The sequence below is a fragment of the Crocodylus siamensis genome, chromosome 5 (genome assembly GCF_052110815.1).
Source record: "Crocodylus siamensis isolate JL-2025a chromosome 5, ASM5211081v1, whole genome shotgun sequence".
Taxonomy (NCBI): Eukaryota; Metazoa; Chordata; order Crocodylia; family Crocodylidae; genus Crocodylus; species Crocodylus siamensis.
In genome coordinates, this window is record NC_143399.1 from 4,276,887 (window position 1) to 4,347,736 (window position 70,850).

General features: G+C 48.2%; 2 protein-coding genes across 2 annotated transcripts; both read left to right on the forward strand.

Annotated features, from left to right (window-relative positions):
* Nucleotides 1–2,860: 2,860 nt before the first annotated feature.
* LOC149863405 (cytochrome P450 4B1-like) lies at nucleotides 2,861–32,008 on the forward strand. Its single transcript, XM_090048654.1, has 12 exons — nucleotides 2,861–3,141; nucleotides 11,430–11,574; nucleotides 13,113–13,157; nucleotides 15,036–15,163; nucleotides 17,662–17,786; nucleotides 20,304–20,455; nucleotides 21,245–21,351; nucleotides 21,837–22,027; nucleotides 22,352–22,485; nucleotides 22,979–23,043; nucleotides 25,474–25,556; nucleotides 30,845–32,008. The coding sequence occupies exons 1-12, from the start codon at nucleotides 2,932–2,934 to the stop codon at nucleotides 31,011–31,013; spliced, it is 1,554 nt and encodes a 517-aa protein (XP_089904780.1). The 5' UTR covers nucleotides 2,861–2,931; the 3' UTR covers nucleotides 31,014–32,008.
* A 9,556-nt stretch (nucleotides 32,009–41,564) lies between these two features.
* Nucleotides 41,565–70,661, forward strand: LOC149863406 (cytochrome P450 4B1-like). Its single transcript, XM_090049172.1, has 12 exons — nucleotides 41,565–41,785; nucleotides 43,881–44,022; nucleotides 48,978–49,022; nucleotides 50,076–50,203; nucleotides 59,771–59,895; nucleotides 61,459–61,610; nucleotides 62,857–62,963; nucleotides 64,423–64,613; nucleotides 65,766–65,899; nucleotides 67,349–67,413; nucleotides 68,047–68,129; nucleotides 68,981–70,661. Exons 1-12 carry the CDS (start codon nucleotides 41,606–41,608, stop codon nucleotides 69,147–69,149), a joined length of 1,521 nt encoding a protein of 506 aa, XP_089905298.1. The 5' UTR covers nucleotides 41,565–41,605; the 3' UTR covers nucleotides 69,150–70,661.
* Nucleotides 70,662–70,850: the final 189 nt, after the last annotated feature.

A 70,850-nucleotide genomic window follows, 5' to 3' on the forward strand; every position in this document is an offset into this window, starting at 1 on the left:
TGCGGACGAGACTAGGATGAAGGGCAGAGGTGGAGACTGAGCCTGAAACAAGGAGCTGGTGGAGGGCTGGGTGTGAGTCTGGGGGGTGAATGAGAGACAAGAACCCAAAGTTGGTACTGGGGCTATACGTGGGCTGGTTGGTGACTGGGAAAGGACCCAAATGTGCAAGACTGGGACTGGGATGTACAGCTAAACTATAAGTGAGGAACTGAAGGAAATTCAGATGAGGAGCGCTGTGGGTTGGAAGGAGGGAACAGGATAGCAGCAAAGGTAAGCCCAGTATAGCTACCGACCCACCAACCGTTCGAGCTGACCTAGTAACGGGACACCTGGAGGGGTTGAATGTGTTTAAGTCACCAGGTACTGATGATTTCATCCTAGGGTGCTTAGGGAACTAGCTGGAGTCATAGTGGAGCCACTGGCACAACAGTTTGAGCACTCGTGGCGCTCAGGACAGGTCCCAGAGGAAAAAGGGCCAATGTGGTCCTTATTTTCAAAAAGCGGAGGAAGGAGGAACCGGGTAGCTATAGGCTGGTTAGTCTTACCCGTATCCTTGGCAAAACCTTTGAGAAAATTGTTAATGGTCACATTTATGGAGGACCAGCGGGTAAAATAATGCTAAGGGGCAATCAGCATGGGTTCACAGCAGGCAGATTCTGCCTATTTTTTTTTTTTTTATTATTATTATTTTTTATTTCTAACCTGATTTCATTTTACAACTGGGTCACAAAATGCTTGGATGAAGGAAGAAAGGTAGATGTTATTTACTTAGATTTTAAAAAAGCCTTTGACACAGCATTGCACCCAATTCTTATAAATAAACTAAGCAGTTGCAATACAGATTATTAGTCCAGTGGGTAGAAAATTGGCTTATGGGACGTACCCAGAGAGCAGTGGTGGACAGGTCAGTCTCACCTGGAGAAATGTGGGCAGCAGAGTCCACCAAGGCGCTGTCCTTGGACTGGTACTATTCAATATCTTCATTAGTGACTTGGACGAAGGAGTAGAAAGCACCCTGTCCAAGTTTCCTGATGACATCCAACTATGGGGGGAGGTACATAGACTAGATGGCAGGGAGTGAATCCAGGTGGATTTGGACAGGGTGGGAAAACGGGCTGAACACAAGAGGATGCAGTTTAACAAGGAGAAGTGCCATGCGCTGCACCTGGGGGGGATGAATCATCCACACTCCTACAGCCTGGGAGGGACCAGTCTAAGGAGCACAGTTGCAGAAAGGGATTTTGGAGTCATAGTCGACTCCAAAATGAACATGAGTCACCAGTGCGAGGAGGTAATAACTAAAGGTAACCACATCCTTTCGTGCGTAACTAGGTGAATCACAAGCAGGTGCAGGGAGGTGATCCTCCCCCTCTATGCGGCACTGGTCAGGCCGCAGCGGGAGTACTGCATCCGGCTCTGGGCGCCGCACTTCAGGAGGGATGGGGACAGCATGGAGAGGGGCCAGAGGAGGCCACTCATCTGATTAAAGGCGTACAGAAAAAACCCTATGTGGACCAATTGGGAGACCTGAACCTCTTCAGTCCCCGCAAGAGGAGGCCGAGAGGTGATCTCATGGCCACCTACAAACTCATCAGGGGCAAGAAACAGGGCATACAATGTTTACCAGGGCACCTGTCAGGGTCACTAGAAATAATGGCCACAAACTGGTAGAGAGCAAATTCAGACTGGACACCAGGAGAAAATTCCTTTGCCAAAATATGGAATAGGCTTTCAAGGGAGGTGGTGTTGTCTCGTTGGAGGCATTTAAAAGGAAATTGGATAGAAACCTGGCTGGGGTCATCTGACCCCAGCGCTCTTTCCTGGCCAGGGCAGGGGTCGGACTCGATGATCTCATAGGTCCAGTCCAACCCGACATCTATGAACCTGGGAAAGGCAGCGGAGACTGGAACACGGGCCTGAGGGTGGACTAGGCTTGGGGCTTAGATGTGGAGCCCAGGTGGGGCCAGACCAGGACTCGGGACCTGATGGGGTGTGGAGAGGGGACTTGGAGCAGTACAAACTCGAGGGTCCAGAGGTGGAAAGCCTTGTAACCGCTGGACATCCTCCTCCTTGAAAGTGTTTGGAGCCCCCATCAACCTCCCGCTGCCAACTGTGACCAACAAAACAAAGCCCCAAAGCAAAGGATCCATTCAGCGGAGGGGGAAAAGAGCCTCCAGGCTCCTCGAGACGACCCTGATGCCCAAGAGTACCAGCTACTCCCAAAAGCATTAATACTGCAAAATCAAGCCTTCAAAAAATTAGAAAGTGCCTTAAGAAAATCCATGGCACCCAAATTTGGCTCCCTTTAACTTAACTACCTGCTCACCCTTTTTTTTTTTTCAGAGTACCCCTGCCTCCACCATTGCACGGGGAGGATGGCATTAACAGGGGCTCCTGGTTTTCTCTGATAAAAAACCCCCAATTTTTTTCTGATTTACAAAACACAACCAAAACCGAAAATCCACATTTTTATATATAGTGGTGTTTCGTTTTAATCATGGAAAAATATATAGTGGCCTTTCATTTTAATCACGGAAAAATGTAAATGGGGGGGAGGGATTTAAATCAGAACATTTTGGATTTTTTTTTTTAATTTGAGAAAGGCAGGACCCCTGCTCATAACCAACAACTGAATATATCTCTATCTCCTCATTTTTCTTACAGAACCCCCTAATGAGCCTCATCTTCCACAGTCGGGGACACTCGTTGCACCTCATTTGCTCCCAGGTCCTGCAGCAGCCTGGAGTTTTCTTTCTGGGAAGTGATGTTGCTTGTAGCCTGTGATGCTCCTTAAAGCCTGTGTTGCTTTAAGGCCCCTCCTGATTTAGCAGTCAGTCAGCTTCAGAGACTGCCTCTTTGTGCAGCCTTGCCTGAAGCTGCCGCACAAAGCAAGAGGCAGGAGGCTTGGCAGCGTGTGCAAGCTGGGCGAACATGATCTCTGTGCTGGAAAGCGTGTTGAAGACCGCCTTGTCCTGGCTGCATGTGGACATTTACCGGGTTTTTCACCTGGCCGCTGTGTTCTGCCTGACCTGCGTGTTGCTAAAAGCCAGCCAGCTGTATCACCGGAGGCAGGAGTTGCTCAGAGTCTTTGCCAGTTTCCCAGGCCATCCCACCCACTGGCTGTACGGCCATACCCACCTGGTAAGAAAACAGCATCCCTTGGGGAAGGCGATCTTTAAAAATGAATGAAATGGGGAGCAGGAGGGAGTTGCAATGCGTGTGTTTGTGTCACTGATGATGTTGCTTTGATCTTGGGGGAAGGAGGTCTCTGATGCCGTTATCCGTGAGAAAATTCTCTTTCCGGAGCATAGGACAATCTTAATTTTTTCGTGTGACCATGCATCTCATTTGTATTAAGCCATACACAATGCTTCCTTGACCTTCGTTAGCCAGGGATGCTGTGTAAAGAGCAAGACTCACAACAAAGAGGTAATTTTCAGTTGGGGGTCAAGGCGGGGTATGCTTGTTATACAGGGTTATGAGCCAGCTGGGGTAAGGCAGCATAGGTCTACTGAAATCAGTGCTGGATTATACCCACTGAGGCTCTGGTCCCACATTTCTTTGGCTTTGAATAAGCAAAAAGCAAAGAACAAAGCCCCTGCAGCATTTTCCAGCTGTGCAAAGACACCGTGTTTGAAAGTGTTCCTGGTTTCTGCTCATTAATGGTGCCAGAGTTCAAAGGTATGCTGTTATCTCTGCTGTGGGAGTGGAGTTTATACCCTTGCCAAATGAAATATTTGATATAGCCCTGTGACTATACATGCTCCCGTGCTTGCCAGCCAAGGCTGCAGTCCTCCAAGGGGATTGCAGCATATTTCTATCCATGTAACAAAAAAAAAGGCAAAAGAGGGGTGGGAAAAAAAATCAAAGATACAGAAACAAGAACCACACACAAGATGCTGCATGATTAAAACAAGAGATGCTCTGCCAGGAACTGTGAATTCAGTATTGCATGTGAATGCAGAACAATTATAACAATTAGTATTTGGCTGCTAGGGTGATGCATCGTCTCCAGGAAGAGTCAGTGAAGAATCTTCTGACATCCGCCCGCGGAGGCGAGGGATGTGGTTTTCTCTACAGCAGCTGTCCTCAACCTTGTTTGATTCAGGGCACTTCTGGATAGACTCAAAACAGCCCTTAGAAAGTGCCAGCTCTTAGTTTTCACTCCTGTTTTGACTACAGAAAAATAATAGAGTAGTCTTTCTGATTACAAACAACTCAGAGAGACCACAGCTAAGGATTTCTATAAATTTCTGGGTTTATCTTGTGTGCACACCTAACAGTGCTAACAGCATGTAGCACCCTGTGGCCTCCTTAAAAGGATATATTACAAGGAGCTGGTTGAGAAACACTGCTTTAGAGAGCTGACAAGTGAGGACGGGGACCAGTTTTATGAATTTTACTGAGTTGCCAGTTAGATTTAAGAGCTGAATTTTTTTTTTACAGTCAAGTCAGCCAAATCAATTCCAAATACAGGCGAATCATTTGAGAGCTGAAATCCAAGCTTGGTTTGCCAATTTGACAAATATTATGCTCAGTGCTGGCATGGAAATTCAGCTAAGGTACCCTCTCCCAGTCGAATCCGGAGAACATCTGCTCACTATTTTATGGCGAGGTTCTTTCCCACCCAGCTTTTTCCGTAGAAAAATATTTCTCGGATTAGGACGCTTGGTGTTCTGAATCAATCAACACTTGCTTAATTCTCCCCAAACTATTCATTTTGAGCGTGACGGTTATCAATCTTTAGTACATCTGTTACACTTCAAGTCATTCTCTCAGGAGTCAAGTTGTACTTAAGTCACTTATCTGCTTACGTTCCTGTGATGAAATGCACTAGTTTAAAAGAGCAATTGGTGCAATTTATTAAATCTCTCCAGGCCAATTGGGTTTATCAGGGAGGATGTTACAACCTGAGATAAAATCTGAAGTATGGTCACCTGAGATTTTTCTAGAAAGTGTATAGACTCAATTAAAGTTTGAGTTTAGGCTCTATACAGTACTTTAGGTTATAAAGGCTATATAGAATACTATAGAGCAACAAACTATATGGAAACTCAACAGGAATTGGGACATAAGAATCACACAGCTTATCCATGGTTTTTAGACAAGGTGTCTCACAGGATGTGAATGATTGTCTTCCAGTTACATCTAGTGAAGGTTTTAGGTGTCTAAGGGCACATCTACACGTGCATTTAAGCACAGCTAAATTTAATGTGCATTAAGCTAATGTGCATTAAGCGATTTTTGGCAGGTGTCTACACATGCAGAGAGTTGGCACTAAAGTTAGTGCCAAGTCCCTGCAGCCCTGCCATGTGCCTCTAGTGGCTGGGCAGACCCAGCACTAAAGTTAGTGCTGGGCCGCATCTACATGTGCATTGATATGCTTTAATTAATTGCATCTCAGCAGGTATCAAATTTAGGCACAATTAGCTTAATTTCACCATTTTTAATGTGCATTAAAGGCACAGGTAGGCATGCGCCCTTAATGTGCATTAAGTTAGGCTAATGCACATTAACATGTCTCATGTAGATGTGCCCCAAAAGTTACTGCTTGGCCCCTGGTGTGAAATCTAGATTCCTAAGTGAGGGGCTTAGGCTCCCTTTGCTTTCCACGGGGAGAGTTCATTGCCTCAATGTTGGATCCAAAACAGCCAGCCTGGCCCCCAAGCAGGGACCCACCTTCAGCTGGTCAAGATGAAACTGAGGAGAAGGGTCTGCATAAAATCCCGACCCTCTCAGTCTGTCTTAGTCAGGGCAGAGGGGAGGCACCTTATGCGTGAACAAGGCTCTCTCTCCCTTTAAAGCACACCCACACAGAAGGAGCTGGTGATATCGCACTCATTTTAATTAATGCTTAGCTGCTACAGGGTTTGCTCAGGAAGCAGGAGCCCTGGGTACCAAGTGCCTCCTCCAGCACATCTCCCAGAAATGCCCTTGCTGTCTGGGACTCTGCACAGGAGCACTCTCCGTGTGGGACCACTTTCCACACTTCCTAAGGAAGTTGTTCCTGTGGGCAGCAAAGAATTCAAAATACTCTATTAGGAGGGGGAGAGGGAGAGAATTGTATGAGGAGGCAGGATATTGCAGCCTAATGGGTGGGACACTCACTGGGAGACGTGAATCCTGGGGTCTGGTCTCTGTCCCCAAGAGGGTTTCCCCTCAAACAATCATGGAACAAAATACAGAGAGGAGAGACTGGCAGTAAACTGACTTCCGTGTTTAACTTACTTCTGTGAAACACAACTGGAACCCATAGCCCTGAATGAATCCTTTTGTTTGACACAACACTAGACCCCTTATTTCCAGCGATCCTTTGTGATAGACTATTCCATTGTCTGGCTCCCCTCCTGCCAACAGAGCAAGACCAAGTTGAGCTCGTTTAGTGAATGAGCTTTACTTGGGGGAAAGCAATCCTTTGTTTCCTGCCTCATTTATTACTACTGACCCAGAAGTATTCGCTCAGTGGCAAGCTAGTTATGTTGGGAGCACTTTTAAGACAGGTTGAGCAATCCAGCACCAATCTGCATGTATCAGGTGTGGTCGCGATGACACAGATTAGCGTGTCGACCAGTTTACCAACTGTTTAGCTTCCCTTTTGGCTGGAAAGCTGCAAAAAGCATGACCTACTTTGAACTGCAGGAGAGTGTACTATGCAGGAAGCTGAACATTTTCCAATCTGTAGCTTTTCTCAATATGCCTCTAATTCAGCTGTTTCAGTACTTTCAGGGCACTGACATTTTGCTATCAGGGACCTTTCCATTGCTTAGTCTGTCCAGTGTCTCCCTCAGCTGCCCTTTCAGTGGCAGACCGTTGAATTTTCTATGGATCAGGAGTAGGAAGTGAGTATACCAAATAGTTCCCCTATTTTTTGCTGGGCTGGCTTTGTTTATTATGGATATATGACAGATATTGCACTGAGATCTTTGGGTGTCAAATATGCTTTGACTAGATGATTAGTACTGAAAAGCTCCTTTTCTCTCACTTAATTAAGAAGCTTTTGCTCTATTCCCCTCTGAAGGACACAAGATAAAGTCATGAGATACACCTTGTACACTCCCCTGCTGTTTGTTAGAAAGAGATGAATAGTCACCTGCACTGGAAACACCTTGTCTGAAGAAACTTCTTTGTACGAGACGAAATAGGATATTTGATGCTTAGGAGGAATCTATTATTAGTTGCAGGATAAGCACCTCTCAGAATTATATAGGGGTGTAAGCTCTCTCTCTCCCTTTATCTAACCACAAAGACCCTGTCAAAGCAAACCTGCTCGTTTGCCTATGCACAGTGGTCCCTCATGCTCTGGGGGTTGAGAAGTGTTTCAGAATCATGTATGCACCCGGCAGGCTTCGAACATCCGGTCCCGTGCTGCCTGGCTTTGGGTGTGTAAGCTCGCCCGTCGCTCTGTCCCTGAGGTGGTATAGCCCGGATGCGTTGCCCTGGGGTAGCCTCACACCCAATCTTGCCTGCCACAACTTTGATCGTCCTTTCAGTGGTGGGGTTGACTACTAGGGCCTCTCTGGAGTCAGGAATCTTGGGACGATGCTCTTCTGTGAGGCTCCAACCTCCCCTACACCTCACCCTAATACCTAGCCTCGCCAAGTTGACGTTTCCGGGCCCAACCCTCACCTCTTGATGTGATGGGCCCTCTGCCACAGATATGAAGCTCTATCCTGACCCCGAATCAGGCTGATTAGGAGACCCTCTATGGCCTTCCTCCCTACCCCTCCAAAAGTGGGAAACAGAACAACGAAAAATTAAGAAAACACTACCAGTAAAAATCCCTGGCTTCAAACAAAATTGGGCTCCCTGGCCCGGAGAATTCCTCTCCCTATTAACCTTGTCTAAGGCACACCTCTGTCCGGTTGATGCCTCCTGAGTGCCGCACGGGACTACTACTGGTCCCTCCAACTCAACCCCACTCGGTCCCTCGCCGAGCAGCTCAGCCTGATAGGAGCTTGCTTCCTGCGGCCCCTCTTGCTGCTTAAGCTCTCTGCTCCCCGTCGGGGTAGACTCCGGGAGCCTTCCCAAACCCATGCTGATCCCACCTGGATTGCAGGGTCGCCTTCAGTCACCTTCTTTTCGGGGCCGCCCCCGCTGTCGGCTTCTTCATTCGGAGTCCTTGGATTTTCTCCCTTGGTTCCGTCGCTGCGAATCAGGGCATCTACTGCCTCACCACTGGCATCCTCCCTCCGGCAGCCTCGGGGTAACCTCTTGCCTCGTGGAGAGTCGTCTGGATCCCCCTCATCTCCGAACGGGGCTCCAAAGGCACCTCCTCTGGCAGCTCCACTCTGGCTCTCTCCCCCTTCTCCTTCTCTTGGCTTGCTTTTTATTGTCACGTGCCGGCTCCGCTCATGATTAACCGCAGCTGGCTGCAGTTTCAAAAAGATGTGGCTAATCAGCCACATGGGTCCCGCTGCCTCTTCCGGTCTCGCCGCGGCGTCAGCTGCAGGTAAGGGAATCTCCGTTTCTTTCTTGCTTCCCTCACCTTCCCTGTTGTTTTTTGGATCCTGGGACTCCCCCTTGGCCCCTCAGGGTCCATTTTCTGTAGTTTCCCTGTGACAATGTAAAAAAGTAAAACTATTGCTTACTGTGTGATCCCAGAAAGTTAAACTTCCAGAGGTCAAACTTAGGCTAGAAATAGATGTTGCCAAATGAAGTGGATTGATGGATCCACTTTGTTGGGTGACGTGCATGTTGCCCATCGTCCTACCCTTGATGGTGTGGAAGAAGAGGTGATGTGATCTCTCCCACTCCCCCTGATCACAGGCAGGTGCTCTGGGGGCTTAAGCGACCTTCAAGCCCCTAGACCACCTGTTTGAGGTATCTGGAGAGTAGAAGCAGCTCAGGCTGTTCCTACTGTCCTGCCACAGAGCTAATAGATATCTGCCACAATAAAGTGGACTAGTCTGTTACTACCTTTTGTCATACTACCGTTGATATGGCGTGATGAAGTATAGCGACTGCTGTTTGCTCACAGTTTGTGCCACCATAAAATTTTTTATGGTGACACAAATGAGACATCAGGCGAGGTGTGTTTCCACCTTTATTAATCCCAAATAGGTTCAAATAGAGACCTCACCCAGCAGGGGGATCACTGCCAGCTGCCCTCCCCCCCAGCTCTTTTCAAGCTCCCTGCCCCCGATTGGGAAGCTGGGGCTGGGAGCTTCCTGCTGCCGGGGCAGGGGACATTGTCCCTACTGGGGATCTGCCACCAGGGTCCATCCCAGCAGCAGGCAGCTCCCAGGGGCAGGGAACAATCTCTCAGCTCCCACCAGGAGACAGCTGTCATTTGGCCCCATGCTCCCTCCCAGCCCCTGGTTTAGCACCCACAGGGAGCGCACCCACAGGGAGCCAGAGCAGGATGGGAGCAGCCCTCTCCCAGCTGCTTTCATTGGGAGCAAATCTGCTCCTAAATCCATGCATGTGTAGATGCCTGCCCAGGTAAATTACTCTAGAGTAAACCCATCCAGCAGCAATTGCACCTGTAGATGTGCCCACTGAGTCTGTGATCCACCAAAACCCCCATCTTTTTCTCACCCAGCCTGTTATCTCCTATACGGTAATTGTACTTTTGATTATTCTTCTCTGGCACCTTATGTTTGTCCGCATAGAACTTCATTTGGTTGTCTCTAGTCCAGGTTTCCACATTATCAGGATTGTCACTGGTAGGTGTTATAGGGCTTTGGCCCTTTCTTGCTTGGTGCCTCGCTCCCCAGCTATGTCAGGGTGATATTCAAATTCGACACCACCAAGATGGTTCAGGTGCTGCTCCTCCTCTCCTGCCACGTCTTTGATATTCATTGTTTCTTTTTTCTTGGGAGGCAGTTCCCTGTAGGTGGCCCAAGGAGATCTCAACCTTGGGTTTCGTCATGGGGCTCCAACATCCTCTTTACCCTACCCTCACCACATCCACGGCCGGGGCGGACTCTGCTCTCTGCAGGTGTTATGCTGGGATGATCTTGTCTCATGCTCGCTGCCCGCCTCCATGGGTTGGATAGTCTTGGCGTCACTCCTCCCAAGGCTGTCCTTCATCTTTGGACTGTGACCTGGGCAACTAAGCATGCCCTGATCTGAGGTTAACTGTAACTTAAAAGAAAACTGAACGTAAGAGGTCAGCGCCTGCTGACGGGCTCCTGGGATCTTGTCTCCCAGGGACCTTTGGCCTTACCGAAGTCTCCACCATCCCTTTCTGCCTAGTAGAGGTTTGGAAGGGTCGGCTGTGCTGGCCCTCTCGGTCAGGCCCTTTAGGTCCATGTCCCTTCCTCTTCGAGCCTGCCTAACCTGTGGCTAGGCTGTTTGGGTCTCCCACACTGGGCTCCGTGGTCTCCCATGCCTCCCTCCTGGCCGTGCTGCCTGAGGGTGTCAGTGGCCCCTCGCTGGGTGCTCTGGTGGGGTTGTGGCCCTTCTCCTGGGCACCCTGGGGGACTGCTTCTCTCCAGTGGAGCTCCCCGGTGTCCACCTGCTTCTGGGGCTTGAGCTCCCTGCCTCACCTGCCAGTGTCCTCTGGCAGATGCTCAGCCTCCTTCCCCTGCGTCCAGGACTTGTGGTCCCCGGCTCTGCAGCCAGCGCCTCCCTGTCAGCCTTCCTTTCTGCTCTCCCCAGTGCCAGCTCAGTTGTGTTCCCAACTGCCTTTTGAGCAGCCCACGCTTTGCTAAGGCCGTGCCACCGGCGCCCACCGTTTCACAGGCTCAGGCAGCTCCAGAACTGCTGAGTCTCTCTCTAGCTGCTGTTTTTCTTTGCTCCTGCGGTGACTACCGGGGAGCATCGGGAGGGGTTCTGGGGTGGGTTAGGGGGGCTTTTGCCTCCCCTCTCACAGAGATCCTTCCAAATTCTACTCCTATCCTCCAGCGTGTTCATAGTCCTTCCCAGTTTTGTGTCATCTGCAAATCCTCTTGATAAATATTCAGGACTGAAACAGGGTTTTCTTAAAAGACAGGTGTCCAAACTAAGGGCTACAAATGGCTACATTTTGTGTAGATTAGGCACAAAAGAGGGATTTGTAATATACACCAGGCATTCGGTTATGCAATCATATGTAAAGTCATTTTCCTGTTAGACCCGCTTGGTGACAAATCATTATTTTACTCAGCGTTTAATAACAACCAACCCACCCAGACCCACCCAGCCCACACAGAAACATGTGCCTGACTTGCAGTAGAACCTGCTGAGCCTGGATCAGCCTTGTCAGCCATCTTTTGATCCATAGACAAAGCAATCATGGAAGATAATCATCTTCGACTGTGATGAACGACAACCAACATCTGCTGGGAGAACAAGTAAATTCTGAGGAACCATGCACTCTTTGTAACGGTCGTGTCCTAAAAATGTTGCCCTTCAGTTGACCATAGAAAGGTTACCTTGAGCTTGTTGGGGCAGTTGTTAACCAGCTATTATAATGTTCTTCTCTCCCTTCCCCTCCACTTTTGCAGTTTAAAAAAGAAGAGCAGACATTGGACACAGTGGAGGCCTGGAGCCTAAAGTACCCTGATGCTTTCCCTCTGTGGTTTGGAAGCTTCGTAGCATACTTGTGCGTCAGCCATCCTGAATATGCTAAGATTTTATTGACAAGACCAGGTAAGGGATGGCATAGCTGACTTCTGTATGACATGATTGCAAAGTAAAAACACTAAGCATAAGTTTCCAGGCAGTTATCTATTCACAGCAACAGTTGGTTAGCCACAAGGTTGCCCACAGCCATAGACTGCTACCAGCTTTGAAGTTCTGCTGGATGGTTTAAGACCATGAAACAGCTTGCTGGCTTCAAAAGCTGGATACCAGTTTTTCATTTTTTCCCCCCAGTACCTTGGTTGCAAAGCAAAACTTTGAGGTGCTTCAGGAAACTTACAGTGATAAAGCCCACTGAAATCATTTGCCCTCACTTACAATAGCCATAGAGTAATACTGTATTTTCTCACATACAACATGCCCCAAATAAATTATACACATCAAGACCTTTATAAAGGAAAGGATCGTGAACACCTGTAGAGTGAAGAACAATGAGCCATTATGTCAGTTAACTCCTTCCAGTGCCTGAACAACAGTAATACCACAGCCGCTGCACTGTAGAGCAGGAATGGAACCAAAGTGCTTGCACATCTGGACAGGGAAGTCCCCTTCCTTGCTAAATACATGCACCCCAATATTCATAGAAGTTAGGGGCTGGAAGGGGCCTCATGAGATCATCAGGTCCAACCCCCCTCCCCTCAGCAGTCTTTCCTGCCTAAGAGCACAGGGACAGGACCTGATCATCTCCTTTATAAAGGTCTTGATGGTTCATTAATCAAGTTAACTTTTCTTAGGCAGATAAGGTTCTTTGGGTAAATCCGGTATCTTTTATTAGACCAACTCAAATAGTTGGAAAAATTCTTCGTAGCAAGCTTCTTTTGCACTGGAGTGCCAGCACGTCGGAGCAGACAGTTAACTGAGTCTGCTAGAGTGTATCAAACAGGCTTTCGTTCGGGCACCCCACCACCATTTTTAAGTGCAGGGATGCTGATACAGGAAATGTGGTGGCACTTCAATTAATTAGAGTAGCTCCAAGAGCCACAGTCTAAAGTGCTGCTCCCCACCCCCAGAGCACATGTAACAGTGCTCATAGACCCACCCATGGAGACCAGTTTTCACCAGCAGTCAGGAATTCAGCTTTAGTTAAGCAGAAAAGGGAAAGCAAGTCAGCTGAAGGTTAAGTTCTGTCCCAGCTCTGTGCAGGCATAACTCTGGAAGAAGCTCATTTCTTCATTCTGCCATTCAAAAACAAGGTGAGGCTGATTTTGGGGGGAAAAGGTGTGTATTGTTTGTGAGAAAATAAAGTCTATCTAACACGCCTAGGGAGAATGTGGAGACAGCTGATGCATTTTAGGACTGAATAGCTTACACTGTTCCTATGTAGATATAGACTAACAGTTTCCTGTTATTCCGGCCTGGCATCTTTCATGTGGGAACTTCCCAATGGTGCTGAACTGCCATGTAGTCTTGATTCACAAAGTAGAAATGCTACTGATTCCACTTCGCGCCAAAGATTGCATCATATAATTATTCTTGGAAGTGCAAACCAGTAGAACAGCATTAATAAAGTACTGCTTCCTTCTCTCTTTCTCAACTGACTTTTACAGATCCCAAGGATAATATGAGTTATAAGCACTTAATTCCATGGATCGGTATGTATATTTGCCATCTTGTTCATATTCTCCATCAGAAATGTTTCTGAGGTTTGTCAAGAAAAATAGATAACACATAAATAGCCAATATGGCAATGCCTATTCCATGATGTACAGAGGGGGCCATAAGCTTTCTGAAATCACCATATTAGCTGAGTGTATCAAGAAAACATAGAGTAGATGAGGTTCATTACGCGTCTGCAGAAGGGGATATGCTGCTAGCTCATATGGGTAAGCAATTCTATTACATACTTTTAATCCAGGAAGGGCTGGCAATTGGAGAGGCTTTATGCTTCACTGCACAGCAAAAGCCAACAATTTAGCTGCTTGTTTGAATTAAGTCTAGAAATCTGGCTATGAATTTTACAAGAACAAGCGTCTTACCAAGTTGGAAGCTAGGTCTAATCAGGAGCTCCATTATTTCTGCACATCCACTTCAAGGAACGGATACATTCAGAGAAGCCTGAACCTGAGCAGCTGCTAAAAGCTAGTTTAACTCTTGGAGTGAAATTACAGGTTACAATTAGCTCTCATTAAGGGTGCTTAAAACAATCTTGAAAGTGCTTAAAACTTGAAAGACTGCTTGTTCAGGCTCATTAACTGATGCCCTTTGGGTATCTTAAAGTTACACCGCTTCAATGGAGGATTATCAGTCATCGATTGGCATTAGCTAGCTAGTTGCAAGCAAACTTCTGAGCAGTCTGCTGACATAAAACAACCAATTTGGAGTCCTCCAGCATCCCAGGATGCTCTGTTCCCTACCTTTCCCTGCTCCAAAGACACACTTTCTACCTTCCTGAACTCTGCGGCAGCTGAGGATCCCCAAGAGTGAACCATGGAGGACTGGGGGGGGGGGGGGGGGCTCCTTAGCAACCCCCCTCACCCCAGACAGCCTGCATGGCATGCAGGAGGGAGCTGCAGGCAGGCTCCACATCCCCCACTTGCAGCCCCACCACCAGACATGTGCTGACCCCCCTCCTGCTGAACCCGCCTTGCAGCCTATTCTGGCTTCCCCCAAGCCAAATGGGGCTAGCTTGGGTTCGGGTTTGGGTTCAGGTAGAGCCCCCCAGAACTTAGCCCTCTCCCACCCCCCAGGACTTATTGCAGTAAGAGTCTAGAACAGTGGTTTTCAACCTGCCTTATGGTCTGGAGACTATGCCTAAGGGGTCTGCAAAGGATGACTGTAATCAATCAAAAGTATATGAATATCTGTGCTTACAATTCAAAGGGGTCTGCACCTCCATGCAACATTTTTTAGAGATCCAAAAATGAAAAAAAGGGTTAAAACCACTGGTCTAGAATCTTTTATTTTTTTTCTCTCTCATAACTTCAGTCCAATAACTTCAGTCCAATAAAAATGCTTCTAAATAACTAACCTTTACATGATGCCTATGTCTTTCCAACTCCTGACATGCTTCTGCCCCTCTGACCTCCTCCCCTGAGCAGGGACAGCCCAGGCATCGGGGCTCAGACATGGCCCTATTCACCAGCCCTCTAATGGCAAGTCTGAGCAGTGAATGGTAGGGGGTATTAATCCTTCATGTGGCATTGATCCTTAGCTCATGATAATAACCTTCTTACCAACCAACATTGCTTACTATTAGCACTTGCAAATTTGAATATGTAATCTCAGCCTTATTAGCCAGAGGACTTTACTTGAGGTTAGGAGTGAAGGTTCAGAAAAGTTCTCATTTCTTTTACATGCAAGCCATATATCCACAGTAAAGCCATCACCTGGAGCGTATACCTCTCTAATCATGGTGAAATTTGATAAGGAGAACAATCTGGTTATGGTAGATCAAAGCTTTACCTATACCACTCAAAAACCCTCTGACTGTCATCTTGAAGATCTGAATTTAATTGCTTGTGTTTCCCCAGGGAAAGGATTACTGGTCTTACATGGTCCAAAGTGGTACCAGCATCGTAAACTTCTAACTCCAGGGTTTCATTACGATCTGTTGAAACCTTATGTGCTGTTGGTTGCAGACTCTACTAAAGTGATGCTGGTAGGAATTATCCTGGGTATCCTGTATACTAATATCCTATCTTTGTTTCTGATGAGTTCAAGACAAAGTATTGGTCCATAATATTCTTGCCGGGCTCATGTTAGAAGGCAACTGGAGAAATGTGGGCTTGATAAAATTGCTACAAAGTGGACAGATAACTGGCTCAATAAATGCAATCAAAGGGTAATTATAAATGGATCAAGAGCAGAATGGTAGCCAGTTTCAAGTGGGGTTCTACAGGGGTTTGTCCTGGGTCGATGCTATTTAACATATTCATTAATGATTTGGATGCTGGCATACAGAGCTTCCCGAGCAAATTTGCAAATGAAACAAAGCTGAGATGCACTGTAAACACTTTGGAGAATGGGAATAGAGTTCAGAGGGGTCTTGACAGGTTGGAAAGCTGGGATAGGGACTCCAGGATGGAGGTCAACACAGACCACTGTAAGGTGCTTCCCCCAGGGAAGAATAACCAGAAGCCTAAATACAGAATGGGAGATAACTGGCTGGGTGGCAGCATTACTGGGGCTCCTAGGGTTTTGGTGGCTCATGATTCAACATGAATAGGATACAGTTGTAACAAAAACCAAAAAACAAAAAACCAGAAGTAATTTCGGGCTGCATCAATTGGAGCATTAGGTGCAAGACAGGAGGTGATAATACCACTTAGCCTGGTGCTGTTTATGCCTCACCTGCAGTTTTGTACGTAGTTCTGGTCTCCACATTTTAAGAAGGATGCAAAGACATCAATGACAGTCCAGAGATAGGTGATGAAATGATAAATGGCTTGGAAGCTGTATGAGGAAGGTTTCAGAGAACAAGGCATGTTTCGCCTGCAGAAAAAGCAGTGAAGGTTCAATTCTTGCTCTATGGGAGCGTGATAGTCTTCACATCTCAAAGTCTTCTGTAAAGAAGAGGGAGAATAATTGTTCTCCCTCACTGCAGAGGGTACGACAAGAAGCAATGACTACAGGTTGCAGCAAAGTAGATTTAGAGTAGATACCAGGGGGGAAAAAAAAAGCTTTGTTACTGTGATAATGATGAGGCACTGGATGACATACTAGGGATCGGATGAAGGACCTTCACCACTGAAAGCAAGTGTACATCTGGAGTTGAGGAGCTGTCTTCTAGATGGGAGCTGTCACAGATCTACATCATCTGCGAGTTGGGGCTACAGGGGCCATGTAACATACTTCGACTGGAAAGCTTTATTTCCTTAATGTGGACTTTGATTGGAGTAGTAGAAGGAATCTTATGGTGTTTGGGAACAAAAGTAGCCTCTGGAGCTGCTGTATTTACAAAAAGAAAAGTTAGACACACCAGCACTTATAAAGCTATTACTCCACTCCTCATAGGTTTAAAACCCCAAATGCTCACCAACTTTTCACTCTTATTTAACAATTGCTTACTGCCGTGCTGTGGGATATTGCAGCAAGAGAGAGAACTGATGGCAGCTTTTCAGTCTGGAGGGCAAAAATCTGTGCCTTCCTGGGGCTGAATAACCTGCACTCTACCCCTGGACACACAACAGAGCTGCCCTTCCAGCCTCTCCCATGGCCACGGGCCATTCATCCATCAGAAAAAAAAAGATCAGGCCCCTTGCCACTTCTGCCTTCAGTAGGCACCTGTAGCCACCTGGACAATGACGTATATACGGCGTCAGAAAAATAAAACCCTAGGTCTCAATTTAGGGGACATAGAATGAAACCCGAAGGACTAAACCCTCGTCACATATACAGATGCCCCAAGTTGGACTCCTGCCTTCCTTTTATTCCATACTGGCATCTCTCATGTTTAATGCAGCTAATGAATTCCCCCATTTTTTTTGTTGCCTAGAATAAGCAAATAGTTAAAGATGTCACCGATGTATATTTAAAATGCAAGGTCAATGCAGAATCTGCAGAAATATGCACCAGACCAGGTTCAGGGATTTTTGCTTAGCTCAAACAGTCTTTGCCTTCACATGGTCCTTTATTTTCCCAGGCACATTTGCCTCTCAGGAACATCCCCAGCACAATTCAACACTCAATATCCTAATGTAACAGAGTCCATTTAGGGATCACTCATAGTGCTGAGTCTTCTCTAGCCCTTGAGAAGGTGCCTCTGGCTTCCTGCGGCTCGCTCCATGCTACAGTCCTCCTCCTCACGTGGTCTTTGATTCAGGGTCTGGGAAGAGACCAGGGGTTGGGAATAGCAGCACTATATCGGGGACCCAGCCACTGGCCTAGCAACTCTCTCCCTCTCTGTCTGCTTGTCTCCACTCCCCAGGAGCTTTTAGCTTCCTGTGGGCCAGCTAATTATCCTTTGTAGCTGGTCCACTTCTCCTAGGCAGCCTGCAATCAGTGCTTACTGCCTACAGCTGGGCTGCCAACCTGCTGTTGTCCGAGCTGGGCTGTAGTCCCTGCCAACCTGCAGCCTCCTACAGCCAGGAGTTTGCAGGCTGCTGGAAGCCAGCCTGCCACATGCACTCTCTCACCTCTGTCTCTATCTGGCATTAGGATAAATGGGAACAAGTGATCACAGAGGACAAGTCATTGGAGCTCTTTGAAGACATCAGTTTGATGACTCTTGACAGCATCATGAAATGTGCCTTCAGTTACCAGAGCAACTGTCAGATGGACAGGTGTGTACTTTGCAGTCGGGTGCCGTATCTGTTTTCCTCCCTGCCAAGACAGAGAGGAAGGGTGATTTTTGTGGTCAAAGCCCTGGACTAAGATCTGGCTTCAGTTCCCAGCTCTGCCGCAGACTCCCCGTATATTTTGGAATAAGATGTTTCATCTCACTGAGCTTCAGTTTAATTTGTAAAAGGCAGATAATGCAACACTTTCCCCTCCTTTAGTTTCTCTGTCCATTCAGGCTGTGAGTTCCCTTAGGCAGGGACACATATATACTCTGGATATGTATAATGCCTTGCACTGGTCTTGAATAAGGATTCCTGCAGCTATTATACTTTAAACAATAACAATCCACTCATCCTCCAAAGGGATCTAGCTGAACATTGGGAATCTTTATATTTTTACCCATCCCTTCTGTTCTTGGTCACCGTCTTTTGCTTTCAGATCCTCATTCCCTGCCCCATGTCATATTATTTTACTATAACTATATTACTTACTATCCTATAACTGAACACACCTCAGAGATGTTACATCTGGGTAGAAACAGACATTGCTTGATGTCACGTTTATGTAGTTGTACCAATTTTTACGGCAGCACGGTGAGCAAATAGATGGACCCACCCTTTGTCGTGCCACACGGAGCCAAATCAGTGGCTCGACAAGAAGTGGTAATAAATTCTGCTGCTTTGCTGCTGGAGACATCATTAGTTTTGTGGTGATAGAGTGCGGGCGGCCACGGCTGTTTGCAGTCTCGAGCCACCCTGGGCAGGGGCTCTGAGATATCTGCCCCTCTCTCTCTGCGTAAAGAGGCACTATGGGTAGTCTCAGGGCAACCTTTAGAAATGGAGAACTTGTGTGTTCCTTGTTTGTGGAGACCAGCTCCAGGGGTACATCTCCAAAAGTGGGGAAAACCCACACAGGTCCTGGCCCGCAGACCCAGGATCTGGGGAAGCTCCAACACCTTTGTTTCCATGCCAGGACCCACTTACCCAGACCCCAGCTTTCTCCACTTACCCATACTGGCCCCCGTACATCCCAGGGGCAGGCCTGGCTAAGTGGGGAAACCACTGGTGAGTGACCCTGTGGTCTGTCACCAACTGGCTCTCCACTCCCCATTTGGGGGTCTGCCTTAGCCAAAAGGGGGGCAGACCTCAAAGTCAGCTGTCATTGCCTCCTCTTTATCCCTATCACTGCTGCTAGTTGGGTCCAAACCCCTTCTAGCCTCTGCCCTACAACCTGCAAGGCTCCTCCTGGCCCAGCTAACAGTTGTACCTGTGTCCTTACTGGGTCTTGAACTCCAAACCTTCAGCTCTGCAGGCAAATGAGTCTACCAGGCCTTGAAACCAGCACTCCCAACCCACAGCAGACTAATTGCAGCAAAAGCTTTTGTCAGCTCCCTGCTATGCAACATTTGCTATGTTACATCAGTAACATCAACTAGGGCTGTGTGAAATTTCACTGGTTGTTTTGATTTGACACTGTTTTGACTCATTTTGAGCTTGAAACAGTGAAATTAAATTGAAACAAAGGTCTTCAAAACAGCCTTGAAACAAAACGAGGCTAGTTGAAACTTTTCAAAAGTTTCAAAACGTTTCGAGTTTCAAAGCAGCCAGCAGCGAGGTGGTGGGAGACAAGGGAGAACCAGGGCTGTGCTCCCAGCTGCAGCTGGAGCGCAGCCCTGGCTCGCCCTGTCTCCCACCACCAGGCTGCAGGAAGCTGATCACAGTGCAAGGGAAGGGGACTGAGCCCGGGCTCAGTTCCCCTCCCAAGTGCTGCGATTGGGCTGGGGAAAGGAACTGAGCCCGATGGCTCAGTTCCCCTCCCCAGCCCTAGTATTGGGCTGGGGATGGAAAGTCAGCCCAGCTGGGCTGAGATCCCAACCCCAGCCTGACCATTGCGGGAGGTCCTTATTAGCAGCATGCAGCCCTCAGAAGGGGCAGGTCAGCAGCTTGCCCTTCATCTCTTCTGCTCTAAAAGTCCTTGTCTTAAAGGGACCTAGCCCTGTCATCCTGTCCCATGTCCTGCCCTTGGTAATAGTGGTGTGACTCCCTGTTATGCTTACCCAGACCCACCCCAGGATCTCTGGGGGTGCATTTGGGGAGGTAGGGAAACCCCAACTTTCCTCGTTTACCCAAATGGGTACCCAGAGTTTCATCTGGGTAAGCAGGGAAGTCTGGGCAGGCAGTCTCAGGGCTGGAGGGGCCCCGATCCTGCCTGGGAACACCTGGGGTTTGCAGGACCAGGTCCCTCAAGAGCTGGGACCACATGTGGCCACGTGTCCCACAGCATCACCGGGTAGGACAAAGGGGTGAGGTGTGTCTGCTTTTTCCCCATGGTACATGGAGACACAGCTGATCTGCTTCATTTGGTGATATTTTTTTAGCCTCTGAGACCAGTGCACTGCTTCATAGACAGGTACTAAGTGTCAGTGATGTTGACAGTCGCATTCACCAGACAGGTACCAGGAGCATCATGGCTTACAGTATATCATTTCATGAAGGCAACTCCATTCTGTTTTCTCCCAGGGACAATTCCTACACCCAAGCTGTCTACGAACTCACCTATTTGGTGCATCACAGACTCCGAATCATCCCATATCACAGCGATTTCATCTATTGGCTCAGTCCTCAAGGCTACCAGTTCAGGAAGGCCTGCCAGATTGCACACCTCCACACAGGTATTTCTTTGCAGCTTGCACACCTCCACACAGGTATTGCTCTGCACCCTAGCTTGTATTGTTGGGAATGTTTGGTGCACTGCATGCGGATGCTGGAGGATCATGCTCTATGGAGGGAACAAGCATTGCCCGACCACCAGCTGTCCCACCTGACCAACATCAAAGGTTCATATGAGTTTAGCAGCCCACATATGAGTTTAGCTAGTGTGGGGAAGTCTCCAGCCTGGTTCAGGAAGGACTCCACTGAGGCTTGAGGGAGTAGCTCCAACAGCATGGCCCAAACACTCCTTGGCCTTGAGGCTGCACTTCAGATGCAGGCCCAGGTGCTTTCCAAAGGTGATAGCGTTTCCTGGGACATGAGCACTCAGGAACTGGACTGAGACTCACATCAGAGTTCACATCAGTTAATGAATAGCCTTCTTCAAATACCAGCTCGCTATGATGGCCTATGACACCTCTGGCCTGGAGCCAGTGACCTTTCCCCAAAATGGAATTATGCCCGATGGTTTCTGGAGTGCATAAAAAAACAATGAGCAGGGCCTTTATAGCAGATGTAGTAAGTTGGGCCATGGTGGAAGGAAGTCCCTACTCCTGACATGATGCTTTTCTGCCAAACTTTTACTGAGACAATAGAGGGTGAAGGACAGAGGGAGTCCCTCTAGGATCTGGGACAGTGTGAACACTATCATACATGTGTCAGAAGAGCCTCACAATTTGGAAAGCATTTAGGAACTGCTATGCTTCACCAGCTGTGGCTGAAAGCTGTATTTTACTTGCCACCTAATACAGAAAAGGTGATCCAGGAGCGGAGGGAGTCACTCAAGAATGAGCAAGAAGTTGAAAAAATCCAGACGAGGCATCATTTGGACTTTCTGGACATCCTTCTCCAGGCCAAAGTGAGTATCGCGGGGATTTGTGTGCACCGAACACAGCCAGGTGGAGGGCTTGTTCCCTGGTGAGGCACGAACGAAATCTGGGGAATCCTGAAGGCAGGCGGCCCAAGGGTTGAATAATGGGACAATTCTGTCTGAAATGAGGCCTTTTGGCTGAGCATGACATAAAAGGACACGGGGAAGAGGAGTGGGGCTTTCCCATCCAAGACTGGATTGAAGGAAACCTCAATAGATATGCTGCGGGGAGCAGTCTGGCAATCGTTCCCTTCTCCCCGGCACGTACAGGATGGAAAGGATGTCCTGCCCCTTTCTAACGCGCCGGCCTTGGGGGCTATAACGAGCAGAGCAACTTGGGATTCTTACTTGAATTGGCTAGTCCAAGGCTCAGTGATTGCCCCATTTATCACAGCTTTGCCCAGCAGCGTGACTGCATGTAGCATCCATTCCTGGGTGAATTTCTGCCACTGACAGTATTCCTGGCTTGTTAGGATGAAAACGGAGTTGGATTATCTGATGAGGACATACGAGCCGAGGTGGACACGTTCATGTTTGAGGGTCATGATACCACAGCCAGCGGGATCTCCTGGCTCTTTTACTGCCTGGCCCTGCACCCTGAGCACCAGCAGAGGTGTAGGGAAGAGGTCCAGGCAGTTCTGGGAGACCGGGATACGGTTGAGTGGTGAGATCTCATATTTTTTTTTATTCGATTCCTCCCCATCGACACCATTACTGCATGCCTAATATATCCATAAGTGATACTCAAAAAGCCAGGGCCTAATTTTCGAAGGGGCTGAGAAGACACAGCTCTCACCGACTTCACTCAACGTAGGGCAGGCCACGCTCTTCTGAAATCCAGGCTGTCATTATCTAGCTGGATAATTTGCCTTTCCGGGCAATGCAACCTGTGGCCTTCAAGTTCAGCCTGGGCAGGTCTAGGGAAAAGTAGTGAGGGAAGGGATATTGAATACTTAAGGTGCCTGGTCCTGCTTTTGATTCCTTCTAGGGACGACCTCAGTAAGTTGACTTACTGCACCATGTGCATTAAGGAGAGCCTGCGTCTTTACCCTCCGGTCCCCGGGGTAGCCCGGCAGCTCAGCAAACCCATCACGTTTTACGACGGACGGACTTTACCCGAAGGTCTGAACACCCTGTTTCCTCTGATCCTTAATGGTGGGGTCCCGCTCCCAGCTGCACTGGCCCAACTCCCATTGACTGCAGCGAGACCTGCATCTGAACTATGGGGGGACAAATTTGTTTCCAAAATTTGTCTGCAAATTTGAACTAGAAGGCTGCAGGTCCCACAGCCTGGTTGTTGGGTGCCATAGAGGACCGGTAGTACTAAACAGGCTGAACTAAAAACCTGGAGGTAAGCAGCAGCTCTGTTGTGTGTCCAGGGGTAGAGGGCAGGTTGTAAAAGGGCAAGAGACCGGGAGCAACTCGGTGTAACGCTGTTTCTCGCTGAAGTCAGTGGCAGAACTTCTGTTGACTTCAGTAGACGATTCATCCATAGACTTTTCATTCATAGACTTTAAGGCCTGTGTTTCTAGACAGACTCCCTATATAAGGCAGAGTACAGAAGATCATCAATTCCTGCATGGGTGAACTTGTCTCCTCTTTGTTTGCTTTGCAGGCTTTTTGGTAGCAATAAGCATCTATCTCATTCACAGAAATCCCAGCATATGGAAAGATCCACTGGTACGGTTTCTTTTAACCTTACGCTCATCTCTGATTTGCAAGCAGTGAGTTCCCAAACCCTTCCTGAATATTTCCAGAGCTAAGAAAGCACCTTCAGTAGCTGAATAGAAGCCTTTATTTATAGACGTCCATTGTCCCGTGACTTTTCTGTGTTGGCCTTCCGTGGCTTGGAAGGGTGCACCGATGTGGGATCCGTGCTCCTTGACACAAGAACACCTCAGGCCTAGGACATTTTAATCGTGGCTGTGTCAACCTCTGGCTGTCTCCCATGGACAAGTCAGGTCATCCAAGGCTTGATTGAAATCAGTAGGTATCTTTTGACTGATTTCAATGAGCTTTGAGATAATCTCTTGGCTAGTGATGAAGGACACGGCATTGAAAGCAACAAAGGGATTTCAGAGCTCTATGTACCTTCTCTGTGATGATTAGGTACTGTAGGAAAAAGCCTGTTCTCCAGTTAAATAGCGATACTAGTTATCTGTAGTTTCTTTTCTGTGAGACCCTCCTAATAACAATATAAATAATACTAGAGCTCTATGCCATCTAAAAACAGGAGATGCCCGACTCGAAAAATGGAGGCCGTCTTGGTGTATTTTTAGCTCATCCAAATATAATAGGACCTCATGAGATACTATTACCTTACTTAATCTCGTAAGACATTCAAGGGCTTGTTTGCCTCACATCCTCAGATAAAATGTTTCAGTGATGTGCAAGACATTATTATTAGGACATGCTATAGGGGCATGTCCATTAAGGGATGACGCACTTGAGTTTAACAAAGAAAACACCACCAGATACTAATAGAGCCAAGCTTCTTTAACTGCTTTATTTTGTGCCATAAACCAGTTTGAAATCTCAGGCAAGCAAATCTTTCTGGAAAACTCTCCCAATCATGACACTGTGCTGATGTCTGAGATCAGTGGCTTAGCTGTAAAATCCATTGATGTCAGTATGGGGCTATAATTTACAAAGGAAGAAGATTAAAGGCAGATGCCAAACCAAGCAACGGCTTAGATTTTCAGAGGTGGCTACTGATTTTGAGTGCTTTCAAGTTTGGGAGTAACCTACTGGAAACACCATAAAAAGACCTGACTTTTAAAGAGGGTCGAAGCAGTCACAGCACTCAGGCAACCCCCTGCTTCCAGGAACACCAGTATAGACCTACTAGGGGAAAATTTGCTCAGTTAACTGACTCTAACAAATATATTAAGACATAGAGCAAACTTTCGTCCTTCTTGCGACAGCCTCCTGCCGCAAAAAAACTAACCACAAACCTAGCAACGATGCAGCGTCCTTTAAAGAGTGTGGACAGGTCTCACGTGACAAAAACCCCACACGTACAAGAACTTCTAGCAGCGCCATTTAGTTATGCTGGCCCTAGCAATACGAACAGAGGCCTGGATATTTTGGGGTGATCACTTTTATTGGACCAACTGTATCGTTTGGAGAGATCTCAGGCACAGGGTATCCCTATCTCAACTAGATGGTTAGTCCAATAAAAGAGGCCATCCCTAAAAAATCCTTGTCTCTTGAGTATATCCTAGGTCATCACAGCTACATCAGTCTAACAACACAGGTTCCTGGTAAGAGATGGTTTGATAAAGAGCATAATACTGGGTCAATCCTCAACTGCAGTCCTCAATTGCACTTCTATGAAGCCATTGGAGCTATGCCAGTATCTGCTAGTTGATCTGCCTAGTACGTTGGCTGAGCGGTGGTGCAGTCATGATTCTTCCATTTAGAGGTGTGTGAAAGTCAGTATATTCATTTGGAGAAATACTGTTGAATTCCCTTCCCCCTTTCTTTTTTGATCATAATTTTCCATTTCAGAACCATGTTAGGGTCACTTGGGGGGTATTTGGGTCCTCCCCAAAACAGACATAGACCTTTAGACCAGAAAGAACCATTTTCATCCTATAGTGCGACCTCCTGCATAATATATTAGAAAACCTGCCAAGCTATTCCAGTGTTACTTCAGTCATTCTTTTTGGGCTGTGCCAAACGTTAGGGGTTTTCAAGACCTGGGTAGACCAAGCCTTTCCCGGGATGATGGAGTTGGGGCTGGCCCTGCTTGGAGCAGGGGGTTGGACTGGATGTGACCCCCTGAGCTCCCTTCCCACCCTCATTTTCTATGATTCTGTGATTTTCAAAAGGCAAGCAATCTTGATTTCAAACACCCAACCTTGACTCCCCCTAGGTCAGTTTTTCCAAGAGTTAAATTACAATTGCTATTAAAAATTAGTGCCTTTTGTCTAGTCTTGATTTGTTTAACTTCAACCCGCATCCCCTGAAATCCCGTCAATTGTCTCAGAAGCAAAAATTTAAAGGAGCCAAAATGACTAGTCAGGTCTGAAAATCCTGGCCAGTCACTCTGTAATGTCAATGACCACTAGGTTCTGGTTTTTCTTATTATGAGCCCTTTCGTTCTAGGTGTTTGATCCGTCAAGGTTTTCTTCAGAGGAAATCTCCAGTAGACATCCTTATGCCTTCCTGCCTTTCGCTGCTGGATCAAGGTAAGGTTAACCTTATAAAATTAAGAAAGAGGAAAAAAACTCCCATAAAATCCCTTTCCCCTGAATATACGTACATACAATTAGAACAGGGGTGTCAAAGATATGGCTGGGTGCAGCCCATGGGGGCTTCTGGAGGGGCTAGAAATTCAAGGGCAGGGCAAAGGGGAGGTGTGGAGCAAAGATGTTACAATCTTAATAGTTCCTATTCATTTGATATTAACAGTGGATTAAAGGTAGGACCCAGAAGCTCCCAAACTAGGTTGATGGTGCTGCTGACCTAAAACAGTGTACAAACACATAGCAAGAAGCACCTGAGCACTTATAATCTCAGTAGGCAAAAGAGGAAGAAAATCTTATCCTCATTGTACAGATGGGGAACTAAGGCACAAGGAATTTAAATGATTTGCTTCGGGTCTTATATGGAGTCTGCTGTGTCTCCGAAGCAGAAGTTTGTATGCTCTAACCTCTTCCTCCTTAGTGATCCCATCCCATCCCATCCCGTCATCCCATCTCCTCTCACCCATCGCTCACTGTTCTCCTTCACCTCTGACAACTCTGCCTTTTCCCTTGATATTGTGGTCTCTCCCATCTTAAAAAAGACCCTCCAGCTCTTTAACTACTGCCCCATCTCTCCTCCATCTTTGCTGTAGGAATCCTATAGGTCTAGCTAATGAGAAGAGCCAAGAGGAAGAAGATGGAGGCTCTTTCTAATAGTTACCATATGTGCTTCCATTTAAGTGTTGAGAAATGCACCTCCAGCAAGTTTGCAGGTGACCACAAGCTGTGGGGAGTAATAGATATGCTGGAGGGTATGGCTAGGATTCAGAGAGACCTTGACAAATTGGAGGAATAGACCAAAAGAAATCTCATGAAGTTCAATAAGGACAAGTGCAAAGTCCTGCACTTAATATATAACAATCCCATGTACGGGTACAGGTTGGGGACTGATTGGTTAGGCAGCAGCACTGGAGAAAAGGACCTGGGGGTGACAGGACAATAAGTGGAATATGATCCAGCATTGGCCCATGTTGCGAAGAAGGCAAACAGCATCCTGGGCTGCGCTGGTACGAGTGTTGCCAGCACATCAAAGGAAGTGTTTATCTCCCTCTATTCTGCACTGGTGAGGCCACATCTGGAGTCCTGTGTCCAGTTTTGGCCCCCCACTACAGAAAGGATGTGGACATGGAGAGAGTCCAGTGGAGGGCAGTGAAAATGGTTGTGAGGCTGGGGGACGGGACTGGTGAGGAGAGGCTGAGGGACCTGGGCTGATTTAGTCTGGAGAAGAGAAGACTGACAGAGATTGAATAGCAGCCTTCACCTCCCTGAAGAGGATGGAGTTGGACTGTTCTCAGTGGGGGCAGATGACAGAACAAGGGGCAATGGGCTCCAGTTGAAACAAGGGAAGTTTAGGTTGGATATTAGGAAAAATGTCTTCACTAGGAAGGTGGTAAAACACTGGTACAGGCTACCCAGACGGGTTGTGGACTCTTTATCCTTGCAAGTTTTTAACACCCAGGTAGACAAAGCCTTGGCTGGGATGGTGTAGTTGGAGCTGGTCCTGCTTGGAGCAGGGCGTTGGACTAGATGTGACCTCTTGCAGCCCCTTCCCACCTTAACTTTCTGTAATTCTGCGATTCTATGAAATGCTGCCAGAGCTAGTAGTTTTAGGGCACATCCCCGCAGCCCGAAGCGGTACCATACTCAGCACTGACAACTTCCAGTTTGGGAACTAGCCTCTGTGGAGTGAGTGCATAGCTTTTCCTTGCAAGTGCCAGACATACCTTTAAAGACTCTAGCTCTCTCTCAGGTTGACCACAAAAATCAATGTGAATCAGACAGGGGCAGGCCTGGACAACCAGAATGAGCACCACCCAAACACAGAAGGTCTGGCTTGCTAGAAGAATGAAGTTAGTTCTCCTTTGTTCTTGAAAATGAAGAGGAAAGCTGATCTAATGTCTACCTGGGGAGACTTACCGGCAATAAGGGTGCAAACACATGCCATGTTTCTACTGATGGTGCTTGTAGTCGTGTGCAAACCGATGTGAGTTACAGGGTGGACGGATCACTCGCTCTGGAGGAAGCTCCCTGCAGTTCACCTCCTCAGCACTAGGTGGGGCAGAAGAGCTAGTAACCTGTTTAGATTGATCAAGCAGCTGCTCCAGGACAAAACTGACTGGCGCTGTGGGCACGTACTATTAGTTTACTAACCATCATTAGTCCTAAGTATCCAAAGAATAGCTTTATTCCGAAGTGGAGTAACTTTCCACATTATGGGGCTGTACATCATGTGTCTGCTCCACATTTATGCTGATATCAAGTTGTTCGTGTGTCCTGTATCCATACCTTATATTATACCACTATAGTTACATTGATATAATTCCATTTTAAACACCCTTATTCTTAAACCAGTCCCAAAGGAATAAGCCATACCAGAAGACAACACTCTTACTCTGGAATAAGAGCATCCATACAGGTACTGGTGTAAGACAGGAAGGATTTGGGTTTGTGCTTCCAAAAACAAAATACAAAAAGAAAAAAAGAAATAATAATGCCATGGACCACATCTACACAAGACACTGCCTGCACAGTTGTTACTGCACTGTCATTTAGTACTTGCATAACCAAGTACTAAATGACTGCACAGTAACCAATGTTACTACACAGTAGCATCCCAGCATGGCTTCTGCGTGATGCCGATGGCATAGTAGCTCATTACTATTTCACAGTAGCACCATGTCGTGGTTCATGCCTTGCAACACTACTGTGCAATACTAACAAGCTACTGCACAGTAGTAATGAGCTCCCGTGCAGTAAGCATCTCGTGTCGATGTGGCTATGGAGCTGTAAGCATACAAACCAGGCTGGTCAAGCGTCTCTCTCCAGGTTGTGGATGAAGTAGATACCTTGCTTTCTCAGGTGGCATATTGCCAGCAGCTTCAAGCCTTACAGAGGTACCAAAGCTACTTGATAAACCTTATGGCAAAGAATCAATGTCACTGCTCCAGTGTCTTGAATGCAGTGACACTTAACATTTGCAATATGAAGAGAACTCCTTTCATTTTAACCACTATATATGACATGCTTAGATTGCATAAATGTAGAGATACATACATTTTAATGGCCAAAGGAATGTCACAGCCTAAAGAACCACAGCATCAACCCCTTAGTTTTTAAGCTATACTATGTCAGGAGGCATAATCTGATGGTCCTAGAAGAGGGCATCAACTGATGAGATGCAAGGAAATCACCCTCATTCTCTAATCAGTTCGAGGAAAAAAAATTAGCAAATGGGTTTGTCTAGCACTCAGAAATCACCTGTGAAGATAAGAGTGCAGAATGTCTGCGTCTACATGAGACATGTTAATGCACATTAGCCTTATTTAATGAACATTATAGGTGCACGTCAACACATGTGTGCCCTCAATGCGCATTAAAAATGGCAAAATTAGAGTAATCGTGCCTAAACTTGACGCCTGAAAATGCAGGTATTAAATTTAGACATGATTAGTCAAAGTGCATTAACACACATGTAGATGCAACCTGGCACTAACTTTAGTGGCAGGTCTGCCCAGCCACTAGGGGTACATGGCAGGGCTGCAGGGGTTTGTTGCGGGTAGGTCTTGTTTGAAACAATCTCATTTCCTTCTATGACCAGGTGACCTATCACCTGGACAAGGGAGAAGAGATTGATGTCATATATCTTGACTTCAGAAAAGCTTTTGATCTGGTATCCCATGATCACCTCTTGGCCAAACTGCCCAGTTGTGGCCTTGGCTCCACCATGATCTGTTGGCTGGGAAATTGGCTCCGTGGTCGGACCCAGAGGGTTGTGATTGATGGCAGTCACTCATCGTGGTGCCCTGTGACCAGTGGGGTCCCTCAAGGCTCTGTCCTGGGACCCATCCTGTTCAACATCTTCATTAATGATGTGGACACTGGAGTCAGGAGTGGACTGGCCAAGTTCGCCGATGACACCAAACTTTGGGGCAACGCATCCACGCCAGAAGATAGGCGGGTGATCCAGGCTGACCTGGACAAGCTCAGCAAATGGGCAGACGAGAACCTGATGGTGTTTAAGACCGAAAAATGCAAGGTTCTCCACCTTGGGAGGAAAAACCTGCAGCATCCTTATAGGCTCAGCAGTGCTACGTTGGATAGCACTACAGAAGAAAGAGACTTGGGGGTCATCATTGACCACAAGATGAACGTGAGCCTGCAATGCGATGCTGCGGCTAATAAAGCGACCAAAACGCTGGCGTGCATCCATAGATGCTTCTCGAGCAAATCCCAGGACGTCGTTCTCCCCTTGTACTCGGCCTTGGTGAGGCCGCAGCTGGAGTACTGCATCCAGTTTTGGGCTCCACAATTCAAAAAGGATGTGGAGAAGCTTGAGAGAGTCCAGAGGAGAGCCACGCGCGTGATCAGAGGTCAGGAAAGCAGACCTTACGATGACAGGCTGAGAGCCATGGGACTCTTTAGCCTGGAAAAGCGCAGGCTCAGGGGTGATCTGATGGCCACCTACAAGTTTATCAGGGGTGACCACCAGGATCTGGGGGAACGTCTGTTCACCAGAGCGCCCCAAGGGATGATGAGGTCGAACGGTCACAAACTCCTGCAAGACCGTTTCAGGCTGGACATAAGGAAGAATTTCTTTACTGTCCGAGCCCCCAAGGTCCGGAACAGTCTGCCAGTGGAGGTGGTTCAAGCACCTACATTGAACACCTTCAAGAGTAAATTGGATGCTTATCTTGCTGGGATCCTATGACCCCAGCTGACTTCCTGCCCTTTGGGCAGGGGGCTGGACTCGATGATCTCCCAAGGTCCCTTCCAGCCCTAATGTCTATGAAATCTATGAAAGTCCCTGTATGTGTAGACACCTGCAAAAAATAACGTAATGCACATTAGCTTAATGCAAATTAAATTTACTTGCGAGGGTGAGAAGCCAAACACTGATCAGATATGGGACAGAGGGATAAAAAAAAAATTGCTGGAGACTCTGGAACTTTCTAGAGTGGCTTAGGAGGGCACATGTGAGCTAGAGAAGGTGGGCTAATTCTGGAAATGGATTCAATAACTTCACACAGGCACTGCATGAGACTCCTTCACTGGAACCGTTTGGTAGCATGGTAATTGTGTTTGGCAGAGTATCAAAGCAAAGTGCAATCAAGGGTTCTCCTCAGGCTATAAAGTAGGGGAACTCTTGAAGAAGGCAAGGTTTCCAATGCATACAATTGGTGCCAGGAGAGATTCTGAATCCTCATCATGCATCTCTCTCTCTCTCTTCCCAGGAACTGCATTGGGCAGCAGTTTGCCATGAACGAGCTGAAAGTAGCACTGGCCCTGACCCTGCAGCGCTATGAATTCTCACCAGATCCAGAAAATCCTCCCATTAAAGTACCTCAGATCACCCTTCGTTCCAAGAATGGGATTCACCTATACTTGAAGAAAGTCCTGTGATGCTAAAACAGCACTGATTTTAATGGAGGAAGGGATTGAACCAAAGGGATAATGTGTTATCAGTTTATCGGACTAAGAGGGAGCGTCTACATGTGCATTTAAACATGACTAAATTTAATGCGCATTAAGCGATTTTTTTGCAGGTGTCTACATGTGCAGAGGCTTGGCACTGAAGGTAATGCCAAGTCCCTGCAGCCCTGCCATGTGCCCCAGTGGCTGGGCAGACTTGACACTAAAGTTAGTACCAGGTTGCATCTACATGTGCGTTAATGCATTTGCAAGTATCAAATTTAGGCACAATCAGCCTAATTTTGCCATTTTTAATGCACATTAAGGGCGCGCACATGTAGACATGTACCCATAATGTGTGATAAATTAGGCTAATGCGCATTAACATGTCTCCTGTAGCATCTTGGCCCAAGGACATCGACTTCCCTTCTGCCACCAGTGGAAAGGCCCATGTGTCATACCTTGCTGGTTTGATGGGAGGATTGGATCTTATTATATACCATGTACATCTACTCTTCATAGGAAGTGCACCCTTCTCCCAGCACTGACCCTTCCTCTGGTTTTCTGCACCAGGAGTCCCTTCCAGTGCCCCACATGTCTTCCTGTTGACTGCAGTGGGCACAAGACTGAATTGCAGGTTTCAGCTTCTCATATCCCAGCCAGTTTCTCATCTTGCAATGCTCTCTTTCCTCACATCTCCATTCTTATGGGCTCTTCCTATCCTCCTGTGCCTTTCCCCTCATCACCCTACTGCACCCTTCTTCCACGCTCTAGGCCTTTTGCAATGCCTGGCCCGTGCTTCCTTCTCTTTCAAAGCCCTGCTTACACTGTATTTCTTATGTGAGGCCTTCGAGAACAGCTCAACATCTCTCTTTCTTTCCCTCTCTTTCAATTTTTTAAAAGCCTTGATTACAGTTGGGCTGTTGACCTATGTGCAAGCCACAGGGCACTGCCTTAGGTGATTTTCTGGGTTAATTAAAATAATGACTAAATAAAAGTAGCCTTGTTTTTTTTCTCATTTAAGCTTATGGCTAAGCATAGCAGAAATGCTAGAGAAGACACACACACATAAACTTCAAGTTGCCCTGGCAGATCCTCAGTTAGAGTAAATTAGCACAACTCTAATTGTTTTGCAATGTAAGGTGACTGGAGTCCAATTGCAACCTACACAAGTTCATTGCCTCTGCCTGAAATGGCATCCTTGCAGACACACAAACCAGCTGCTGGCACCTGTCGGTCATCCTGTTGGCTCTCACCCATCTCCTGGCCTGTCCCTTGACTGCCCCTCCCCAGGCAAAGTAAGAGCTCGCTAACAAAGTCTGAGCTCTAGCCCAAAGTCAAAACACAAAAGGTGAACGATTTGTGAGAAGAAGCATGGTTTTGACCTTAGCATGGTTTTGGGTGGGGGAGAAGCACCAGCTTATGAGGTCAAGGTGACTCTGGACAGTGGGGGTGGCTCGGAGGGGACATGGATGTGTGCGCCAAGGTCTCTCCGTGTCACCCCCTCTCTGCCCCAGCAGCATCACCCCTGCTGTCCCCTGTCCCCAGAGCAGACTCTGTATGTCTGCAAAGCCCCCGTGGAAAGGACTCGCGTCCGGGATACAGTTAATCACTTGTCAGAGCAGTCGTAGTGCCACTGCCCCCCCAAGCCCATGTTTCCCTTTGGGGGTCTGCTGCATCCTCTTACTTCTCCAGGGCGGCACCCTTGGAGCAGAACCCCGTGCCCAGGGCTTTGCAACCAGCCATGCTTAGTTTCCACCGTCCCTGAGCCCTGAGACCCCTGGGTTGGGCACCTCACCCTGCCCAGGCCCGTCTGCCCTGGGTGCTGTCAGGGGGCAGCGCACGATTTGCAGGGAAGTGGCACAAGCACCATGGATCCCAGCAGGAGACAGCGAGCAGCTTGCACGCTGCTATGAACTGCGTGCCCAGACATGCATCTCATCCGATACCAGACAAACAAGAGATTAAACTGCAACTCTCCCAGCTGTAGTAACACCACCTTTATTTTGGTACCCACAAGAGCAGCCCCGCTGAAGCAGGACCTCAACAAATTAGCTGAGAACTTATCGCTGCTACCTTTAGCCAGAGGTGAAAGATTTATACAAACTGAAGAAAAGCCAAAGCCTGCTCCCTGCCCCGGGGCCAAGACATAGTGAGGCCTCTTCCCCCAAATACTGATTCTCCCTCGCACCTCTCCCCTGCGATTTTTAGGGCAGGCTGCCTAGCTGCATAATTCATAAGTCTAGGGGAGATGTCTGGAGAAGGGCCAGTCCTGCAAGATTTTCTGAGATTTAACCTGAAGGAAGCGGGAGGAATGGGGCATGGGAGGTGCAGAGTGGAGCTGGTGTGTTTGGGGGGTGGTGGTTGAGCAGGGCTGGGCTGGGTCTTTGGTTTGCTCATTCCCGTGCTTCTGAAAGACCAAAACAGGCCTGTGAGCCCCGAGGTGCATGTAACCCCTCCACCCCGTCCCGCTCAGCCCTGCAAAAGGACCAGTCCCAGAGACACTTTGGAGTACTCATAGGCATTTACCATAAAGAGCTGGAACAGACGCTCTCCTATCACCTTCTGCACGTGCTCCTCCACAACGGGAAACGTCTGGACAAAGTGCTGCAACAGAAGAGCTGCGGTAAGTGAGTGTACGGGGGAGATGGGGCGTCATCTGGCTCCACTCAAAGCCAGCCCCTTCACAGCGTGACAGTGTACCCCAGGACAAGAGGAACAAGGGGCTTTCGGAGCTATCTTTTACTGGATCACCCATAACTGTCGGGTGATTCATTCATGATTCGTAGGCAGGTGCGGGAGTGGGGAAGAACAAACTCTTCCCGACACACCAACAGCATGGAAGACAGCGGTTTTGTTACATATCTGAATCGGGGTCTTTTTGGCATCTCTGCTGCAGAGTGAGTGCAAGGTGTCCTGCCTTGCTGGGCAAGCAGTGGCCCTGCTTCCTGCCAGCCCTGGGAAAGCCTTGGCCGTTCCAGCTGCTCCTGCTGCAAGGTGGAGACTATGGCTGGAAGCACAAATCTGCCATTGAGTGTGAGCAGTACTCTGGGGAATGAGACCAGCAGCACCTGGGGCAAGGGGATACGTGGGCTTAAAGCAAGGTGCCTAAAGAAATCTCGATAGGAATGTACTTGAGAACCTCACCCTGATGTATCTATGTGCATCTACAAGCGCACATTTACTGCGCAGTAACCAAAATTACTACGCGGTCCAGGCACGCATCTACATGTGCATGCCTGCACTGCACGGTAAATATGGCAACTTATGCTGGCTTGAGCATAAATTTGAAACCTGCATCGTGTGTATCAAATCTACAACCAATTAATTACTGTGCAGTCACTCACATGTAGATGCTTTACCGTGCAGTAACACGATGTGGGCTGATTTGGGATTAACTTTACTCCCAAGTTAGTCTACGCACAGTGTTAATGTGTTGTAATGCCTGCATGTGTAGATGGCGGCCTATTCCCCTCTGTCTGAGCAGTAAATTTTAGCCAGTGTAAATGCACGTGTAGACATGCCCAGTGACTCTGTCTGGCACCTCTGTCTGATGAGCAAAAGCAGAAGCAAGACACAGACCATCAGCCAGGGATGAGAGAGATTCCTGCTTCAGTAAGCACAAAAATTAGTAGCAAACTTCAGCCAGGAAAAGATTTCTGTACCAATTAAGCACAAAAAAGGAGCAGATGCTGAATCAGACAAAAGATTTGTGCACCAGCTAAAAAACAGAATTAATTCCTTGCATAAAGGGACGTATTTGGTAGCCGAGTTGGTCTGCGACACAAGTTTTGCATTTCTACCTTGCCATAACTGATGCCTAATGAAAGCTATGACCACACAGAAGCTGGTTTCACTCTATCTTTGCACACTCAGGAGTAGCCCTGTAGAGACAGGGCCTCAAAAACTGAGTCTGGACTCATCACAGTTCTTCTGCATGGACATCTTCAGTACAAGGCAAGATATTTATGTGGATGGGGAGAGGCCCGAATAGGCCTGCACGGCTCCCACACCGCAGCTGGGGACATGTGTGCATGCATGTGTGTGTGATTGCACATGTGTAATTGCATGCACATGTGTCTGCTCCGTGTGGGGATGCATGTGTGGGCCATTGCACTCGTGTCTGCTCTGTGCAGGGTGTGTTTGTGTGATTGCACGTGTGTGGTTGCATTCACGTGTGTCTGCTTCCTGCAGGGGCATGTGATTGCATGCATGTGTGTGTCATTGCATGCATATGTCTGCTCTGTGTGGGGTGTGCTTGTGTGTACAAGCCGGAGTATAGAGAGGAGACTTCTGGAGGAGCCACCCCCTGGGGAATGCCCATCCCCAGGCCAGGGTGAGCAGGGATAGGAGCTGGGCAGGTGCCCCGTGCTGCATTCAGGCGGCCCCTGCCTGCCCCGCCCCACCGGGGCATGTGAGGGGAAGCAGGGGGACGGAGGGCAGGGGCTGCCCGAGTGCAGGCGTGTGTGTCTGTGTGTGTATGTGTATAGAAATATATATATATATTTAGAGAGAGAGAGAGAGGTACTGTTTTAGGGGTGTGTGTGTGTGTGCATGTGTGTGCGCGCGCACGTATAAGATATATATATATAAAACTGCACCTCTAAATATATATATATAGTATGTGTGTGTGTATGTATATGTATAGAAATATATATCTATTTAGGGGTACAGTTCTGTATACCTATTTGAAGGATGAAATGTCATCCCCTTGGTTAAGTAGCTATCCCTGCCCTACCGTGTAGGAAGCCCACCTCTCTGCGGCAGCTCCTCTGTGAGACCCCCAGGTGACTCCTGCAGCCATTAGGAGTCGGCTTGCTGGAGTCCTGTGAAGGCTTCAGCTGGGATCAGGGCTGGCGACAGAGCGCCCTTCCTTTGCTCCTCTGATGAGCAAAGATGTTGCATTTCTGGGGCTGTCCATGGACCCGTTGAGCTACTGGGGAAGAACAGGGTGTTTGCCTCGGGGACAAGAGAGGCTGTTCTGGAGAGCAGAGATACTCCGGCAACATGACCAATGCTGGGATCTACAAAAAAGTCTCATTGCACTACTTTGAACTCATTCAAAGGAAGCCGTCCATGCTGGCCAAACCCTTGGTTTGACACCACCGTCGCACGAATGGAAAGAGTTCAAATGAAAACAGAGAATTGGCTCCCTTCAGGATCCTGCCAACTCTCCGAAATTAAATGCCTCTGAGATCTAGCAGTCATTAGCTTACTTCCTATTCACTGAGTGTCAGTCTGGGAAGCCAGAAAGACAGAGCTTGTAGTAACGGAAGTGAAACAAGGAATGCGCCAGGTAAATTTTGATCCGGGATGTTCAAGAGGAGACTGGACAGTCTCATCTGACCCCAGTTGTTTTTCCCAGTTGTTTTCCCCTCCCTATATGTATGTGTGCATGTATAAACACACACACACACATATATATATTTATATTTATATATACACAGAAATATTTTTGCAAGGAAAAAAAAATAGTGCAGCCCAGATCTCTTAACCCCGGTGAGTGCCTGGCCTCCAGCCGACTGTCCCTTCTGCCCCAGGCCTGACCTTTCTGCCGCAGGGGGTGTTGGCGGGGGCAGCCCTTGCAGGGCTGTTACTTTCCAGGCTGGGAAGCAAGTTCTCCCTTCTGCCATGAGCCTGGCAGACGTTGGCCTTGGCTGCTTAGGAGGTAAAACTGGCAGTCTGGGTAAATGTGATCTCTTTTATTAGATCAACTAACTATTGGGAAAACAATGTTCTTTGCAAGCTTTTGGGAACCAACAACCTTCTTCAGGCACAGGGAGACTCACTTCAGGCTGGGGAAGTGGGGGCTGTGGGTGGGGAGTGAGGGGCACCGGCAGGGACAAGGGGATGTGGGTCAGGAGTAAAGGGCACCGGCAGGGGTTGGGGGGGATGTGTGTGGGGAGTGAGGGGCACTCTCCCTGGGCCTGAAGAAGGGTGTTTGTGCCTGAAAGCTTGCAAAGAACAATTTTTCCAGCAGTTTAGTTGGTCTAATAAAAGATATCACATCTACCCAAAGAATCTTGTCTTGCACAGAGTATGAATGACCTTTGTGACATATTTTCCCTGCAAACTGGTTGCAGCAGCCAGAGCACTTCCAGCAGCAACAGCAAAGTGATGCGGTGATGCATCTGCACGTGGTACCATCCGCTCAGCCTGGGAGCTCCATGGCTTCCCTTCCCTCTTTCTCAGCTCGGCCCGAGACAGCCCGCAGAGCCAGCGCTCACAGCCGCTGCCCGAGGGACACTGAGGCCACAGGAACTTGCATGAGAATTGCCCTGCAAGCAGAGCAAAAGGGCAGTTCTCCTGTGGACACATAGTCCCGGGGGTGGCAATGCTGGGATGGCTGCTACCTTTGTACTGAACTTCCAGCTCCACGAAGCGCAGCATGCCCAGCACGGCCTCCACCACGCTGGGGTGGCTCTTCCCCATGATTGCCTGGCAGCAAAGGAATAGGCGGGATGTTAATTCCTTGACTTTTGCACATCTGTAGCCCAGTGAGATGTTCACCTGGGTTTGGCAGAGACCTAAACAGCTGGCTGTGCTGTGGCACGAGGCAAATCGACCCAGGCCACAATTCTGCAACTTTTACTCCATTTCAACCTCATGTGTAAATGACTGTCCCACCCCTGTTTTGATGCAAGGACTAATCAGCCCTGGAATTAAATTGGTTTTAGCCCCACTGGTGCTCTGGAACAGCCTGAACCTGCCAGCGGCTCTGTCTGTGCACACACTCTCTTATCAATGCCGCGTGCAACAGAAGAGATCAAGGTGCAGGCTTTAAGTTCAAGGGTCAATAATCCAGTTTGGGAAGTGCAGGATTTAAGACTGAAGCACTACAGACCATATGCTCAATCCCGACATAGGGTTTCCTTTGATAACAGCTGGGCTTCTCCAAGTAGTGAGAGCATCATCTGAGTTTAAGACTGGGTTTTACTCTCTTAAAGCCAGGATAATACAAGGCAGTTTCATGCTTGCCTTTCAGAAGAAGTAACAGGCAAGAGGAGACGGGGAATGATAAAGCATCGTCTCCATTCAGTATATTCAAAAGGGTGCAGGCTTCACATCGGTGTGGCCTTACCCACATTGGGTGCACAGCCCTGCACACCTACAGCTGAGTTACAAAACAGTGGGTGTGTCTACACATGCATTAATGCCCTTTAGTTGTGCACACTAAATCTAATACCTCTGTGGGTCTACACATTCATTAATGAGCTTTAGGTAATGTGCATTAAATTTAGGACCTTCACAATGAGGTACTAGAAAGGGGTGCATTAGTCTGTTTTAATGTGCAGTAGCTAGAGAGCCCGTTTTTTGTGACACTTGAATGCACATTAAAATAGGCGAATGTGCATCAAAGTGCATGTGTAGACACGCCCTCCATTGTGAGGTACTAGGAAAATGTGCATTGGCTTATCTTAATGTGCATTAACTACAGCATGGTTTTTTAGTGACGCTTTAAAGCGCATTAGCCTATTTTCATAGTTTCATAGTTTCTAGGGTCGGAAGAGACCTGAGCAAATCATCAAGTCCGACCCCCTGCCATGGCAGGAAAGAGTACTGGGGTCAAACGACCCCAGCAAGGTGTTCATCTAACCTCCTCTTAAACACCCCCAGGGTTGGAGCCTGCACCACTTCTCTGGCAAGTTGGTTCCAGCTCCTAGCCGCCCTGACCGTGAAGTCGTGCCTCCTGATGTCTAGTCTGAATCTCCCCTCTGCCAGCTTGTGACCGTTATTCCTGGTCACTCCTGGCAGTGCTCAGGGGAACAGGGATTCCCCCAGTGTCTGCTGATCCCCCCTAACTAGTTTATAACAGGCCACTAGATCCCCCCTCAGCCTTCTCTTGTGGAGGCTGAACAGGTTCGGGTCCCATCGCGTCTCCTCATAGGGCCTGCCCTGCTGCCCCCGACCATGTGAGTGGCCTCCTCTGGACCCTCTCCATGCTGTCCACATCCCTCCTGAAGTGCGGCGCCCAGAGCCGGACGCAGTACTCCAGCTGCGGCCTGACCAGTGCCGCGTAGAGGGGGAGGATCACCTCCCTGGACCTGCTCGAGATGCATCTGTGGATGCAGGACAAGGTGCGGTTGGTCTTCCTGACCGCGTCCCCACACTGCCAGCCCATGTTCATCTTGGCATCAGTGATGACTCCAAGATCCTTTTCTGCCTCTGCCCTGACGAGAGGGGAGTTCCCCAGCCTGTAGGGATGGTGCCGGTTCTTCCTCCCCAGGTGCAGCACCTTGCACTTGTTGGTGTTGAATCCCATCCTGTTCTTATCCGACCACCCCGTGACCTGTCTAGGTCTGATTGCAGCCTATTCCTCACTTCTAGTGTGCCCACCTCCCCCCACATCTTAGTGTCATCAGCAATTTGAACAGGTGCTTTTTACCCCCTCGTCCAAGTCGCTGATGAAGATGTTGAGCAGTGTGGGCCCGAGGACCGAGCCGTGGGGGACCCCACTGCCCACGTCCCTCCAGGTCGAACATGCCCCGTCCACCACCGCTCTCTGGGTGCGGTCCTCCAGCCAGCTGGCGACACATCTGACTGTGTGGGTGTCCACACCACAGCCCCCAGTTTCTTAATGAGAACGGGGTGAGAGACAGTGTCAAAGGCCTCCGAAAGTCCAGGAAGACGATGTCCACTGCTACCCCTGCGTCTAAGGGTTTGGTGACCTGGTTGTAGAGGCCGCCAGGTTGGTCTGACAGGACCTGCCTCAAATGAACCCGTGTTGGTTGCCCCTGAGCATAATCTTCCCCCCGGCCCGTTGTGGACATGTGCCAGGATAACTCTTTCAAAAAGCTTGCCCAGAACCGAGGTAAGACTAACTGGCCTATAGTCCCCGGGTCCTCCTTCCTCCCTTGTTTGAAGATGGGAACCACGTTGGCCTCTTCCAGTCCTCTGGCCCCACACCATAGCACCACGAGTGCTCGTACAGCCGTGCCGGTGGTCCCGCAATGACCGTAGCCAATTCCCTCAGCACTTGGGGGTGGAGATCGTCTGGACCCGCTGATTTGAATACATCCAGCCCCACCAGAAGTTCTCTAATTAGTTCCACACTAACCTTTGGACTAGGTGTGCCTCCCCTGTGGTTTAAGGGGAGCCCAGAGGGGGGGTGACTGTTCTGGTCCCTGCTCAGGAAAATGGAGGCAAAGAAGTCCTTAAATATGTTAGCTTTGTTGTCTGGTGTGATGACCATATTTCCTAGCATGTCCCGCAGGGGCCCCACATTACTTGGTACCTTCTTTTTGCCCCCTATGTATTTAAAAAAGGACTTCTTGTTGTCCTTGATCCAGGTCGCTCGTCCCAGTCCCATCTCCGCCTCGGCCTTCCTGACCCCTTCTGCAGCCCCGAGCAACCACAGTGTAGTCCTCCCTGGGGATGGCCCCTCCCTGCCATTGGGTGTGTGCCTCCCTTTTAGCTAGGAGATGTTCCCGGATGCTTTTGGTGGCCGTGGGGGCTTTTGTGCCCTCCTGCCCCCTTTGATCTGTGTTGGGATTATCTCCTTTTGGGCTTGGAGGATCATCTCCTTAAGGAGTGACCACTCTTCTTGGACACCCGGCTCCCCTCCCCTCCAGGACCTCAGTGCCTCCTCGACTAGTCTCCTTAGCTCATTGAAGTCCACCCTCCTGAAATCTAGGGCTGCTGCCTTGCTGGATGGTAAAATCTTTTACCTTTCATGAAGAGTTGATTTTATAAGTTGATTTCATCCTCTTGAAACTGCCTCACCCCTCCCCTGGCCCTAAAAACCTTAATACATCCCTCTGTACTTGTGAAAACCTCTGTTTTGCCCCATGAAAGCATCTCACCTTCAAGAATTCACCATTGCATCCCAAAACCGGTGACTCTCTGAAAACCAGAAGCTGAAGAAAGAGCACAATAAAACTTCTGACATGAACATAAAGAAATTTTATTTTTGCAAAAATTGAGTTGGTCTAATAAAAGATATCGCCTCTACCACAAGTTCCGATTCCTTGAACTGAACGTAAGCCATTCAGGGCACAGCACGGTGAGCATCTGATTCAGTAGCATATTCAAGTCATTAAGGACACCCACCACTTTTAATTGCATTGAAGCTGTCATGGAGCATGGCTGAAATCCCAGGCCGGATAGATTTGAGTGTCTTGATTATTATTTCACAAAGTAGGAGTGCAGGTGCCAAGTTTCAGCTGGTGTAAAGCAGCACAGTCATAAATCAGCTTCATAAGAGGAGCCAGCCCATGGGGTTTCGTGCGTCATGAAGAACGGTACATGCCAGAGGGAGATTTTCTTGCAGGGTAACACTTCTGTATATATCTCTGAGACATTTATGCCCCTTCTATGCACTTATACAACATCTAAGCACTGCCGCTCAGAAGCAACAACAGACAAGAGAGCCAGCCAACAGCACCCATGGCTCTTTCCATTGGATGAGGACAGGAACACCCTTAGGAAACAGCTACAGATACGTCCTTGGAATCAGGAACAACATGTGGGAGTGGACTTGACCTGGCACACATAACACAGTACAGAGGGCAGAATCGCTACCAAGGGGTGGGGCTTGCTTATTCTGGGTCAGCCATCAGGCGCAGCAACACTGAAACCATAGGATGAGCTCTCCTTGGCTGTCCAGAGATGTCTTCCAGATGTTCCCCCTGGTTGCAACACTGTGCCTAACCTGCTTGCTGTTGAAAATGATTCAAATGTATTGGAGGAAGCAGGAAATGCAAAAGGCCTTAGGCAGCTTCCCCGGCGCACCCACACATTGGCTTTACGGTCACATCAAACTGGTGAGTGTACACCGCGGAGTGCATGCGTGTGCTTAGGGGCTCAGACTTTGCTCAGCTCGCAGACCGAGGGTCAGAGCAGCAGCCAGAAGGCAGCGGTGGTGGAGAGAGGCATAGAGCTGGTGTAACAGAGGACGTGTATTGATTTGCTTCTTGTTTTCTCTGTAACGAGAGACCCATCAGCTTAATGCATGTGGGCCGCAGCCAGTATGAATCAGCTTTTTGTGATGGGTTGAGACTTGTTCTCCACAGTGAAAATGGAGCTTTTCTTTCTCCTATGAACCCGCAGGAAAAGGCCGTGTCAGATGCTGGGTGTCTGGTCTGTGGCCCACAAAGACATTTTTGCTCACCGTTGATATACCAGCCCATGACGCAGAACACAAAGAGCTGCCTTGAAGGTCTCCCAGCTCTTTTTATCACACATTGAGAGCAGCTTGTCCTAGACAATTCAAATGAATTTTCTCAGAGAGGACCTAAGTGTCTTTATTATATGGGAAAGGGCATATTTGGTGTAGTAAAAACACCAAGATATTGTAGAATCATAGAAAAAGAGGGTTGAAGGGACCTCAGAAGGTCCCATCTAGTCCAACACCCTGCTCTGAGCGGAGCCATCCTCAACTACATCATCCCAGTTTCGACGAAATGAAACGGGACAGCGGCTTTGAAATGAAGTGAAACCCAAAATGAAACACTGCCCTGTTGAAACTTCGAAACGGAAGTTGAAATGAAATGGTGCTGTTTTGCACAATCCTATACAAGAGGTAGGTAAGTCGGCCCTCATCCTCCTTGCCGCTTTTTGTGACTTATTGCTAAAGCCAAAATGACGGTGTTCACAGAAGTAGACGCACAAATGGATTTCCAGGCATTCTAGCGGGGCAGAAGAGGATCACATTTAGGTTCCTAGGTCTACTTAGTCACTTCAGAGATGTCCAGTTTTGGCCCACGTCTACAGAAAGGATGGAGACAAAATTGGAGAGAGTCCAGCGGAGGGCAATGAAAACAGTTTGGAGGCTGGAGCATGTGACTGGTGAGGAGAGGCTGAGGGACGTGGGCTGATTGAGTCTGCAGAAGGGAAGACCGAGGGGGATCAAAGAGCAGCCTTCACCTCCCAGCCCGGGGGCTGCAAAGAGGATGGAGCTGGGTTGCTCTTGGTGGAGCTGGACTCTCCCAGTCAGAGCTTTGTCTACCTAGGTATTAAAAACCTCCAAGGATGGAGAGTCCACCACCTCTCTGGATAACCTGTTCTAGTCTTTTACTACCCTCCTAGTGAACTTGTTTTTCTTACTGTCTAACCTCAACTTCCCTTGCTGCAAGTTGAGCCCATTGCTCCTTGTCCTGCCATCCGCCCCCACTGTGTAATCAGCACTGATTATCGGCACACCTATTTTCTCTCTGTCAGCGTCCTGATCACTTCTACTGAGCTGAGTCCCTTCAGTAGCTCCTGGCAAATTTCCCCAGCCTAGGTGAATGTGTCCAGTGGCGGGTAGCTGTACAACATGAGTCTGGATAGATCATCCACTTCACCACCAGGAGACACCTTGGGGGCTAAGATTCAGTTCCCACTACTCATTATCCTCAACAATGCAAGAAACTTAATGAGTCAAATAATCCATTCCCCTTCACCTGTCTCATGGAAAGGTTTGTGCTATAAACTCAGCATCTTAGCTCCAAAGAGACGACCGTCATTTCGCGTGAGCTGCTGTACTACCACTCATTTTGGGAGTCAATTTCTGTGAGCTGAGGATGTGCTTCTTAATGCTTCTGTGAAATGGGTTCTGGGTTTGATACATAGGAGGACTAACCAGGAGCCGCAGATCCCGGGGCACACACAGCCATGTGTTTGTTGGGGATAGATCAGGAAATGTTATGGGAGCCAGAAAGTAGGGTCCTCAGATCAGTAGGTGAAGGTACAGCGGGATTCAGCAGACTGTCTGAGCCCAGGATTGCTTTACCAGCACTTTACTGCTTGGCTTGGATTATATGGTACAACCAGACTCTTGCTCGATGATCAAACTACTTCAGCAAAACTATTGTGAGAATGCAAACATGCCACTAAACATCTGTTTTTAACTCTGCCTCCCTTTAATTAATGATGCAGATTCAGCAAGAGGAAGAACTGGACACCACAGAATCCTGGGGACAAAAATACCCGAACTGTCACCAACTCTGGTTTGGGCCTTTCTTGGGCTTCTTGCAGATCAACCACCCCGAATATGCAAAGTCTGTCTTTAGCAGAGGAGGTAAGGACCCTGCATTTTCTGAGTGAGCATAATGTGATCTTTCCCCAACACAAATCCATAAAGAGGTATGAGTTGTATGACTACAAAGTGGTTCCCCTGCCTCCACCCCCAAAAAGATCAACAGATTTTTCTTTTGAGGTGAACTTAAAAGATTTTATTCAAATAGATCCCCATCCTTCTCTTGCTTCTGCAGAATCAGATTTATGTTTGTGTTAAAAAAGCAAAAAGTCCTTGTTCAATTAGGAATGATCACTTTCTGTGTGCATATTTAACAAGCGGCATATAGTCCACATAGTTGCACTTATTATTTTTGTGGGCTTTGGATGTGGCTCCTAATATAACGGACTTCTATGTTTGCAGTTTTGGCAAAGGAAGAACAGAGCTCTGTTAAGGCCAGTCTGAAAATGTGACCCTTAACATCCATTTCACTGTAGATTATTCCACTCTCCCAAAACGTCAACTTGAAGCTCTCAGCAGGATGTCTTCACTTTATCTTGCATACCTATACCCAAATTAACCTAGTTTGAGTGGGAGGGGACACCCTGCTTTCACAGCCAGCCTACACATAGACCCAGACACAGGCATGGGCGAACCAGGTGGCCGCCTGGGGCCTGGACAGGAACAGGGCCCCGAAAATAGAAAAAAAAAATTATAATTGCAAAAAAAAGTTTTATTATTGTGCACATACGGGACTGGCTGTGTTATCCATTGAGAGTGAACTATTTAAAGACATTGATACCACAGATGTGATAAAGACTTTTGCAACAAAAAAATCACCCCGGTGCTAAAAGTTTCCACTGGGGCTACCAGGAGTCTAGGTCTGGCTCTGCCTACACAGTGTGTGTGTGTGTTAGCCACTACCAAGTTTACTCATTAGGGAAGTAATTGTTCAGCAATTGTTTCTTTCTCCCCTATCTGGCTTCAAGTCATGAGTGAATCAGATAACAAAGAAGGAGAGCTAGATCGAGTGGGCAGAAGCAAGAAAAGCCAGTCCCAAAGAAAGCTTTTATATTTAGATAAAAACTGTAAAGTTATTTGGTCAGTGCCTGCTGTTGTTAGGCTGCAGTATGGTGATGGATGAATGCATGAAAAGAGCATAGTCTCTATATAAAAAATTGTTAACATTGCTTTGATGATTTCATAGATTCATAGACATTCAGGCTGGAAGGGACCCCGGAGGATCATCGAGTCCAGCCCCGCACCCCAGAGGCAGGAAGTCAGTAGGGATCATAGGATCCCAGCAAGATAAACATCCAAACTTCTCTTGAAGGTGTTCAAAGTGGGTACTTGAGCCACCTCTGCTGGCAGGCTGTTCCAGACCTTGGGGGCTCGGACAGGAAAGAGATTCTTCCTTATGTCCAGCTTGAAATGGCCTCGGCAGAGTTTGTGACCATTCAACCTTGTCATCCCTTGGGGCGCTCTGGTGAACAAACGCTCCCCCAGATACTTGTGGTCACCCCAATAAACTTGTAGGTGGCCGTCAGATCACCCTTGAGCCTGCGCTTTTCCAGGCTAAAGAGCCCCATGGCTCTCAGCCTGTGGTCATAAGGTCTGTTTTCCTGACCTCTGATCATGCGCGTGGCTCTCCTCTGGACTCTCTCAAGCTTCTCCACATCCTTTTTGAGTTGCGGAGCCCAAAACTGGACGCAGTACTCCAGCTGCGGCCTCACCAAGGTCAAGTACAAGGGGAGAATGACGTCCCAGGATCTACTTGAGAAGCATTTATGGATGCAAGTCAGTGTTTTGGTTGCTTTACTGGCCGCAGCATAACACTGAAGGCTCATGTTCATCTTGTGGTCAACCATGACCCCCAAGTCCCTTTCATCTGTAGAGCTAACCACCATAGCACTACCGATCCTATAAAGATGCTGCAGATTTTTCCTCCCAAGGTGGAGACCCTGCATTTTTCGGTGTTGAACACCAGCAGGTTCTCATCCGCCCATTCCACGAGTCTGTCCAGATCCACCTGGATCACCCTCCTGTCCTCAGGTGTAGATGCTATAGCCCAGAGTTTGGTGTCGTCGGCGAACTTGGCCAGTTCGCTTCTGACACCAATATCCACACCACTGATGAAGATGTTAAACAGTGTAGGCCCTAGGACAGAGCCTTGAGGGACCCCACTGGTCACAGCGCACCAAGACGATTGGCTCCCATCGACTACCACCGTCTGGGTCCTACTGAGGAGCCAGTTCCCAGCCAGCAGATAGTGGTGAGGTTGTGGCTGCAGTTAGCCAGTTTTGTCAAGAGGTGATTGTGAGATAACAGATCGAACGCTTTTTTAAAGTCAAGATATACAACATCAATCTCATTTCCCTTGTCCAGGTGATAGGTCACCTGGTTGTATAAGGAAATAAGATTGGTTAAGCAAGACCTACCCGCAACAAACCCATGCTGGGTATCCCACTGGATATTGCCATCAGGCAGTCTGTTAAGGATAACCTCTTTGATAATCTTTTCCAAGACCTTGCCCAGGACAGAGGACAGGCTGATGGCCCTGTAGTTTGCTGGATCTACTTACAGCAAATAGTGAAGGTGATCAGCTTGTGGTCACTGTCACCCAGCTTCCCTTTGATTGATAGGGCACTGATTAGGTCATTCCTGGTTGCCAGTATGAGGTTGAGCAGCACTTTACCTCTTGTTGGCCTGTAGACTTCCTGCGTCAGATAGAGGTCATGAGAGAAAGCTTTGTGACCGCTGGAATTTGGCCAAGCACTCCTCCCACGAGATATCTGGGTTGTTAAAGTCTCCCATGACAACCATACACTGGGACCGCACGGCCTCAGCCAATTTCCTGACAAACTCCTGGTCAAGATCTTGACCCTGGGTAGGGGGTCTGTTATAGACCCCCACCATAGTATCCCCTGCGCTGTGTTCCCCACGGATTTTAACCCAAGTCGTCCACCATGGGTGCCAATGTCGGCTTGCAGGGACGCATAGCTCTCCTTGACATAGAGAGCTACGCCTCCGCCCTTTTTGTCCACTCAATCCCTCCTGTACAGGGTATAGCCACCTATACCTGTGGTCTAGTCATGGGCGGAATCCCACCAGGTCTCTGTCATCCCAACGACATCAAAGTTATTTGCATTTAGGAGGAGAACAAGTTCCTCTTGTTTATTCCCCAAGCTCCTGGCATTTGTATATAGGCACGCAAGTGTCCCCTTAGGGGCCCTTGCCTTGCCCACAGATTGTACCAGGGCTGAGGTAGGGGTGGGCTCCCTTAAATGCCTTGGCCCACTGGCTTTGCAAGGGTTGCTCAACAGGCCGTGGTGGTGGTAGCCCCGCCATCCTCTGGTGGGCTTAGTTTAAAGCCCGGTGGAGCAGGTCAGCCGTCCATCTCCCCAGGGGAGAGAGGTGGAGGCCATCCCTTCCCAGCAGCTCGCTGCCTCTCTCTCCGAAGAGCGGGCTGTGGTCATGGAAGCCAAATCCTTTCCGATGACACCCGCGCCGCAGTCTTTGGTTGACTACGTGGATCCTCCTCTCCCTCCTCAGCCCATAGCCCGAGACTGGGAGGATCGACGAGAACAACACCTGTGCCCCCAGACCCTTTACCCCAAATCCCTGTAGTGCCTCATGACCCGGCTGGAAGCACTCCAAGCCATGTCATTGGTGCCCACATGGATGAGAAGCATGGGATAGCAGTCATTGGGCTGGAGGAGTTTAGGGATCTTCTCTGTAATGTCTTGGATTCTGGCTCAGATTTAAATGATTCTGAAATCGCTTATAAAAATGAGTGTTTCTAAAAGGTGGGGCTGTCAAACGATTAAAAAAATGGATCACAATTAGCTGCATGATGAAAAAAGGAGCTGCAATTAATTGTGATTTTAATTGCATTGCTAAAAACTCAAAATGATGTGCAGAAAAAAAGTTATGGAAAATTTTGCAGGTACTTTGTATGTACCTGCTGGGTAGGTACGGGGGGGTGGTGTCGGGGGGCGTGGATATGTGAAGGTGTGGGGGGCTGTGAGTGTGTGTGTGGGGTTTGGAGCCTGAGGAGAGGGCTAGCCCGCAGAGGGGTCTGGAGCCCAGGGAGGGGGGACCCCTGCACACCCTGGCAGGATGCCCAATATGCGCAGGGTCTCTGCAGAGCTGCCCCAGGCCTGGGGCATGCCCCCTGCCTGAGCATGGCCCAAGCGGTGGTAGGTTTACCCCACCCTGGCCCCGGCATGGGCCTGAACTTCCCTGCTTACTTGGTCCCAGGAAGTCCTGACCCACCCCAGGTCCAAGGATGCCAGGCAAGCCTACCGCCGCCCAGAGCCATCTTCCTTAACCCTGTGACACTGCCAGCCTGGCTGCTGGGCCCCGGATTGGGGTTGTGGATGCATGGGTGTGTGGGTATATTCCCCTTTCCCCCGCTTCCTGGTGCAGCCACCCAGGGCCCACAGGCTGCCCTACGGCTCCTCTGCGCTGGCACTGCTGCCCGGCTGGGTGGCCCGGAGGCGGTGGTGATGGCAGTGGGGCAGAGCAGCCTGAGAACAGTCTCCAAAGCCACGTGTGGAATTAACACATTAAAAAATTTAACGTGTTAGTTGATTCTTGCATTAATCACATGCATTAATGGCAATTAATTGACAACCCCAATAAAAAGCTTTTAAGAAATGGGTGGATCATTGTTATAAAAGAGTCTAACCGGGCAGCAAGTCGCTTACAACAATCTCAAGGACCTATTTCCAATTTATTACTGTCTGCAGTACATTCAACTCTTGTCCTAATCACCTGTAAATTTATATATGAAGCCCTTAATATGAACATAACCATTTTTCCTGCAGGGAGATTTTGTCACTCCAGAAATAAATACTGCTACTAACAATAACTTGAGTAAAATCCAGATGTGCTTTCAGTTATTGCCGTACTAACACAACGCCAGAATTTAACAGGTTGAATTACCCTGATTAGTGCTGCATTCACTTTCTGTATAATTTTTCCATAATATTTTTTGTGTGTATTGAATTCCACAGATCCCAAGTCTCTTGAGACTTACAACTTTCTACTTCCATGGATTGGTATGTATGACCATGTTTAATTCTCATTGGCCTTGTGTAACGGGTTGTGAAAATCCTTAAAGAAACAAGCCTTTCCTTCTTGTGTCATACACACAACACCATTCAATAGCTTAGTCGCACAAATACACACGCAACTGGAAGGATGTCAATGATGTACAGGAAAGCGGAGAGCTCAGAGTTCAGGTTGACTCAAGGAACTTAAATGCATTAATGTAGAGAATTATTTTACATGATACAATTTCACAAAACATGATTTAACCGAGATCCAATCTGAGTTCAGTCTTAGCCCTTGAATGAATATCTTTACCCAGACCCAATGCCCAGCTATTTGGGGATGAAAGGAGGGCAAGGAGAGGGATTATCTTATTTTAAAATGCAGGATTTTGGACACTGATTTTTTTTTCCTGGTGAAATGTCAGATGCTGAAATATGGGGAATTCTTATTTTTGTTTTATTTTGTTGCTTCAAATGCCATTGTGTTTTAGAGTGGTTGGTTGTAGCTGTGATGGTCTAAGGACATAGGCAGACAAGTCCTTTGGGTAAATGCGATATCTTCTAATAGACTAACTAAAAAGTTGGAAAAATTGTTCTTTGCAGGGGTGTTTGTGCCTGAAAGCTTACAAAAAACAATTTTTCCAACACTTTAGTTGGTCTAATAAGAGATATCGCATCTACCCAAAAAACCTTGTCTGCCTATTGTGTTTTATTTTATTTCAGCTAAAATAAAATAGAGGTTTAAGTCTAAATGAGTGAACATTTTGTTTCCTTTCAAAATGTGTGCCTAAAACGTACCCAAGGAAAATACAGAATAGCTTAGTGATATTTCAAAGATATTTTTTTCCATTTGCAATTTCTCACAGGAAAAATATGGTTTTCTAAGAAATGAAGAACTTTGAGTGATATTTCATAGATTTCGTAGGCGTCGGAAGGGACCTCGTGAGATCAGCAGGTCCAACCCCCATATATATTCCTTAGATATAATGCATCTAAGGAAAACTCCTCTCTCACCAGCTGGTGACCTAACCAAATCTTGTGCATTGTGATTCTCCCCAGGACAAGGATTGCTGATTTTAGATGGGTCCAGATGGTTCCAGCATCGGAGGCTGCTGACACCTGGGTTTCACTATGATGTCTTGAAACCTTATGTGACCCTAATGGCAGACTCTGTCCGAGAGATGCTGGTAGGAATTGCTCTTGGTTCTGTCATGACTTCAAGCATCTGCCTGCTCTCTTCTCATTTAATAGCGTAATATTTGCTGAATAGTTTAGAATGATTTAAAATAATTTGAATTGTTCTTTCCAGGCCTGCTGGTCAGGTCCCAGAGTTGTAATAGTGCAGGAAGGTGAGCAGAAGAGAAGCATTGCTACCTCTGTCTTCTCTCCAAGATCATTTAGCAGGCTGCTGTCCCTAAACACAGGCCTTCCAGCTATCTCTCGGCCTCTTGTGACACACACATTTGAATCCAAGGGGTCTCGGGATCTGGATGGACAAAGCAGCTATGCTGATGTGCAAAGACAGAGATTTACTATGTAGGAAGCTGGTCCTCGGCGACTGGGATGAAGTAGATGCCCAAAACAGAGTAAGAGGGACCTAAAGCACAGCAGTTCATCCCATTTCATTCAGGGATAGTTTCATAGTTAGTAGGGTTGGAAGGGACCCGAGCAGATCATCGAGTCCGACCCCCTGCCACGGCAGGAAAGAGTACTGGGGTCAAACGACCCCAGCAAGGTGTTCATCTAACCTCCTCTTAAACACCCCCAGGGTAGGAGCCTGCACCAGTTCTCTTGGAAGTTGGTCCCAGATCCTAGCTGCCCTGACCATGAAGTAGCGCCTCCTGATATCTAGCTTGAACCTACTCTCGATCAACTTGTGGCCATTATACCTAGTTACTCCTGGTAGTGCTCAAGGGAACAGGGACTCTCCCGTTCCCCTCAGGACCCCCCAGTAAGTTTATAGATGGCCACTAGATCCCCCCTTGGCCTTCTCTTGTGGAGGCTGAACAGGTTCAGGTCCTGTCGCCTCTCCTCGTAGGGCCTGCCCTGCTGCCCCTGACCATGCGAGTGGCCTCCTCAGACCCTCTCCATGTTGTCCACATCCCTCTTGAAGTGTGGCACCCAGAACTGGACACAGTACTCCCGCTGCGGCTTGACCAGTGCTGCATAGAGGGGGAGGATCACCTCCCTGGACCTGCTCGAGATGCATCTGTGGATGCACGACAAGGTGCGGTTGGCCTTCCTGACCGCGTCCCCACACTGCCGGCCCATGTTCATCTTGGCATCAGTGATGACTCCAAGATCCTTTTCTGCCTTTGTGCTGACAAGAAGGAAGTTCCCCAGCCTGTAGGGATGGTGCTGGCTCTTCCTCCCCAGGTGCAGCACCTTGCACTTGTTGGTGTTGAATCCCATCCTGTTCTCATCCGACCACCCCATGACCTGTCTAGGTCCAATTGCAGCCTATTCCTCCCTTCTAGTGTGCCCACATCCCCCCACATCTTAGTGTCATCAGCAATTTGAACAGGGTGCTTTTTACCCCCTTGTCCAAGTCACTGATGAGGATGTTGAACAGTGTGGGCCCGAGGACCGAGCCGTGGGGGACCCCACTGCCCACCTCCCTCCAGGTCGAACATGACCCATCCACCACTGCTCTCTGGGTGCGGCCCTCCCGCCGGTTGGTGACACATCTGACTGTGTGGGTGTCAACACCACAGCCCCCAGTTTCTTAATGAGAATGGGGTGAGAGACAGCGTTGAAGGCCTCCTGAAAGTCCAGGAAGATGATGTCCACTGCTACACCTGCGTCTAAGGATTTGGTGACCTGGTCGTAGAAGGCCACCAGGTTGGTCTGACAGGACCTGCCTCGAATGAACCTGTGTTGGTTGCCCCTGAGCATAATCTCCCCCATGGCCTGTCGTGGACATGTGCCAGGATAACTCTTTCAAAAAGCTTGCCCAGGACCGAGGTAAGACTAACTGGCCTATAGTTCCCCGGGTCCTCCTTCCTCCCTTTTTTGAAGAGAGAACCACGTTGGCCCTCTTCCAGTCCTCTGGCACCACACCAGAGCACCACGAGTGCTCGTACAGCCGTGCCAGGGGCCCCGCAATGACTGCAGCCAATTCCCTCAGCACTTGGCAGTGGAGATCATCTGAACCAGCTGATTTAAACACATCCAGCCCCACCAGAAGTTCCCTAACTAGGTCTTCTCTGACTCTAGGCCTGGCTGTGCTTCTCCTGGAATCTCGGGGGGGGGATGTTCCGGCCCTTGCTTAGAAAAATGGAGGCAAAGAATTTGTTAAAGAGGTCAGCTTTATCATCTGGTGCAACCACCAGATTGCCAAGTGTGTCCTGCAGAGGCCTCACGTTACCCAGTGCCTTCTTTTTACTCTCTATGTATTTAAAAAAGGACTTCTTGTTAGTTTTGATCCTCATCACTAGGCCTAGTTCTGTCTCCGCCTTGGCCTTCCTAACAGCCCCACTACAGTCTCAAGCGATGGAGGTATAATACTCTTTGGTGATAGCCCCCCCTTCCACTGGATACACGCCTCTTTTTGGCTTTCAGGTGTTTCTGAATGCTTTTGGCGAGCCAAGGGGGCTTTTGAGCACTCTTGCCTCCTTTGACTCACGTTGGGTTATTCTTCCACTGCTGCCTTCATCTGCCTTTGCAGACATTGAGAAGTTTGCTTTCTGCCTCTTCCTTGGTGATGGCTCCTCCCTTCCACCAGGTGTATGCCTCCCTTTTAGCTTTCAGACATTCCTGAATGCCTTTGGTAAGCCATGGGGGGTTTTGAGCACTCTTGCCCCCTTTGATTCACTTTGGGACTGTCACCCTTTGGGCTTGGAGGATCGTCGCCTTAAGGAACGACCACACGTCTTGAACTCTCAATTCCCATACCCTCTGGGACCTCAGTGCCTCCCCAACTAATCTCCTTAATTCATTGAAATCCACTCTCCTTAAGTCAAGGGCTGTTGCTTGAATCCCAGTAGGTGATGATCGCTATCACCCAGGTGGTCAAGAACCCGCAGTCCCCTCACCAGGTTGTCACCTGTGGCCAGGTCCAGGTCCAGGTCCAGGAAAGATTTCATAGATTTCATAGACATCAGGGCTGGAAGGGACCTCGAGAGATCATCGAGTCCAGCCCCCTGCCCAAAGGGCAGGAAGTCAGCTGGGGTCATAGGATCCCAGCATTTCCCCTGGTGAGACTCTGCACCTCCTGGATTAGGTGGAGGTCCTGTACCTCAGCTAGGAACCTACGTGAGTGATTAGACTTGGCTGACTGCTCCTCCCAGCAGATGTCCAGGTAATTTAGGTCACCCATGATGACCGTGTCCTTTGACTTAACTGCCTCTGCAAGCTGACCCGAGAATTCCCGGTCCCGCTCTTCCCCCTGGTTGGGTGGTCGATAGTAGACACCTACCGTTAAGTCCCTTTCCCTGCAACCCCCTGTTATTCTAACTCAGAGCACCTTGGTCTGCCCCTCCTCTGACCCCATGCTGTTTGCAGAGGATTTCATAGATTTCATAGACATTAGGGCTGGAAGGGACCTCGGGAGATCATCGAGCCCAGCCCCCTGCCCAAAGGGCAGGAAGTCAGCTGGGGTCATAGGATCCCAGCAAGATAAGCATCCAATTTGCTCTTGAAGGTGTTCAATGTAGATGCTTGAACCACCTCCGCTGGCAGGCTGTTCCAGACCTTGGGGGCTCGGACAGAAAGAAATTCTTCCTTATGTCCAGCCTGAAACGGTCTTGCAGGAGTTTGTGACCGTTCGACCTTGTCATCCCTTGGGGCGCTCTGGTGAACAGACGTTCCCCCAGATCCTGGTGTTCACCCCTGATAAACTTATAGGTGGCCATCAGATCACCCCTGAGCCTGCGCTTTTCCAGGCTAAAGAGTCCCGTGGCTCTCAGCCTGTCATCATAAGATCTGTTTTCCTGACCTCTGATCATGCGCGTGGCTCTCCTCTGGACTCTCTCAAGCTTCTCCACATCCTTTTTGAATTGTGGAGCCCAAAACTGGACGCAGTACTCCAGCTGTGGCCTCACCAAGGTCGAGTACAAGGGGAGAATGACGTCCCGGGATTTGCTCGAGAAGCATCTATGGATGCATGCCAGCATTTTGGTCGCTTTACTAGCCGCAGCATCGTATTGCAGGCTCATGTTCATCTTGTGGTCAATGATTTCATAGATTTCATAGACATTAGGGCTGGAAGGGACCTCGGGAGATCATCAAGTCCAGCCCCCTGCCAAAGGGCAGGAAGTCAGCTGGGGTCATAAGATCCCAGCAAGATAAGCATCCAATTTGCTCTTGAAGGTGTTCAATGTAGGTGCTTGAACCACCTCCGCTGGCAGACTGTTCCAGACCTTGGGGGCTCGGACAGTAAAGAAATTCTTCCTTATGTCCAGCCTGAAACGGTCTTGCAGGAGTTTGTGACCGTTCGACCTCATCATCCCTTGGGGCGCTCCGGTGAACAGACGTTCCCCCAGGTCCTGGTGGTCACCCCTGATAAACTTATAGGTGGCCATCAGATCACCCCTGAGCCTGCGCTTTTCCAGGCTAAAGAGTCCCATGGCTCTCAGCCTGTCATCGTAAGATCTGTTTTCCTGACCTCTGATCATGCGCGTGGCTCTCCTCTGGACTCTCTCAAGCTTCTCCACATCCTTTTTGAATTGTGGAGCCCAAAACTGGACGCAGTACTCCAGCTGCGGCCTCACCAAGGCCGAGTACAAGGGGAGAATGACGTCCCGGGATTTGCTCGAGAAGCATCTATGGATGCAAGCCAGCATTTTGGTCGCTTTACTAGCCGCAGCATCGCATTGCAGGCTCATGTTCATCTTGTGGTCAATGATGACCCCCAAGTCTCTTTCTTCTGTAGTGCTATCCAACGTAGCACTGCCGAGCCTATAAGGATGCTGCAGGTTTTTCCTCCCAAGGTGGAGAACCTTGCATTTATCGGTGTTAAACACCATGAGGTTCTCGTCCGCCCATTTGCTGAGCTTGTCCAGGTCAGCCTGGATCACCCGCCTATCTTCTGGTGTGGATGCTTTGCCCCAAAGTTTGGTGTCATCAGCGAACTTGGCCAGTCCACTCCTGACTCCAGTGTCCACATCGTTAATGAAGATGTTGAACAGTATGGGTCCCAGGACAGAGCCTCGAGGGACCCCACTGGTCACAGGGCACCATGATGAGTGACTGCCATCAATCACAACCCTCTGGGTCCGACCACGAAGCCAATTTCCCAGCCAGCGGATCATGGTGGAGCCAAGGCCACAACTGGGCAGTTTGGCCAAGAGGTGATCATGGGATACCAGATCAAAAGCTTTTTTGAAGTCAAGATATATGACATCAATCTCTTCTCCCTCGTCCAGGTGATAGGTCACCTGGTCATAGAAGGAAATGAGATTGGTCAAACAAGACCTACCCGCAACAAACCCGTGCTGGCTGTCCCTTAGGATGTTAGCCTGGGCCAGTCCATCAAGGATGGCCTCCTTAATAAACTTTTCTAAGATCTTCCCCAGGATAGAAGTCAGGCTAATGGGCCTGTAGTTAGCCGGATCCACTCTCCTCCCTTTCTTGAAGATCGGCACCACATTGGCCTTCTTCCAGTCTTCGGGCACTACACCAGAGCGCCAGGAGCTCTCGAAGACCTGTGCCAGGGGCTGGGCTATGATGCTTGCCAGCTCCTTGAGTACCCTGGGGTGCAGGTTGTCAGGGCCGGCTGACTTGAAGGTATCCAGCTTCTCAAGGTGTTCCTTCACGAGGTCAGCATTGATGGAGGGTAGGGGATCCCCCTCACCCAGATTTACCTGTCCCATAGCAGGCATGGGCATCCCGTGTGACTGATGAAAGACTGACGCAAAGTACCTGTTTAATAGGTTGGCTTTTTCCTGGGCGTCAGTTGTCAGTTGCCCCATCTGGTTTAGCAGGGGTCCAACATTGCCCTTGCTTTTCCTCTGGCTCCCCACATATCTGAAAAAGGACTTTTTGTTGTCCTTGATGCCTGAAGCTGGTTGGAGTTCAGTCGCAGCCTTGGCTTTCCTGGTTTGCTCCCTGCAGGACCGGACCAGCGCGGAGTAATCCTCCTTGGAGGTGAATCCCATCCTCCATCCTTTGTAGGCTTTCCTTTTTAGCCACAGTAGGTCTGCTAGGTCCCTGGAGAGCCAGGGGGGCTGCTGTGCCTTCTTGCTGCCTTTCCTCCGTGTTGGGATAGATTTAGCTTGTGCATTGAGGATTGCTTCCTTGAGAAGCAACCACTCTTCTTGAACTCCCATCTCCCTGGGGTCATGGTCCCTGAGGGCCTGACCGACAAGCCTCTTGAGCTTGTCAAAGTCGGCTTTTCAGAAGTCAAGGACTTCTGTGTTGCTGACTGACTTGCCAGCTTTACAGCGGATGGTGAAGGAGATCAGCTCGTGGTCGCTGTCACCCAGCTACCCATCGATCACTAGGTTGCCGATTAGGTCGTCCCCCGTAGCCAGTACCAGGTCAAGCAGTGCTTTGCCTCTTGTTGACCCATAGACTTCTTGAGTCAGGTAGAGGTCATCCACGCACGAGAGAAAGCTTTGCGCCCGCTCAGATTTAGCTGAATGATCTTCCCATGAGATGTCCGGGTAATTGAAGTCACCCATGACAACCAAGGTGCTGGAGCAAGTGGCCTCAGTCAGTTCCCGGGTGAACTCCTGGTCAAGCTCGGGACTTTGAGTGGGAGGTCTGTAGTAGACTCCCACCGTTGTGTCCCCTGTGCTGTATTCCCCACGAATTTTTACCCAGAGGGTCTCTAGCTGTCCATGCCGGTCGCCAACATCAGCTTGCAGGGACATGTAGCTTTCCTTCACATAGAGAGCTACACCCCCGCCCCTTTTGTCAACACGATCCCTGCTGTACAGGGTATAGCCCTCTATACCCGTGGTCCAGTCATGGGTGGAGTCCCACCAGGTCTCCATTATCCCAATGACAACATATTTCTTTGCACTGAGCAGGAGGACGAGCTCGTCCTGCTTGTTGCCCAGGCTCCTGGCATTAGTGTACAGGCAGGCAAGTGTGCCCTTGGGGGCTCTTGCCTTGCCCACAGATTGTGCCTGGGCTGTGGCAGGGGTGGGCTCCCTTAAGTGCCCCTTAAGTGCCTTGGCCCGCTGGCTTTGCGAGGGCCGTTCAGCGGGCCAGCGGGGGCAGTAGTCCCCCCATCCCCCAGCGGGCTTATTTTAAAGCCCGGTGGAGCAGGTCAGCCAGCCTGGCTGAGAAGAGCCTCCTCCCCAGGGGAGAGAGGTGGAGGCCATCTCTTCCCAGCAGCTCACTGCTTCTCTCTCCAAAGAGCGGGCTGTGGTCATGGAAGCCAAAGCCTTCCCGATAACACCAGCGCCGCAGGCTTTGGTTCACCTCGTGGATCCTCCTCTCCCTCCTCAGCCCATAGCCCAAGGATGTGTGTTGCTCTTTGATGCAGAGAGCTACACCCCCACCTTTCCTCCCCATTGTATCCCACCTGGACAGTCTGTAGCCCTTGATGTTTACCGCCCAATCATGGGTTGAATCCCACCAGGTTTCAGTAAGCCCCACTATGTCCAGGTTTGTGTTAGCTAGCAGGAGGGTGAGTTCCTCCTGCTTGTTCCCCATACTATAAGCATTAGTGTGGAGGCATTTAAGGCCTCCTATGGGTGCATGTACCCCCCTGCCTGATCCCAGGACTATCAGGACCCCTGTCACTTACCTGGGTACTTCTTGTGCTCGTCACCTGCCTTGGCTGGGATGCGTCCTCATGTCCCCCTGTGGTCCCATCCCCCAGTGAAGCTAGTTTAAAGCACAGGGTATGAGATCAGCCAACCTGGAAGAGAAGACCTGTTTACTTTAGACAGATAATTGCATTTTAGGTTCAGATGCCATGGGATAGAGGTGGTTTATGACATAGTTTCAGTGGATAAGTTGAATGCAAGGGAAATCGCTCCCAGCACCTCTTAAATTGCTATAACTGTTGTGTGTGTCTGCACATCTACCCAGCAAGAGGCCTGGTGTCTCAAAGAATGAAAATCTATCGCTTAGACATGTGAAATCATGTGAGAGACAGGAAACTTTTGGGAGTCCATGGAGAAGTGCCTGTGCACAAAATGAGAGGGACAGACTGAAAGGGAGACAGAAGGACAACAGAGCAGCTACAGAGACTGTCTGGGGGCTCTGGAGTTGTGTTCCCATGAGGAAGCTTCTCCCTCTTTGGCAAGGGTGCAGCTTAGCTTCCTGTATGCACCCGCTGAATCCATCACCATCTTATATTCCTCATGTTTCCTTAGCTGCAAACCTTCATGAGGCTACAGGCCAGCTCCTAAAGTTTACTCATTCCATTCTTTATGAAACCAAACATGCCTGTTGAAGTCAACAGGCTTCCTGCCAGAGAATTGCTGGAATTTGTCCTTAATGTGACCTTGAGTTAAGATCAGAGCAAGACTCTGGAGCTGCAGATCAACCAGCACAACAGGATAGGGTGGTACAAAGTATATTTCCAAATTCTCTATGAATTTTCTGCTAGTGTGGTGTTATATAATACCAAGGACATGACAAAACACAAGCAATTTGCAAACGCCACCAACATTTCTGCAAATACAGTCTGGCTGTATTTTTGACATCTCATTTGGCTTCACTTGAAGTATAATGAAGGTAGTGATGGCCTGGTAGAGGATGCATGCTATTCATGCAGATGGGTGCAGAAGTCACAGCCTGTAATGGCCAGTCTCATTGCAACTGGTGTCTGGAACACAGACAAGAAGAGAGAGAGAAAGGGGGCATTGTCTACACATGTATTTACCTGCACCTAAACTTATTGTGCCTTTATTTAAGGTGCATTAAGGCAATTTAGATGCGCCTATACACATGGACATGCTAATGTGCATTAAGGCGCATTAAATTTAGGTGTGAATACCTAAGTTGCATTAGCGCACATGCAGACGTGCTAATGCGCATTATCGCAATGTGTATCCATTGACACGCCATGTAAGTGCACTTTAGTGTGTCTATATGTGTGCTCATGCAACTTAGCTATTGGCGCCCAAATTTGATAATGCAAATTTAGGCTCCCATAGCCTTAAATCACCATTTTTAAGGCACATTAAGGGTGCATACATGTAGATGCATGTCCTTAATGTGCCTTAAAAATGGTGATTAGGCTAAGCCCACGTAAAAGAGGCATGTGTAGATGCACCCAGAGAGACTTCTTACACCCCCTTATGGGTCTAGGCAAAGCGTGCTACAAAAGCCAAGCATTTGGCTTCTCTTGCATTGGTGGCACGACAGAAGGGTGTCCTACCCTACCCCTTGGCTGTGCTCCCCTGCACCTTGGCTGTCCTACAAGCTCAGTGCTGTAAAGACCAGCATGAGAAATGGAGGTTCTTACTGTCCTGCTTGTGAAAGCAAACTGTTGTTATTTATCACTCACATCATGATTGCACATGGACTTCAACCCTGGGTGTGGCTTTATCGGTCCACATGCTATACTTAAACACAGAAGAAAATGGTTAATCCTGATGTTACTTTGGCCTGGAGCTACTAAATGATGTATGCCTGGTCTAGCCCTCTACCTAGGGCAGACTTTATCTCTGGGCTGTGCTCTAATTTCCAGAGAGAAGCCAAACAGACAGACTAAGCCCCCGCAATAGAGGTCAGTGGGAAATGTGGGAATGAGAAGTTGTATATAATAAGAGGGAATGAACTCCAATTTAAAGGAGTTCTTTACTCCCATGAAAATCGCTGCATTGTCATTTCACTGTCTGCTCCGCTAGGATAAGTGGGGGCAGCTGACCACGCAGGACAAGTCAGTGGAGATCTTCCAGCACATCACCTTGATGACTCTAGACAACATCATGAAATGCGCCTTCAGTTACCAGAGCAACTGCCAGACCGACAGGTCCGTTGCACTTCCTGTCCTAAAGCAACATTTTGCTGGCCCTGGATGAGCTGTATTTCAGTGTAGTATGATTGGAAATGGGGGAGAGCATTACTGGGAGATGTTAATGGACCCTGAGACAAACTGCAAGAGACACTGGGCACCTACTACTTCTCCAGGTCTGCAAGTAGAAAGTAGGGGAGCATCCAGATCATGCTGTTGATTGTAGGCCCATTTTGCCACCGCTGGCAGCCTGCCTCGGGATTTAAAAGAGCCAAAGCCACATTATTTGCAGAACGGACTAAAGCAGTGTCACTAATTCCTATGATAGATAAGTGTTTTTTTAAGGGGTTGGTAAACAAAGTGACATTGTTGCTGCTAATTGCCATGGAGAAAAAAAATCATCTTGAATGTCCCACCAGGACATTCAACATGATTAAGGACCATATTCACGCGGTACTTACAGGGCTGACAAGTGCTTCTCAAACACTTGGCATTGGGTGCAAGCCATGGCGTAGCAGTGGGATTCAAAACATTTCACAGGGGAGACTGAAGTACTTTCTTTGGAGCGTCTCCCTGGCTGGTATTCTGCATAAGGGTAGGAGAGAGGGTAGGGCTAAGATTCAGAGAGACCTAGACAAATAGCAGAATTAAGCAAAAAGAAATCTCATGAGTGTCAATAAAGACCTAAATGCAAGACTTTGCACTTGAGGGAGCAATTGCATGCACGGGGCAGGCTGGGGGCTGACTGGCTAAACAGCAGCTCTGCAGAAAAGGACCTGGGGGTGACAGGGGACAAGCACCCGAGCAGGAGCCAGCCGTGTGCCCATGGTGTCAAGGAGGCGACCGGCATCCTGGGCTGCATTGGGAGGAGCGGTGCCAGCAGATCCAGGGCAGTGATCCTTCCCCTCTGTTCAGCACTGGGGAGGCCACATCTAGAGTCCTGGGTCCAGTTTTTGGCTCCCCGCTACAGAAAAGATGTGGACAAATTGGAGAGAGTCCAGCGGAGGACAATGAAGGTGGTTGTGGGGCTGGGGGACAGGACTGGTGAGGAGAGGCTGAGGGACCTGGGCTGATTGAGTCTGGAGGAGAGAAGACCGAGGGGGTTGAATAGCAGCCTCCAACTCCCTGCCGGGGGCTGCAAAGAGGCTGGAGCTGGGCTGGTCTCAGCAGGGGCAGACGACAGAGCAAGGAGCAATGGGCTCATGGTGCAGCAAGGGAAGTTGAGGTTGGCTATTAGGGAAAACCTTCTCACTAGGAGGGTAGTAAAGCACTGAACAGGTTACCCAGAGAGGTTGTAGAGTCTCCATTTTTGGAAGTTTTTAAGACCCGAGTAGACAAAGCCTTGTCCAGGATGATGACCAGTTGGGGATGATCCTGCTTTGAATAAGAGATTGAACTAGATGTGACCCCAGGAGGTCCCTTCCCACCCTCATTTTTTATGAGTTGGTAACTCATTTGAATCGCCACAGGGCTAGGTATGTTTCTTTCCATGCTTGTCTTCTGGTAAAATGACCATGTCTCTCACTGCAGTTATATGCCCTGACTAATCTTTACCCATCATCTTTTTGACTCTGCTTGCAGTGACAATACGTACATCCAAACGATCCTCAATCTCAGCCACATGGTGTATCAGAGAATCCAGAATCCTCTGCATCACAACCATCTCATTTACTGGCTCAGTTCTCAGGGGCGTCGTTTCAATAAGGCCTGCAAATTAGCCCACCTCCATACAGGTACTTCCCAGTATCCTCAGCCCCGATCTGGTTCCACATGTGTGCAAGACCACTCTGCATCCTGCATGAACTCCAACAAGGCCATCTGAGGCACTGTGATAGCGCAATAATGCACCGTATCTGTGCTGGTGATGCTCCTATCTTGTATTTTACCCCACCTGGGGTTTAATGGAGGTGACTGGCAGCACGATTTGGGTGTCAAGATTATTTCCTTAAGTGATGCACGTTGAAAAAAAAAATAGATCAACTCGACTCAGAGCCTAGATTGACAAAGTGCTCCATGAGAGTGCTTTATTGACATATTTATACAAACTCTGGACATTAACATCAAAATCCTGAAAACCAAAAGGAGGAGAGAGGGGAAAAAAAGAAAATTAAATAGTTAAAGGTTTCTACATTCTTTTAAATACATTAGCATTAAAAGAGACCCAATTCCATTACCAATTTCTCTTCCTACACGACCCTGAATTTTGGCCAGTCACTCAAGCCAAATGATACAGATGCTATGAAAATTAATAAGATTAACTCATAGTTTGAGTGAAGTATCTGACCATCTCTTTATTATTTGTTTTCCTCCAGGAAAGGGATTATTGGTTTTAAATGGGCCAAAGTGGAATTGGTTTTGTGCTGTGCAACCCACTGGAAGCTCCTTGTTTTCAAGGATTCTTTTTGAATCTTAGCCCTACCCTCTATCCTACTCCTTCAACATGCACTGTCTTTCCTGGCGGAGGATTATTGGTTATTTATGGGCATTTAGACAGGTCTCAGACACCCAGGAACACATCTGAATCAAAAAAACATTTATTTGTCAAAAGTGTTAGCATCATGGTACGTCCTACGTTGCTCACTACCTCCTCTCTGCCAATGTGCTGATTAAAAAGCAGCCATGACAAAGCAACACGCAACAGAGTTTGGCTGAACAGAGGCTGCAAACATCCAGCAGGCACAGAGTTACTTTGCACTATTATGAATGCGTGCAGATAGTTCAGGTGGTCACCGCAGTCAGGACTGACTCACTGACAACTTGCTAAAGAAAAGAGGGTAAATCAGAATGAGAATGAGATGAAGCGGCCCTGCTGCTGCCCGGTTACTTAAATACTGTGGAAAACATTTGGAGAGACTCCTATCACTTCGGGGTCCCCATGAATTAGAAAGAAATCCAGTTCTGGCCCATTGGGGTATCCAACGGGTTCCAGGAAATCAAAAGGCAAACATGTCTCTGCAACTTCACCTTTGCCTTTTGTAGATAAAGTGATCAGAGAAAGGAAGGAGGCCCTCAAGGATGAGCGAGTGCTGGAGGAGATCCTGAAGAAGAGGCATCTGGACTTCCTGGATATTCTTCTCTGTGCTAAGGTGAGCATTGCAAAAATTCATCCGATCTATTGGAGCCGAGAAATACAAACATTTCCAAGCGGTATCACACTAAGAGAGCTGGGCATTGTGGAGAGTAGCTTCCTAATGTTGTGTTTCCTGCAGAGATAAGGTTAAGATGAACTGGCCCGATTCATCATCTGTCCACAGATGCATTTTCTTGACCTGGAGCAGTGGTTCGCAACCTTTTTTTGTGTGACCCGCTGTTGGGAGCATAGTGTGGTGGCAGCCCAGGGACAGGGATGGGAGAGCTCCCAGCTCGCGGTATGGCTTGTCCTTTGTGTGCGGCATTGTCGGCATTGCCCCTGTGACCCTCATTTGGTTCATGACCCGAAGTTGGGAACCGTTGACCTAGAGTATATTGCACAGAAGTGGAGTCAGGTATATAATCCTGGGCCTGCTGAAGTTTGCAATGCGCCGAGCCACACCTCTATGGCTAAAGCCACACGACTACTAGATCCTCATTCGTGTAGCCCCTCTGGCCAGACAGAGTCCCGTGTCTTTTCCTTACAGTATGTGCAGCTGGAAATTTTTATTTGGGGAGTGAAGGAAAACTGATATAATTAAGAGAGCGAGTCTGAGAACGGAAATCCCTTCCCATGATTTTCATTCCAAATCAGGGTGAAAAAAATAGAAATTTTCACAGGAAGAGATTGTCCCACACCCCACCCCTGTGCTTATGAGTGGATACACATCTACACCCTCTCTCTCCCCTCCATATCCCCCCATTGTGGGAGAACAAAAACTGATCTTGGTTTCCACTACCTGAGGATGAAAAGCCATAGAGCAGATCCCTGTAGGGCCAGGCAGGTTGGGCAATGTTTCGAAGGAAAGAGACATTACCACCGAAACCCCACAGAGCACTAATTCACCTGCTACTATACCCTCTTAAGGGGTCCAATGTCATTCCCTTGGCTTGGCATGGCCTGTCCATGGGCTGGTGAAAGGGGATGAGAGATGCATGACCTGCTGCTGTGCAACCCACTGGAAGCCTCTTGTTTTCAAGGTGATGAGGGCAGCTAGCGGCCCCTCTTGTGCGGTCCCTCTGTTGTGCATAGGAAGAGGGGGGACTCCTTATGGTCCTGCTCATGTTGGAGACGAGTTCTGTCCCAGAGTAGTTAAACCTCCAAGACTTCCTCTTTAAAATGTTTGATGCTTATACTCTGAGAAGAAGGAAACCGTACTGCAGTCTCCTCAAACAGACCTCTGATGGATTCCTTGTTTGCTTAGGACAACTAGCATGCACTAGTGTCTGGATGCTGCACAGGATTTCCCCATGGAGAAGGGTTGTCCTCAGGAGGGAAGATCTGTCCCACAGTAATTAACCCCCAGGCCTTCCTCTGTAAAATGTTTGCTGCATGAGCTCTGAGCAGCAGGAAGCCTCACGGCACCTTTCTGGGAGAGACTCTAAACCCTCATCTGAGCCCTTGTTTGCTTATAGGATGAAAATGGAAATGGATTATCTGATGAGGACCTGCGTGCTGAGGTGGACACATTCATGTTTGAAGGTCATGACACCACAGCCAGCGGGATCTCCTGGCTCCTCTACTGCATGGCCATGCACCCTGAGCACCAACAGAGATGCAGGGAAGAGATCCAGGAGATCCTGGGAGACCGGGACACAGTTCAGTGGTGAGATCTTGAGCACTTTTTTCCTCTAGCTTCTCCCAACCTTGTCAAGATAATTTCCCCCAAAAGTAGTAATATGCAATTTCCCATAAGAGATGTTGCAGCCAGACTATGGGCTGTGACTGCACTTTCAGATTTTTCTTATTCCACATTAAGACTAACACACAAGCCAGAACTGTTCCCTTATGAGCCTTTGATGCTGGAGGAGATATTGTGAACCACCTTTGATTTGAATGCTCTTGGTGCTATGTGAGTTTGTTCCAACTGGGGGTTTAGCCAGTGTACAGACATTAGCATTGGACACTACAGCACTCCACAAGCAAAGACTATCCATGATTAAGAATAGATCTTTTCAGCATTATTGCAAATGCTGAGCGGGGCCCCACTTTGCCAGAAACTGTTGCTATTGCCTTCTTGCTTCTAATAGTAATTAGATGCCAGCAGGGAGTTATCAAAGTTATCCCTGGAGGGCTTCTGCAGGGATCAGTCTAAGGATGTTTAATGAGCCCATCGATGCTACAGAAGTAAATATAAAATCACTGCGGATAAAATTTGCAGGTGGTGACTCTGGCAAAGAGATACATGCTGATTTGGAGAGGACACAGTGACCACGATTTCATGAACATTTGATCCCACACAAACCAATCGCATTTGACTGCTCCAAATACACCCCAGTTGCCACTTTGGAAGACCTGTCTTAATAGAAGCTGTTAGGTGCAATATAGAGGTAATGAGATGAACTTTATGGCCCATGGTTCAGAGATGGTTGATGCAAGAGCATTTAATGGTCTATTTTCTCCTTAAATTCAATGATGATGCAATAAAGCAAAGCTGCTCTAAGCATTTCTATTCTAAACACCTTTCCCCTCTTTTAGCTCATTCCAAAGGAGGGGATTATGCTCTGGGGATGTGGTCCCTTTCTCCAGTAAAATCTGTGCATTGCATAAGAAGTGCTTTCCCTCAACCCCTGCCTTGGCTGATATACTGAGACTTCCCTGTCTCTTATCTGCTCTAGCTGTGGGGCACACATTTCACCTTTTGAGTATCCAATATTGCAGGTCACAGCTTAGCCCAAGGATGAATCTCCTTAGGAAACTGGAGCAGTACATTAGTGGCTGCCAGGTGTCCCCACTCTCTGCCTTCGGTTCCTTTCAGGGAAGACCTTGGGAAGATGACTTACATCACCATGTGCATCAAGGAGAGCCTTCGTCTTTACCCTCCAGTACCACAAGTGGCCCGAAAACTCAGCACTCCTATCGAATTTGACGATGGACGGACCTTACCAAAAGGTCTGCAGATGCTGCATGCTCCATGAACTCTAACGAGGCCTCTTGAGGCATCATGATAGTGCAATAATGCACTGTATCTGCGCTGGTGATGCTCCTATATTGTTTTTGATTTTGTCTTTCACTGAAAATATTTTACCAAGAAAAACCAAAATGGGGTAGAAGTGTCCTTCAGGGAAACATTAGCATTATTTTTAATACTAATAGGTAATTTTAGAGTTCAAACTAAATACCAACACTTCCCCCCCCCCCCGAAACCAAATTCTTGGCAGTGCAATCTAAAGGCTGTTCACAGTCTTCAGAGGTAATGAAAGGTTAAAGACTAGGCAGGGGAAGCAACTTGGGAATGTACCATACAAAATAGCTGCATTGGTAAGAACACGACACCAACTTCTGGAAGGGCCCCTGCAGTCCTTTGGTGTCTGTTGGGGATATAGGTTGTAGCCGTATTGGTCTAAGGCAGAGGCAGGTAATTATTTTGGGTGGAGGGCCGGTTACTCAGTTTTGGCAACCTATCGAGAGCCGCATGACAGGCAGCCAGGGGCAGATAAATATTAATTTTCTAAATTTTTTAGGGGCCCCGCTGGCCGCATAGAAGGGCCTGGTGGGCCGCATATGGCTTGTGAGCTGCATTTTGCCTACCCCTGGTCTAAGGACATAGGCAGACAAGGTTCTTTGGGTAAATCTGATATCTTTTATTAAACCAACTAAATAGTTGGAAAAATTCTTATTTGCAAGGTTTTGGGTACAAACACCCTTCTTCTGGCTGAGGAAGCATCTGCTGTGTCTTTGGTGTCTGTCTGCATTTTCTTAATGGTGAAAAGTATGACAAGTACTTAGGTAGAAATTGGTTAGTGAGGAGTATTCTCCTCTCTTAGTCAGTGGAGGATGAGATATTTTCTTGATGGGGTCCTGTTACAGAGTAATAAGATCACAGGATTAGAAGGGACCTTGAGGGCTATGTAGTCCAACCCCTGTGTAGATGCATGAATTGCTGTTCTTAAACTTTCCCAGGCAGATGTCTATCTGGATAACCTTTCATAAGGAAGAACTCCACAGCTTCCCGAGGCATCTGTTTCTGTTGTCTTAGAAAAGCACGTTTAGATGAAAATGTCGTAGCTCTATCATTTATACCTATTGCCTCACATTCAGCCTTCTGTGGCCAGGGGTAACTTTATCCCCTCTACTTGCTTTATGGCAACCTATCAAATATTCAAAAGCTGCCATCACATCTTCCCTTAATCTTCTTCCCACCAAATTTAAACCTAAGTAGTTCAACTTTTCTTGGTAACACTCAAACACATAGACAGCTGATGAGAACAGCATTAAAAGTGAAATGCATCACCAGTTTAATTATACGGAGCTCCCCATGTCAACACAGACCATTGAGTCTTTGGCATCCCCTCTCCTCACATTTTATAATGAATTATTTCTTTTTCTTGTTCCAAACAGGCTGTCTGGTCTCACTGACTATTTTTGGTCTTCACAGAAACCCCACGGTCTGGGACAATCCACAGGTACTTCCCTTTAGATGCTACTTGAGATTAAGAAGATATTTTTGGATATAGGGCATCCATTCCATATGCATCCTTGCTGGATGAATGGTAGATGTAGGTAGGCACAAAGCCTACTGGGGAGAGGTGTATTCCTTTTTGGGAAGTATATGGCTGACATCTATTTAATTGCACCAAGAAATAGCCAGTGAACTGTAGACTTCAGAGGCCATCTTCAGACTTTTGGGTAATGAGTAACTCAGGCTAAAATAAACTTGGTGTCAACATGATATTTTAGATACGCAGAGAGAGACAAGTATAGCCATGCATTGGACCAGCTTCTAAATCCAAAATAATGTTAAATCACCTTATCCTCCCATTAGTTTTTTAGACCATGCTCCCCCCCACTGGTATTTATTGAGGATCGTCTTCCTGTTCTTGAGGCTGGAAGCCATATATTCCTGGGGGGGCGGGGTGGTGTTATCTATGGAGACAGTCTGAGATGAGAAAAGTGTGATGCTTCTTAAACCATGGGGGCACATTGCTCCATGTCTTTATTTTAAAGACATAAACTAGGCCAGAAATCTGAGAGTCAAGTTTTGCTCTTGTTGCCTAAGCGCACTTCTCGAACTGAGTGTTTTTGTACATTTTTTGCAGGTCTTTGACCCTTCACGGTTCTTGCCAGAGAACTCAGCTAGCCGCCATCCCTATGCTTTCCTGCCTTTCGCAGCTGGGCCCAGGTGGAGTATCTATATCCAAATCTCTCAGCCAGTTTGGTTAAGTCTCTTGTCCAGGCCACAGTCAATAACACTGCTATCTTGGGGTCACTGAAAACCATGGATTTTGCCTTTCATTTCAAGACACCAGGTTTTGTATTACCTCTCTCCTGTGATCCCTGTGAGAATTCCCTAGATGTATGTGTGTTCCCAAGTATTCAGCTTTTGCACTTAAAATGAGAGAGAGATCTGAACTACTTTTCCAGATGCAAACACTGGAAGCCAGGCCTCTAAGCAAAATTGCAGCTGCTGACCAGGGTTGAATTCTCAAAAGTCTTTGAATGCAGCGTACATCTTTTTTTAGGTGTCTTTGAGCTGGATTAGCATCTAGCCTTAGTCTTCAGCCCTATAATAGCCCTTGCTCAGTAACCTGGGCAGTTGCTCCTCTGACTCATTGAAATCGTAGAGAAGTCAGCCTAGAAGGGACTTTCATAGGTCATCTAGTTCAGCCCCTGTCTGAGGCAGGATCATCCCTAACCAAAGATCCTACACAAACCCCTAATCTAGCCTCTTAATAAAACTATCGTCAACACAAGACATGACTCCATCACCTCCCACAGTTTACTGAGACTGTCCAACTTCTCACCTTATTTGGAATGGGGGAAAAAATCAAAACAATCAACTTTTTGTGGAACAGAATTTCTGGTTTCCAGCCAACTTTACCACCATTCAGTTGGGCTCAGGTGACCTTCAGTTGCTATAAATACTGTTAACACGTTGCTTTTAACAGATTTTCATCTTAGCACACTGGGTGCTAAAGTCTTGCAAGCTTTTACATTTTCACATGTGAAACCAATTGTCCCCTCTCTGCTCAGGAACTGCATTGGGCAGCAGTTTGCCATGAATGAGATGAAAGTGGCTCTTATCCTGACTCTGCTTCGCTTCGAACTCTCACCTGATCCAGACAAACCTCCCATCAAAATACCTCAGCTCATCCTACGCTCCAAAAATGGGATTTATCTGCACCTGAGGAAACTTTACTGACATGTACATTAGCTGCCCCGGAGTGTGATACAGAATGGAGGTTGATCTGAACTGGGCATAGAAGGGAATTTCTGGTTTTCAGGAAAGTCTTCAATTTTGCTTTTTATTACGATTAATATTCTTCTAAATCAAAATGACAATGGAGCTTTTTGAAAATATCCTGCAAAACAGAATCTTTAAAGCGACATAATTTGGTCTTTAACATTGCCTGTTATGTGAGTTATTGTCTTGACAGAGGATGCATCTACATGTACAATTAATGTGCAGAAAGCTTACTGCACAGTTAAATACTGCACAGTAAACTTTCCCTGAGAGCACATCTACACATGCGCTCATGTGGAGCAAATTTGCTCCTTATGGATGCGTCCACACATGCAAGCATGTGCACTTTCAGCAGCTCAAATAGAAGTGATGCAAATTTGAGCCAGGGCCTTTTGCCTCAGCACACGTGCTCGGACAAGCACTTTGTTGTGGAGCAAATAGTGCCATTTGGGGCAAAATAACCCTGCCTGGCTCCTCCCAGATCTTCAGCCAGGGGGAGCTAGAGCCCGCGGCCAGCACCTGTGCTGTCCCCAGCAGTATAAAAAGCTGCCCTGTCTTGGCCCCAGCAGTATAAAAAGCTCAGGGGGAAAGTAGCTCAGGGGCCAGCCAGTTGGTACCTGGGGACACTACCCCTTGTGCCAGCTGGACTGCTGAAGTGGCCCTGAGAGTTCCCTGCACCCTTTACTCACTGCAGCAGTCTGGCCGTGGGGGCTGCTGCCTGGCTGTGACCTGCTGCACACCTGCCAGACCCGGATGGGGACTGCAGAGCCAAGAGAGGCCTCTGTCCCTCTGGGCTAGCTGCCAGTGGCTGTGGCTGTAGAGTTGGCCTCTCTGAGGCACTACTACCATTTGTGCACCCTGCCTAGCCACCTGGGAAGTTATCACCCAGAAGATGTTCCAGGTGTGGTGGCCTGCTTTGAACTGTCAAAGCATGTCCTCCTGGCCCCATTTGGCCAGGAGGTCAGCCACAGCCAGCTGGGTCCAAGGTGCCAGCTCTGAGCAGGCAGGGTCCTAGCAGGAATTCTGGTGTTCCCCATTAGAAAACTAAAAAAAATCACTGATAAAAAAAAATCCCAAAGTCATTCTGTAAAATACTCCAAAATCCATGTTCCTCCACAAGTAAAACAAAAGACCACTATAAAGAGAGAGAGAAAGAGAGAGAGAGTGAGACAGAGACAGCAGTCAGTTGGACAACGTTTTATTGATATATCTACAGTGTTAAAGCATGTCTCTTACCATAATAATAATAAAGTGAACTCTAAATACATGTTTCATGAATACATGAATACATATTTTGCTGCCCTCCCACAGGGGCTATGACCCTCACACAGGTGTTACGGCCCCCACAACAGGGAATTCAGCCTTCACACAAGGGCTACAGTCCCCCAACAAAATAAAGCCTCTACTTACCCTAGAAGTAGGGCGGTGGGGGCAGGGCTCCAGGGCCTTCTGGCAGAGCTCCCAGGGCAGTGGGGGGCAGGAGGGCTCAGGCTGGGGCCACTGGAGCTGTCCCTCTGCCTCATGCTGTGTGGGCAGGGCCCCAGTGACACAGATGGCAGCTGAACTGCCAGTAAGGTCTGGGGGTGGTTTGTTTGTTTTTTTAAACTGGGGGGGCAGGGATTGGGGGGGTTGAGGTTGGGGTTGGTGGGGCCAGACTGG

What these genes read in the sequence shown, in the direction of transcription:
- LOC149863405 (XM_090048654.1), top strand. Translation starts at nt 2,932, where the DNA reads ATGATCTCTGTGCTGGAAAGCGTGTTGAAGACCGCCTTGTCCTGGCTG. An exon ending in GATTTTATTGACAAGACCAG is followed by an intron (nt 11,575 to 13,112) that starts GTAAGGGATGGC and finishes TGACTTTTACAG; the next exon opens with ATCCCAAGGATAATATGAGT. An exon ending in GCATATGGAAAGATCCACTG is followed by an intron (nt 23,044 to 25,473) that starts GTACGGTTTCTT and finishes CTTTCGTTCTAG; the next exon opens with GTGTTTGATCCGTCAAGGTT.
- LOC149863406 (XM_090049172.1), top strand. Translation starts at nt 41,606, where the DNA reads ATGAGCTCTCCTTGGCTGTCCAGAGATGTCTTCCAGATGTTCCCCCTG. An exon ending in ACTCTGTCCGAGAGATGCTG is followed by an intron (nt 50,204 to 59,770) that starts GTAGGAATTGCT and finishes CTGCTCCGCTAG; the next exon opens with GATAAGTGGGGGCAGCTGAC. An exon ending in AGCAACTGCCAGACCGACAG is followed by an intron (nt 59,896 to 61,458) that starts GTCCGTTGCACT and finishes CTCTGCTTGCAG; the next exon opens with TGACAATACGTACATCCAAA.